Source organism: Melanotaenia boesemani, chromosome 11, assembly GCF_017639745.1.
Source record: "Melanotaenia boesemani isolate fMelBoe1 chromosome 11, fMelBoe1.pri, whole genome shotgun sequence".
Lineage (NCBI taxonomy): Eukaryota > Metazoa > Chordata > Actinopteri > Atheriniformes > Melanotaeniidae > Melanotaenia > Melanotaenia boesemani.
This window is the reverse complement of record NC_055692.1, coordinates 32219609-32280556: the sequence shown is the minus strand read 5'-3', so window position 1 is coordinate 32280556 and position 60948 is coordinate 32219609. Positions and strand designations below refer to the sequence as shown.

Genomic DNA, 60948 nt, shown 5'->3' with positions numbered 1-60948 from the left:
ATCATGAGAGATGATGAAGACAGAGCCCAAACAATGAACTAGAGGAAAAAGATTCAATACTTAAATGAACAAATAATTCACACACTAAGTTAAGACCATCAAGAAGACATATTTTAATTCTTTCAGTAAACCACCACACCTTGTTTTGTTGGGTTATATTTGGACCTTCAGAGGTGTATCTCTGCATGCCCTCAGAGCTACATCCTGCTTGGCGAGAAGGTGACAAGATATCCCATAATATATCAACAGTGTTACCATGAAAGCCCCCACAAAGCATCACACCTCCTCCTCCATCCCTCACAGTGCTCACTACACATGCATGTGACAATTCACCTGCTCTGCATCTAAACAAGAACTCCTACAGTATTAAAGAGAGACTTTTAATTATAAAGTAAACCTCTAACAGCCTGCTGGTTTACTTGTTTGATATTTAATATTCAAGCACTTTGTTTTGAGTAACAATGATGCGTATCTCAAAACTGACACAGACATGTAGCTGCCTGTCGAAGAGGGTGGGGGGATTTTTTTTAAAGTGAACATCTTGTCTAAATTTAAATATTGTGTCACAGACTCATGACTTCCCTCTTTTGCCATTTGCTGCCCTCAGCTGCAGCTTCTCAGTCACAGACGTTTTCCATGTCGTTAACTGTTTCAAAAGAGGAAGTAAGAAGGGGTGCCGAAAGCCCCGTGAGCCATTTTGCTCGGGTCTATAGCACAATGAGAAGGGGGAAGTGTGAACTGCAAAAACTTCACGTAACACAAGCCTGAAAAACGCAGACAAGTGGATTCTAATTCTTCTGAAAGGGTAAGATCTGATCTACACTTCTCAGGTTTGTATCGAGTAGGTTGTTAATATTTATGAGAGATGTAATAGTAATGTTGTGAGGACTGTGTTTACTGATGTTATGATGTGATCAGGTGTTAACTTGTAAACAGAAAAAAGGATGAAATAAAAAAAGGATTTGTTTTTTAGTTTAGAACCCTTACTTATTTAACTAAACAGGTCAAATGTGTCAAAGGACAGACTGAACTAAACTGAACTAAACAGCTTAAAAGTAGCTGAAAATGTGTTTAGAAGCAGCTTGAAAATGATAGATAATTGTAACAATTTAAAAATCAATTGAGATTTTAATCCCCTGAAGGGAATATGGATTTTTAAATGATCAGATTTAAAAATCTGATGATTTTTATTCTTTTATGATGGATTTTAACTAGAAGCATTTGTTGGTTATTTTTGGGAACTTGTGGTATTTCCACATTATCCAAACCCCCTGTGATGTGATTGACAAACAATATATATAAACACACACATATATATATATATATATATTTATTTATTTATTTGTATATTTAATAAAAAGAAAACCAAAAAGCTAAAGAAAACACAGGAAGTAAAAAGTGTCGGTCTCATCCTTTCTCCTCTTTGACCACGATGTTCAGTCAGACACTAACTCACAGATGATAAGTAAATAATATAAGTAATTAAATCGGATTTAGTGTAAATTCATCTGGTTGTATTAAGAGATAAAACGAACATGTTTATCTGTCTCTTGTACAGGTTTGGTCGGCAGTGTGACACGATGGCTCAAGGTTGCCTCAAGTGTTTGAAGTACACAATGTGTTTCGCCAACTTCCTTTGTTTTGTACGTATGACTCAATCATCCAGCATCACATTCAGAGTTACTATGTTACAAGCAGCGCCTCAGACAACTACAGCAGGAAGAACGTAGAAATGATCATTTGATAGATAAAACATAAACACTGCTGTGTTAATAACACCTAAATCCTGTTTCTGTCCGCCTGAGTGATGGTTGTACCGATTAAAATATTCAGATTTTATTCCAAATTTTTAAATGAATTTAAATAATGCAAATTATTATAGAAGGCAGGCTGCATGATGTTGTGGTGGTTAGCACCGCAGCCTCACAGAAGGCAAGAAGGTCGCCGGTTCGAATCTCAGCTGGGGGGAGGTTTGAACCTGGGGGCCTTTCTGTGTGGAGTTTGCATGTTCTCCCCGTGTATGCGTAGGTCCTCTCCGGGTTCTCCGGCTTCCTCCCACCATCCAAAGACAAGCATGTTAGTTTAATTGGTTATTCTAAATTCTCCCTGGGAGTGGGAGTGTGTTTCAATTGGTTGTTTGGCCATATCTGTGTTGGCCCTGCGATGGACTGGTGACCTGTCCATGGTGTACCTGCCTCTCATCTGCTAAAATGCTGGGATAGGCTCCAGCTTACCTGCGACACGTAATGGACTAAGAAGTTAAGATAATGAATGGATAGATTAATGAAAATTATAATAAAGGACGCATCTTTCCTTTGTACAGCTTAGAAAAGGGTTAAAGCCGACCTCAGGGCCTATTTTTTATTTCTCTGCTCATGGTCAGAGGAAAGCTTATGGTCATACACATAATAAAATGAGTGTATCTCTGCAACTAGAAGGTCTGTTTCAATTCTTTAGGAGTCATAGTAAATAGAGATTTGTTATGATGTGTAATTATTAGTGTAAAAATTAGCACTGGTGAAGAATAAGTGAAGATGGCACAGAGCACAAATGAAAAAAGTTTAAGGCTTGCCTAAAAAACACTCAGGATGAACATGAATATGAAGGAATGATGCAGCTGTAAACCTTGATACAACTAAATTAAAACATGTGGACATTATCTTTACAAAGTTAAACTGACAAGTAAAGCAGAACTACATTGGATAGATTTTAGTACAGATGTCCAGTCCACTACTACCCACTAAAGAATAACTACATATTTTACATATTATATAATTCTATGCATCCAAACATTAGAATGACCAAGTTTGCCTCAGTGGTAAACAGGAAAAGAAGATGACATATTCCTTCTTGGTGTGAGCTTTGTGAACGGCATCTATTACTGCTTGCTGTTCTGTGTAAGGTGAATGTGTCATGTCTCCTGACAGATGTGTGGCGTGGCGGTTCTGAGCTTCGGTGTGTACATGATAATAAACTTCAACTTGACTGCTCTCACACCCAGCCTGTCCAGCATAAACATACCCAAACTGCTTCTGATCAGCGGCATCGTCATCACCTGTGTGTCCTTCCTGGGCTTCCTGGGAGCTCTGAAAGAGAACCGCTGTCTCCTCCTGACGGTAACACATGAAAACACACAACAAACCCTGCATGGTTGCAACTGCAGTGCATTGCTTGTACAGGTTTAGGTTTAGGTTTAGGTTTAGGTTTCCTCATGGTCAACTTACAGAACTGAGACCCCATAAATATGTTCAAACCTGAGAATAATGACAAGACAATGAAAAAAATATTTTTTACAGCTTTATATTATTAATTTTTTCTGTCTCATTTGTGAGAATTTTACTTCTTCATTTCTTATACTTATTTGTTGTGCAGTATTTTTACTACATGTATTCAAATGATTGAGTTTCTTAGAAAAGGTATAAATATTTTCTTTTGTTTCTGTACCCGAGTTATTTTCACCACCATGTCATCACTTGCTGACAAAAAAACAACTTTCTATATTTTGATAACTTTGCAGTGAGCTCAACTTATTTGCAATGACAAATAGCATTCATTTATAGATCAACTGGTTATTTGCAGCTTGGAGTCATACTGTCTGATCTACTTAACTGACCAAAAACATTAAACTGAGTGGCCTCTTTCTGTGTCCTGCATGATTATCGAGTTCCACTCATCCAAGCTGTTTATGTTACCTTAAAAGGGCAGGTCCACTAAACCCCACCACTAACCAGCTCTGGATGTGGGTGTAGCTGGATGCCTGACATGTTGTAATAAGGCCTCTTTGCACTAGAAAATTACCGTTTATGTGGCACTACAACGAGAGGTCCCAGTGTGAAGAACAAATATGATAAAACTGCTGCTTTTCTGACAAAAAAAAAAAAAAAAAAAAAAAAAAACTTGTGTCAACAGTTTGAGTTGGTGTTTGCATGAGAGAATATTCTACTGATTAAACTGCCTTCAGGTGATTCTAATGGTCTCTGGCCTTGGCAACAGGTCGAGGCGAGATTCAGTCTCATTCTCCCATAAATGTGTTATGTGTACATCTTGAGGGACATTCATCAAACTTAATACAAACTATACCAAATATTCAAGAATAATCAGAATTAGCTGGTCAAAGATTAAAATTGCTTCACTAAAAGAAAAACATGCTTACCACCTATTTAGGTAAAGTTCAGTGTAACACTGTGCTCTGATCTTTCCAGCCATCTTTAATAGCCATCACTCAGTAAAGAACAGCAAGATGGCTGCAGTTCTGCAAGACAGGAGGTTTTCTAAAACAAGACATTCTAGTTATTTAAAAGGGTTGAAAATACCTCAATCAAATTAATGTATTTTAACATTAAGCCTGTGTAGCAGCTGTACAAAAGCTTAAACAAGCTAACATTAGCCTTTGTGATTCTGTGTGTGTACTTTCACCCTGGCTTTTCTGTGACACAAATTCAGATAAAATGTCTTATGACACAATTTCATTACAGAGTTTTAGTTGTTTTTAACTTCTCTTTTTCATCATTAAACTGGTGTTGGACTTCCTATTATCACAGGTTTTTCACGTTTTATTTTCATAAAGCATGCATAGCTGAAGATTTAGTGGCACGATTTTATAATCCTTCTTTAACTTAATAAGAAATTATGTGTTTTGGTGATTTCCTTTTTAGCTGTTGTGTTAAGTAAGCTAAAGTTAGCTTGGCATGGACAAGCTAATGCTAACTAAAATTCAGCACAAACGTTAGAAAATTAGTGTTTGGTGGATTATTTATTTGTTGTAAGACTGCTTCTTGGCAATAAATCTGTTGGAAAGTTTATTTTAATTTTAAATAGAGACATTTTTTAGGAGAGTAAATTTGTGGGATGAGCAGCAGAGTTGTGTAGGTGGGTTGCAGTAATGAATAATTAGGCAAACAGCTTATTTTTGTTACAGAGTCTTGTTTTGTGTTATTTATTGGATTGGATGGTTACATTTTGAGGAAACAAAACAATTTCACAATTAACCAAACAGCGATCTCAGTATCATGTGGAAAAACCATACACAGTCAGAACAGACGAAACCTTCATGCTGGTCACCAGTTTGGCCACACGTATATGTGGGATGGCGTTCCATTCTTCAGCCAGAGATCAGCCAGTGTGGTTGTGTTGGTCACTCTGGCACCAACAGCAGCACAAGCCCACGTGATTAGTGGCGCTGAGGTCAGGACTGCAGGCAGGCCACTCCATCGTCTCCACTCCCAGATTCTGGAGGTTTTCTGTCAATAGCAGAATCAGCTGTTCGGCTTTGGCAGAGAAGATTTCAGAGCTGTAACCCATATACTGACCTCTGCTGCTCAACTCACAACCCCATTTTCCTTACAAATTTGGCTCCTTTAAAAAGGGAAATAAACCAATGGTATAAGATTTATTGGCAAGAAGCATTGTTAGACCAAGGAAATACTCCACCAAACTTTTTGTGTTTTAAGTTTTTATGATACTGAAGAGCATTAACCAAAAGTATAAATACAAACCCCAAACCAAAAGATGAAACAGGGCAAAGTGCCGTAAACTGGCCACATTGGTTCTAACAACTGTGTCGGGCTGTGGTCATTTGACTTCTCGCCTTTCAAACCCTTTTTAGTTATGTCGAAAAATTCCCAGTACTCAACAAGTGGTCGGTTTTATTTTAGTATTAGGAAGCAGACAAAAGTAAAGTGTGAATATCAAACAGTTCTCTTTCAAAACCGTAAGATTTTCTAAGAATTATGTACTCTGTTGACAGTTTTTCATGGTCCTTTTCGTTCTGATGCTGGTGGAGCTGACTGCAGCATGCCTGCTGCTCGTGTATGAGAATGAGGTAAAGTTTATCCATACTCAGTGCATCCTTAGTTAATAAAGAAAACAAGATAATCGACTAATCTCACCTCACTGTTTAGCTTGGTGAGTGGGTGAAAAAAGATCTCAACGACGGACTGGACAAAGCGAAAAAGCAGAGGGGAAATTCAACATCTCTGACTGACTGGGATATGGTTCAGGATACGGTAAGAGCTGTCAGAGCTGAAACATTAAGCATACAGTGGTTAAAAAATGGGATGAAAAGGTAATTTTTTTTTTCCAGTTTGATTGCTGCGGAATCTATAATTCCACAGACTGGGGGACTCCAGTGCCTAAATCTTGCTGCAAGGATGACTGTCAAGGAGGCCCAAAATACAAATCAGTGGTAGGCTTAATAAATGCACCTTCTAAGACAGACACTTGTCTTCCTGCAGAGATCAGAGGTCATGCTCATGTGTACGCTGTATTTACAGGGTTGTTTGGCGAAGCTGAATATCTGGTTTGAGAAAAATTTCCTGACCACTGGGATTGGTGTGATTGTTCTCTGTGTAATCGAGGTAAGCTGGTGGTGAAGTTTCTGAAATATTGTTGCAGAAAGTGAATCTTTAAAAAGAGACATTGTACTACAAATATAATGTACCCTCTTCTTATTAGTTGTACACTAACAAACACAAAGGAGGAGCATTGTGTGACAGTGGCTGATCTGACATGTTTACATGGTCAGTGCAGTTATTACACTGAAAAAGCACAACTGGGAATTTTCAAACACTTTTTTTAAGGTTCTTAAAGCAAATGCCTGTTTGTAAGCCTTCATCCTCATACCAACATGAAGATGTTCCCATTTTTAGCAAACTATCTCAGATTAAGTTGATTAAATTAGCAAATTGCCAGAGAACAAACACACTGGGACATTTGGCTGCAGTAAACAGATTTCTCCCTCCAAAGTTGTTACAGACCCAAACAAGAGTTTTACAAAATGTCACATTTTCTTTTGATTGTAAGCAAAACTGAATGCATGTCGTCCATTCAAATATGCATTTTATCATCACACATAAACGTGGAGTAGTTCACAGTAAACCCTGGTTTCAGACACAGTTGCTGTATTTGTTCTGATGTTGAGCCTAATGCTTTGTCCTTTACTGCCCAGAAAATTGTGACTTTTCTGCAGCTAACATGGCATCAGCTGCTTGTCTGTGGGCTCCTGGTTAACAAGGAGTTAATTTTGTTATTTTACTCAGGTCCTGGGGCATTATTAAAAAAAAAAAATTATAATTTACATGATCATCTTGTTGCATTAAAGACTAGTTGATTTCAATAGATTCCTTCAGAATCTGACTTCTTCAGCCCCCTGCTGGCCACTTTATAGAATGCAGGTTTAAAGCAGTTAACATGTTGACTTCACCATGTCCATGTTTGACTCTTTCTCTCTTTATATATATATATATATATATATATATATATATATATATATATATACACACACACATACACACACTACCAGTCAAAAGTTTGGACACAATAACCCATTGGAATTAATGGTAAAGTGTGTTCAAACTTAGAACTGTATTTGATTTTTTTTAAAGACATTTTTATATCATTGCTTTTTTTTTCTTTTTTTTTTTTACCTCTGACTGTTCACCACTTACCTTTGTACTGTTGTTGGACTTGAACTGCTTCAACATAAATAAGAAAGAAATGTGGGTGTTTCTGACCAGTTGTGCTGCTGGTATTAGTAAAAAGAAAAAGGTCACCCAAAACTGAAAAACATTTCAGAATGATACAGAAAGGCCTTTTTCAGGGAACAAGAAATGAGTTGGCGGCTTAAAGTTGTCCAGCAATGGAGGCTGATCACACTTTGAAAGGTGGTGTTTCTTTGTTTCACAGCTTAGGGTTAGACCTGTAAAACATGCCTCCAGTAACGTACACTTCTTTTAAAACTTGCTCCAAACTGTATTCTTATGGAGTGAAAAGTCGTGGACGTAACAGCTTCCAGTCTAGTAGATCTCATTAATAAAACTATTTTATTGGTAGCTTTGAAAGCCCCTTAAATTATTAAATAGTTCGGGCTAAAGTTTCACAGTGATTCTGGGTTTTAAAATGTTTATATTCCATTAAATCTTCAATAATTACATCTTTTCTTGTTTCACTTCCTTCCATGGAGCTCCTGCCTCCTGTCTTGTTACATGACTTCCTCTGGTTGCACGTAAAAAAAACACTTAAAAATCCCTGAAGTTACATTTTGTGTGGTTGAACTGACACTGACCCGAGGCCCAGGTCTTCTTTTTATAAAATATACATAAATTGCTAAGATATCTGACAAACACATGATGCGTTTAACAAAAACAAGGAACTTGTGTTTTTTGTTCAGGTTACATTTTTAGAATAAAACTATAGTTGATTTTTTTCTCCCAAATTCCTCTTGGTTTAAAGTGTGGTAATTTAAAAAAAAAAAAAACTTTTATACTTTTATATATGTAGAAATGACTTTTGTGTCCTTTCCTTTTAGGTCCTGGGAATGTGTTTCGCCATGACACTCTTCTGCCACATCAGCAGATCTGGACTGGGTTACAAGTTATAAACATTTGCTCAAATACATCTTTCAACTGGACGTTGCTGTTCTTACTGGAAAAAATGGAAGAGACGCCTTATAAAGATGCTTGAATATAACTTTTTTTTTTGTTTGTTTTCTAACATTTTAGTAAATCACTTAGTTTTTCTGCTCTGTAAATGCTCCACACACTTAGAAAAGATGATCTAACACCTTCCCGCCTGTTAGAAGTAAGACCGAGCTTCAGTCTGAGCTGCAGGAAATTAACTGTTTTGTATTTTAATTGCTTGCTGCTAAGCGTCTCTTTATATATTTCAGAAAAATTTCTTTAATGTATGTACATCTTAGTGGTTTGAAATCATATCAAAATGGACTTTGAAGTATTTTTAAAGAATTGACTGTGTGCCACGTGTTGTCAGAGCTACATTTCCCGTCACTGAGTTTACTGATCTGTGGTGGAGCCGACAACCACTTCCTCCCAACACCATTTTCTGAAGAAGGCCCTGACGTCATCATCGTTTAAATTTCACATTCAGCTAGTCCGTGTTAATATAGTTCGGGCTGATGCAAACACCACACAACACATTACGTAACACAGATGAATTTATTTATCTCAAGAACAAATCCTGCATCAATATTTTAAGACCAAAAAAAAAAAAAAAAAAGCTAAAAAAATACTAAGATTTCCTTTACACTTAAAATTTTGTTCTTTTTGAAACCATCACACAAAAGATAGCAACAAATACAATTTTTGTAATTAAAAAATGTAACTGTACACAGCAGAATATATCATTTATTGCAAACTGAACACCCTGCCACCACAGAAACTATTGACAAAAGTATTGCAATTCACCTACAGATATGAAAAGAATAAACTACTCTCATACAGCTCTCGCTTCTGCTTTTTCTGTGAAACAAACAGCTGTGTAAGTTTGGTTTTCTCCCCGTGGTGCCCCTGTAAGTCTCCAGACGCAGCACAGTGTCTTGCATGTGTCGTGAAGCTGTTCAGGTCCGTGTGATCAGGGTTTTCCTGGAGCTGTGGCACTTGTTCCCTCGTCCTTTAGAAACATGAACACAGTTGTCTTTGGGAGACCCCACACTACGCCAAGCTGAGCCCGAATCAATCTTTCTGAGAAGGGAAATTAAAAAGCACACTGCAACCTGCTCTGGCGTTGTAAAGCACTCCTCGTCTTGTTGAAAACTTTGTTTATTAAAATCAACCAACTGCTGTTGCTCTTTGCTGAAAGGTTAAAAAGCCGCTAGTTTGAAAGACATTTCACTCTCCAGCCTTAGCCTGTATAAATGCTGAAGAAACACTTAAACACGACTGAACAGGCTCGTGTTTTAACACTCCGCCTACCACATAAATTACCTTTACAGTTTCTAAGTGTTGCTATCCACATGTGCTTCTGTAGTGAATCATTCAGAACATGTTGCTTAAAAAAGTTTAATAACTAAGTTTGTGCTCAGGATGTTTAAAAAAATGGCATAACAAAAGCCCTGCAGCAGACAGTATCAGGAGGGGAGTCTTTTTGGGGAGAGCAGACAGTACCGTGCCATAAGGAACGTTCTTACAAAAGAGCGTGCCCGGCAATGACGCGAAAGCTTTAAGGAACAAAAGCGTAGGGCTGGGCGATAAAACCACCTCAAAATCAGATTATAATTTAACTTATATTGATCTCGGTTTATCAATCTGCAGAGGTCATTTAATCCTAAGCTGGTTTCTGACTACCAAGAAAACCTAAGAAACGGTAACAGGGGAAAATAATTAAAAGACCTGCCAGTGGACTGGAAACTGAACGGAGACACGAGAGAATGAAAGCAGCTGAAGAGGTTGACAAAAAAGGCCGTTACATCAGTAACATGTACTGGTTTGGATCCAGTAACAGTAATGAAAAAATTATACAATGTGCAAACTTTGTTATTGGTTTGGTGAACAAAAAACTGGGGAAAAACCACAGAAACAAACAAAAAAAAAAACCACTGTGTTTAATCATCTAGACAGATATTGTCCCAGTAAAAAGCATCAAAACCAAGAAGAGTCATTTAATTACTTTTGACTAACAGCATTAACTCTAGAGATCAAGATCAATCATAGAAAATATCGTAATAATAATTTGACATATCGCCCAGCCCTAATTCCCACGTAAACACTTAATCCACCTAAAATAGAGCCGCGGTTGCAGACCACATCATCTACAGAAACATCAATAAATAAGAACCAACCCTGGTTCACCCACACCCCCCACTGCCAAGACCAATGCCCCGCCCCAACCCACATCCATGGCTACAACTGGAATGAGTATGAAGAGTTAGGGTACCCAGCCCCTAGAATCACAACTTTAAAATATCAAGGTTACACAGGCATAAAGCTCTGCGCTGCCCGATGTTCAACCACACAGCCGGAGCAGCTAACACCAGCTGAAACATCAGACCTCTGAAAGAACCTGAACAGTATCAAGAGACTTGCTGCTCCTTCTACACTTGGTAGCTGTACATTAAGACAAAATCTTTTAGCCTACAGTCATGTCTGCATGTGACAGCTGGAGTTTCAGTGGGTATCACATCCACAGGTCATGACTGGAGCAGAAAAACACCAGGCAGTTGTCAGCAGCACAGAAGATTCATGTAGCAGGTCAGGCTGAATGTAGGAATGATGCAGACTTCTACAAAGATGCTCCAAAATGTGCAGTCTGCATTTTGTGCCGTGGTCCTGCAGAGGGTGCACACATCCACTCACTAGACAAACCAGTAACAGCAAAGGAGGACACCTAGCAGCAGCTACACATGCCACCCTAATGAGGCAACTGAGGCACCAGGATTAAACGTAAAACTGCTGCTCATCACTGTCAGTGGACCTACAGGATGATACGATACGTACAACACAAATTTCTCAAACGATCAACTATAAAAAGGGATGCCAGATTGCACTTTTAGCTACTAAATGACCCCTGACAGGAAGTTTAAGACCCCGCTGATGACACAAGCAGCAGATTGTTGACTGGCTGGTTGAAAGGGAAACTAAAGAGTCCATAAATCACGTTTATTACATCTACACGATGCAACAACTATGGCTTTTGTTTCTGAAAGTCTAAATGTCTCTGGGCATGTCAGTTTCTACTGAAACCAAGATCTAGTGATGTGGGTGAAGCCTTCAAGGAATACTGTGGCCCCACAAGTGGTCCATAATTGACTATGCCCATATGTAAGGCACAGATATTTATCCAACAATCTGAGGAGCACAGCCATGTTACCTGAACACTGAGGCCCAAGAACCAGAAGAGAGCAGCAGTCACCATCACAGATCCACCGTCCCTCGGCTGGAGCCCACAGTTAAAGAAGGCAGCTTGTTTTAACCAACCAATTAGAAGCAGACTGTAGGATGAAGCAGCTCTAATACCATCCTGAACAATGGAAATCGTCTATGAAGGAAATCAACAGTATTGTGTTTCATGGTTTGCTAGGACAGATAAATAGAAATCAGTGACTAGATCTGCACCACAGAGCCCACCTTCTATCCCAGCGTTCAGTCTGTCAGCAGGGAACTCCATTACAGTAACACACGGTAGCCTCTGCACATGAACCATTAAGCTTTTCTTTTTCTTTACCTCCATTTTTTGTGCATAACAGAGAGGAGCCCTGCCTTGAAGGAGGAATCACTAAAACATTAACCATCACCCTGATTTGCTTGATTAGAAAGGCAGACTCGTTGCGTTATTTGGAGTGTACTAAACTTTTAATTACACACAGTCCAGCTGATTAATCAAGCCATCAGCAGCAGTAGTAGTTTTTGGATAAAAACATGGACATGTGAGAGAAAAATCAATCGGAGGCTATTTAATGTTTCAACCTTTAAGACTATGAGACGCTCCTGTAACGCCAGGCAGAACTCCTGACATGCCAAGAAGCAACTCAGCTACCCGCCTATATTCAGACCACACCTTGCTGAGCTCCCATCAGGTGTTTGCTGAGAATAAAAGACAATATTAAAGAAAAAGAAAAAGCAACATGTCTTCTCACTGTCCAGTGAAGGAAACAGAATAAAAAGCTTCAAGAAATTCTGGTGTTTCTGGGGAGTTTTTTTTAAGCCGAGACTTTAGTGAGCCTGAAAAGTGTCTCCCTTATTTAGGATAGACCCATGAACTGTCATATTACCAAGTTTGTTGAAGTTCCACTGGGTCTTCAATGCCTGATAGTTTGAAGGAAATACCAATGTAGTTAAAATCGTATATTTTAATATCAGCATCATTCTTGTTGCTTCTTGTCATACAGTGAAACTATTGGTCCCATCACTTGGAGCAACAAAGCAAAGTTAAAAAGGATTCAAGCTAAACTGTTTTGGGAAACATTTTATCTTCTCTTCAAATCAGCTTGATTGAATGTAGTTTTTCTAATAACTTGAGTTTTAAGACTATAGAGGACTGAAGTGATCCAAATGCCCTTCAGTCCTTTCAAAGTGGATCTACAGACAGTTTTTCATGCCCCATTGGGTGAGGTGCCCAATTTTCCAAAGTTAAACTCTAAAACCAGCAACATGAGATCAATGAACCATCATTGGAAATTTGGTCCCTAGATTTATTTGGAGACTTCAAAGATGAGCTCAGTTCTGGCCTGAGGACATTCATCTTCATAAGGCAAGTTTCTTATATTTTGTAAGAAAAAATCGTTTTGATTTGGTCTAAAATGGTTTCAACAAGGTAATTCTTTAAAACCTAAACCTGTCTGTATTGCCCAAAGTGTCCAGTTGCCTGTTTCTGACTCCGAAAGTTCAAGCTTCTCTCATCTCATGACGGTTTCTTATTGGGGTGTGGACATGTTTGCAAAAGTAGGAAATACTGAATTATACATTGAGAGAAAATGCCAACCAGAGAAGAGTAATGATAAACAGGGATTCTGTTTGCTTTCAGATCACTAGCTTCATGTCTCAGGTGTTTGCTTCTGTTTACATTTCATTACGTGAAACAGGTTGATCAGGTGGTCTGAATCAGCAGCCTTTAAGCTTTATGGCTGTTTTGGCTACAGCGCTCCTCACCTGTCTGACTTTACTAGTGAAAATGAGCAACATAATATTTGAAGTAAAAAATGTGCAAAACAAGTAGTTTTCATATTTTCCCCCAAACAATTGATTTACCAGCCAGTTGACAAGAATCTAACAGACAAGTCAACTTGTTTGTTGGACCTTCTCAGTTGACCTGCTCACAGATATTTAAACGTACTAAATACAGTTGACCCTTCTTCCCCCGGTGGGTAGGTCTGTGTGACTTTAAAAAGGAAATTAAGGTTTCATCATCAGTCTAAGCCGAGTGTTACCATTATCTTTACAGTTACTGAGTGTTGCACCTCCAGGACTCTGCAGAGGTGAAGAGTGAGTTGGGGGTTGTCTGCAATGGCAGCCAGCTGTGGCCTCTCAGGCACAGGACCGCTGCAGTCTGGACATGGTGACAGCCTCTCAGCCAGGAGGCTTACAGGGGCATCAGCCTGGTGGTGTGAAACAGGAGAGGGTTCAGGTCCTCAGCGTGGACGGCCCGATGGAGCGACGGCTCGGAGCGACTTCGCTCGATTTTTGGCAGCAGGTCTTGGACCTGCTCAATGGCTACCAGGATCTGATGAAGGACAATGTAGGGAAATTGTCAGTTAGACCGTCATGGTGGATAGCAACGCAAACCACTAATACAACTGTTTACTTATGATACCGTTTCCTGTTCTTAGTTTGTGGAGCATCTTATGGTACGGTGGTAACGTGCATACCTGTGGAAACAGGGGCCTCTCATCACGTTTGAACTTCAGGCAGTCAATGATGAGCCTTTTCATCGACTTGGGTGAGGTACTGTACAGTTTTGCGAGGTCAGGTGACAAGTAACCGCGTCCAACCATGAAGATTATCTGGGAAAGGAAACAGAAGATGGTCACACACAACGCTATTCACACAGAGATTAATAATAATAATAAAAAAAAAATAACTTCAGCGTTTTTAACAGACCAATTTTAATAATCCTTTCTTTAAGGTTTTTACATAACAGATGACTAAATGTGTGTACTGGACTTAACAAAACTACACAAACAGGACCCCCCAGAACAAGAGTCAGAACAGATTAAACTAAATAAATAAAAATGATTTAATCTATCCTCTTAAAATCTTTCTTCTTTTTTTTTTTTTTTTTAAAAGAAAACAATCATTACACATTAGACATTAATGTCCTGAGTGGGATGGATGAGAAACACTCACTTGTAGTTTTTCCCTCACTTTTTAAAAAATTCTTCCCCATCTGAAATCATGTTGTTGGTTTCTCCTGTTAGTCACGTTTCTACTATATTTCAGTTAAAATCAGTAGAAGCTTAAGTTCATGATACAAGTCTATCATCTACATCTTGATGTCGACACACAAAGAAGTGTGCGATTGAGTCGCCATTTTGGAGGAACCCGGGTTCAGCACCGCCTGTGTCTTTTTAATCTCCATCTTATTCAGAATTTCTATCATTTTTTCCAGAGTGTCAGAGTGATCATCTTCCATTTCACTTCATCATCAAACTGTCCAGTCTGCAGTGACTCCGAAGTTATTTGCTGTACCTCAAGTTCAACTGCACCTGTGTATAATCACCTTCCAGCAGCTACAACACAGCAGTGCTATTTACACGCCTCTAATTTTCCTTTTCAGTTCAAGTGAACTTAAGTGTGAAAGTTAAAGAGAATAATGAGTGAGGGGGAAGTGGTAGCCTAGTGGTTACAGAGGTGAGCTTGGAGAACCTGGGTTCAAGTCCCCAAGCTAGTAACTAAGGTAAAAACCACTGTGGGACCCTTGAGCAAGGCCCTCACCCCCAACTGCTCCCCAGCTACTGAAATCTGGCAGCCCATTGCCGAGCCACTAGGATGGGTTAAATGCAGAGAAAGAATTTCCCAGGTTAGGATTAATAAAGTATAATAAAGGCAGATCAAACCTGGTCTCTGTTGTTGATATTGGAGTAAGGCAGGGTTCCTGACATCAGCTCAAACAGCACCACTCCATAACCGTACACATCAGACTGGAACGTGTACGGGTTGCTGTCCTGCATCCGGATTACCTCGGGAGCCTTCAGGAAAAAGGGAGAAAACAAAAGCAGCTGGTTTATCATCTATGACAACACTGCTTTCACAGCGGGTATGAAAAATTACAGAAGTCTGTTAGGTGCAAAGAAAAATATTCAAAGACCATCAAACTGAGAAAAGAAAAGCAAATAATCCCAACCGAATGCAAGTTCTTGATAGTGGAATTATGTAACTAAAACCAGTGAAGTCACATGGACACGCGCTGCATTAAAGTCAAAACCAGCCATATTCATTCACGCATAAGTGATGGTGGTTTGGCTGCAGTCAGTCCTGCTCCAACAGGAGCAGCACCAGGAGTCTAAAAGGTAGTACATCTACACAAAAACTAGTTTTACCTTCTTTTATTTCTAATCTAGACTTGATGTTTATATACCATTTTTAATAGCAGGGTCCCGATGAAATCCATTTAATTTTCAATATTCCACGTTGCCTTTTTCCCCCCAGAATTTTGTGTTTTGTTATGTGATCTAATTCTTTCCAGGGAAAATGTTTAATTATGTGGAAGAGGTATAAAATAAACAGTTTAACAGGAAATTTTCCTAAACATGCTATGTATGTGGGAGGAGCTGTAGCCTCTGAATGTGAACCGGCTGCTCAACCAGCCACGAGAATCCTGTTTTGTTTCTATTTTGTGTTTGTTTGTTTGCGGTTTTTCCTTTTTTCTAGAGTTGCATAATACTGAATTATTACATTTTTTGGGCAACACTGATGTTTCTGTTGGCCTCTTAGCCACCGCTGAACTTCTGGGGGAGACTTCACCTACGTCAGTGCAGGTGACCTTACACATAGATTAAAATTCATTCAGCTCTCATCCAGCCGTGGCTCATTTGACTCAGGCACTGTGAAATGCTCGAGATAACAAATCACACCCACATATGAGCATGTGTCATGACATACAACACTTTCGCACTGATTCCAGTTTTTATTGTGAAATTCTGCGATTACACCTGTGTTTTCTGTCATTGGGTTCGCACTTTCCTGTGTCGTACAGGTGCCTGTAGAGAGACCAGCCTTTTTCCTCCATCTCTTCCTGTATATCAAACACTCCCCTCATGCAACAGGTGACAAAAATTCTTAGATGCACAACTGGTCAAAACAGTCACAAAAGTCACTCTTGCATTTTGTACATGCTGTGTCCTTACAGCGAGTGTCCTACGTTTTACTATTTTTAATCAGGCGGTACAAAAATAAAAAAATAACTAAAAGTTGAGTACAGTGGTTGTTAGTGGTTACTTCCATGGCCCCCAGACTCTGGATACTACCAATAACACATCCCACCAGTGTTAGGGCTGCTGATAGCGTAGACAGCTCAGGACACACTTGCTTAAACCGGTCTATTGTTAACTTGGTGTACATACTTTTTAATAAAGAAAATTTCTTTCATTTGTTATTTTATGTATGGTTCCTTGTATGGTTTTATGTTTTTGTGAATTTTATTATGAAGCACTTTGTGATTTTATCCACCAAAAGCACTGGACAAATAAATGTTGAGAAACAACTAAAAGATTTTAAAGAAAGTTCGAATTTAAAACTAAAACATACATATACTTCTTCTTTAGCTATTGGGGATATTTTGTTTTAACATCACACAGTTCAGACAGTAAGGGAAAAAACATGCCGTAAGCCTGTTGGTGACAGGGTGGGTTGCTTGAAACAGGCTGCCTCTGAGAAGCTTACCATCCAGAGAATGGATCCACTGGGCTGTTCTACTTGTTGAGAGCCACTCCATCGAGACTTTACTGTGGCCAAGCCAAAGTCACCAATCTTCACAGTCCAGCCCTCATGAAGAAAAATATCTGGCAGGAGGGCTCAAGAAAAAGACAGTACACACATCTGGTGTGCATAATCACATATCAGTTACCACAAAATCAAAGTGGAAATTATAAGTTGTGTCGGGGACAGAGTGGAAGCTTAAAAATAAAAAAAAGCTTAAATGGAAGTGTGAGCAGGTTAATTTCATATTCAACTGTTTCCACATAAAAACAGCTAACATGTCTCACCATTACTGGGTTTAGACTGAGTCCGTTATAAGCAAATCATCAGCTCTTGTTGTGGTTAGTCTTTAGTAGCTGCAGAACATGCTGTGGTTGTTTGTTATAGCTGCAGATATCAGAGCTCAGAAACCAAAGCTAACTTTCCCCTCATGCACGCATCCACCGCCTTCTATTTACTGGCAACTAAAAGTTTAAAGCAGCCAAGAAAAGGATACTGTTTGATTTCAGGTCTCTGTGAATTATGTTCTTTGCATGAAGATAGCTGCAAGAGAAAAACAAGACATAAATGAACTGACATGGTCTAATTTTGACAAACTTAGGAAAGTTTTCTGTTTCAGCTGCTCATTTTCTGCCATTTGTGATGCTGGATAACCTACAGCCCATAATATTTTCATCACTACAACAGAGACCCTCATGCTTGGTCAAACCATTAAATTAAATTTTCAAAGTGAGCTTTAATTAAAGACATATGCAGCTTTAGAGAAAATGCATCTCAGAGAGTAAGTTACAACCAAGTGAGCGTCTATGCTTACTGAGTCTTTTAAGTTCAGTGGAAAATTACGGTTCAACAAAGTAACACTGAGTAAGTTGACGTGCTGAGATGGAAATTTGCAGCGGGTCTTACTCCATGCCCTGAGCTGTCTGTCTGGCCACATCAATGCGACGCATAGTGTCAAACTTGGTTTCTGTGACATGCAGATGGCGGTACAAGCTGCTGCCTTCACACCACTGTGTGATGATGGCAAAGTTGGGCTTAGTCATGTAGCCCATGAACAGCAGGATGTTGACGTGGCGGGTTTTTCTGCAAAGAACAAAAGTGGGTGAAATTGTTAGATATTCAATTACCTTAAGGCTGGTACACACATAAGGATTTTCTGAATCTGAAAAGATGGAGACCTAACACGTGAAGATTTAAAAAAAAAAAAAAAAAAAAAAAAAAAAAAAAAAAAAAAAAAAAAATCAGGCATGTGTGTGTTTAACTTTATTTATTTGGGATTATGGAGTTAATCTTGCTGGACCTGACCGGAGAGGACAGGAAAAAAGAAAAGGATAGTAATGGAGAGAAGTAAAAAGAAAAGTTGAAAAAAAGGAAGCAGAGAAAGATCCAGTAGATAGAAGCAACAACACTTCAATCCAACCTAACACCAGACAACCAGCTGCTACACCTGTACAGAAACACAACAGAGAATTTCCTACAGCTTTTACAGGTAAACCAAGGTGACAGTCACCAGGAGTTCCTAATAAAAAATAACTAAGACAACAAGATGTATCACAACAACAACCAAAGTACCAAAGAGACACACACAAAAAAGAAAACTAAACCTAAACTAAAATAGCTTGTGTATAAACCCACTGGACGACTCAGTGACTGTGTCAGCATGCAGAGGATGAAGAATGAGGAGTGATCAGTGATGAATGTGCACGGCTCTACGGAGACTAAGGCAGCCCAGAGACCCGGGCGATCAGCAGCAATCCCGTAGCACCAACCCAAGCCACCCTACCACAAAGACCACCCCGGACCCTCCCCGAGGGCGGCAGAGGAAGGCCCAGCCAGAGCCCACGCGGTCATGGCGCACAAGCCCCGGCGGGCCAAGATCGGCAGCCACTGGCCTCGCCAGGCACCGGCCATCCAGGGCGGCCAGAGCCAAGGGCCCAGGATCAATTGTCGGTTGTCACTGATTGTCAGGACAAATACTTAACACACCTCAGACCAAATGATAATTTTATAGGATAATCTTATAAGACTTCAGATAATCGGACGTCCTTGGTAGGGAAGGGGGAAAATCCGGACAAAAACAGCCTGATAATCTTTGTGTGTGGGCCCAGTTTAATCTGCAGTGAGATTAAAGCTGTAACCAATACCTGAACGCTAGATCAAAGTGACATGATGTTGCTTATTGATCAATCAAAGTCTGGAAAGAAAGTGGATATATGATGCTCACCGTAAGACCTGCATTTCATTTTTGAAAGCCTGTAACTGCTCAGGGGTGGGCTCTTTGACTTTAAGGATCTTGATTGCCACGTCTCCATGCCACTTGCCCTTGAAGACCGTTCCAAAGGAGCCAGTGCCTATTCTCTTTTGGATGTTGACTTCTTTAGAGTGGACTTCCCAGTAGTAACTCGAGTCTCTGTAGCCTCCTCGGTGCTGAAACAACATGATTATTTACTGAATTTTACTTGTAACCCATTTGTTAAAGTTCATATTCACCCACTGATATATGCTATTTTCCTGAAGACAACCACTTATCTCTGAACATTTTAAATTACCTACCACTTTTTTTTTGTCATCAGATGAGGGGGGTTTGCGTTCCTTGTGTTCAGAGGGAGACTTTGGAGGCCTCCTTCCAGGAGAGCCAAGAGAAGAGGGTGGACTGGTGGAGGGTTTGGGTGAGGGCTCAGGACCTGTGGAAAGGAGACAAGTCAAATGTAGTGTAATAACAACATATAAAAATCACAATATTCTGAAAATTGGGTCCTCCGTACCTATTGTGTTGAATTTCATTACTTCCTAAAAAGAAGATCAACACAGCACAGTTAACTTTGGAAATTCATCCACGGATGAGAAACTGCTCAACTGTGATTCGTTCAACACTGACCTCAATGACGCCGGCACTGTTAGGGTCCACTGTGCTGACCATATGAACATTGGGAGTGGAGGTGGAGCGATGCCTCTGTAGAGACTGGCCATCTCCACCTGAGACGGGGAAGTGAAAGGTCGAGGGCGGGGACAGGAGGTCCATTCTGAGTGATGAAATAAAAGAGTCACGTTTTTTGCAGACATCGCCTATACTCTCCTTTTTATCTGAATGTAATGTATTCAGTTTGGGAGTTTACCCAGCAGGCTCTGGTGTTAAGGCTAAGTTGCTCTGCGATGGGGAATTTTCTGGCAAGAGTATCTGTGGGTATTCATCTGTGCAGGAATTAGAGTCACATCTGGATAAAACATAGAAAAGAGGATGAGACATGTATACAGGCACATAAATCTAGATGTAGGTAGTACCAAAGACCAAACCAAAGACGATTTTATTCTTTCTTTTTAAAAAATATATTAAACTTATTAAAAACAATATTAAACTTAAAGCTTTTGCGTGCAAAATTTGTTTGTTTACTATCGTATAAACGGCTTTATATCTTGCATAGAGATGCAACACAACTACATCTGTGATCTCTTTCCATCTGGATCCTTGTCGTACGGGATGCACTGTGGAAATAATTACCCTGATGTTGTCGTCTCTTAATGAGAGATTGTGGGCTGAAGTTGTGTCCTGCATCTCCAAGAGAGCAGCATTTCTCACTGCAGCTATATGCACAACTAAAACGAGGTGAGCGTGACGGCTCACTTCACTGTTCTGTTAGTGCTTTCAGACAAACATTGTTCTGGTGCGGAGGGAGGGCCGAGTCCGCTGCTGAGCCCAGGTTGTGGTGCATATACAGGAGGACACACTTTCCATTAGGAATAATGGGAACGTGTGTCCAAACTTTTGACTGGTACTGTACGTGTTAATTCAATAGAGCTGATGCTGGCTGGAACAAAAACACTGATGCTTAAATGAACAAATTAGGCTTAAATCATAATAAAAACATACATATTATTTGGAAAATCTCAACCCACATCAGTTAAAAAAAAAAAGAAGCTACCTTTAAAGTTTGGGGGTGCAAACATCATGACTTAGTTTTTCTGTTTAGAGCACTATAATATAGATGTCATAATGGGACAGGTTTTTAAATCAGTTCCACACTGGAAAGATAAGTAAATATTTCTTCATCTTCGTTTAATTGGATATTAAATATGCCGTATAATTAGTTTTCAAAAAATTTTCTTTAAACAAGATAGAGTGGAAAGCTTAATCTTGTAGTCACCGTTTGACTAGAAATGAACTTGCAACACCCCATAATAAACTGACCGTCATCTCACGAAGAACCTCTGTACCTTCTCTGCAGTAACTACTCACCGTTTGTTCACGGTATCCATGTCAAGACACACAGTGGGAACCTTGCTACTGCAGTGTTGGTGAAATTTGTAGCCACATGTCTGACATCTGAAGCCATTAAAAAGAAATTTATGGCAAAAATCACAGTAAGCCAGCTTGAAAAAAGTCTTCCGTACCTGCAAAAATAAAGATGTCATGTAATTCACTTCTACAACAACGTTAAAGAAACTGATGATAAAAGATGTTAAAAATGAAAATATCAGCTACTTACAAAGTTGTGCATGGTGAGAGGAATATCATCCAGGATCTCGACTAAAAGCTCCTCTCCGACCAGAGGAGTGATGTCCGTGTCCCAGTCTGTTAGTCTCTTACGACTGGAGTTGGTAAAGACAAAGAAAAACTCAAATGACAGTTTGAAGACATTACCACTTAAAAAAAAGCATCTAATTTTGTAGTGATTATTAAAACCTGTGTGCAGTTCTCTCAATAAAATGGTTCCACTTAGCATTACTGGTGATTATACCACTAAAACATATAAAATATATAAACTATATGCTTACGTGTTTTAATTGTATCTACAATACAGTGAATTAAACCGGAAGTTTCCTGATAATCTAAAGCATTTTAATTATAGATAAAAGAACAAACATGAATGATGCAGAATTGCAGCAACAACCTCTAAATGAAAATTAAGTTTATAGAGATGAAAGTTAAACATCTCCATCCTTTGTTGCCTTCAGTTTCTTAAAATGTTATAAATCTGCACGTCAGATTTTCTAAAATAAGGAGGAAAAATAATTTTTTCCTGGAGTTATTAACATATAAAAATCAAACATAAGTGAATTAATGCTGATCTATTCTGACTTTATTTGTTGTTACTTGATGCTTGTGAATTCTTTCATAAAAGAAAAAGAAACTGAGTGAACAAACATTATGCTGGGACTTCGCTGTAGTTTGATTTATTAGCTAAAATTAAACATTATCAGCAAAAAAAATCCAGCTGATTAAAGTTAAGCATAAAAAAGACATTACTCGTTCAGGCAAACTGCTGAGGGAAAATAAAACAGGACATGATCCTGGAATCCTAAAAACACGTTACTTCTGTTAGATATTTGTGTCATCACTTCATTTCTGCTGCTATAAACTAAAAACAGTTTCATTTGTTTGAAATTGAGAAAAACAATAATAACTGTTCTAATAAATGATGTATGCTAAATAAAAGTGTGTATTTGTGGGTGTGTGTACACAGACATGCAACGATATTTGCTGTGGCTTCTGGGTCTGTGGACAATGAGGAATGCAATCTATTATCCCTTTCTGATGTGGGAGGGAAAACAGTAGACAACAGTGAGATTTACCCTCCGAGGAGGCGAAACACAGCACAGCAGTCTTGGCTCAGGCCTCTCACTTTGAGTGCTTTATCTAGAATCTCGTACACAGTCTGTCCTTGGCGGACATTCACCTGCCAAAAGAAACCCATTATTGAACATGAGGCATAGTAAGAAAAAAAATAACACTTTAAGTTAATGTTGACGCTACATATGATCCATGTTGAGAACAGTCCTCAAACAGAGTGGCACTTCAGCCCAGTATACTGATCCTTTTTAACCCAAATAATAATGCTGCATTCCTGTTCTGACCACAACAAAGCTCTTACAGACGACAGCGTGGGACGTCTGTCAGCTACAGCCGCCGGTTCCTTGGCAACATTACAACACGTGTGCATTTCTTGCATGATAATACAGAACAAATTTGGTGCATGCAACAGTCAGAAAACAAACAAACTTAAGTGTCCTTTGTAGTCTTTCAAAAGTACAAGTACCTTCAAAAACCTTCATGTTTTGCAGCTTTGGCTTAAGTACATTTTACTGCCACCAACTCCAATTCTGAGGGAAAATGTCCACTGCTCTTCAATCACTGGTGATTCTGGCCTACGGTCAAGCCCATACCAAACAAGCTCTGAAGCTGAGATGACCATGATGTGACTCACAAGTCGCCGCCCTTTTCTGTCTTTTTTGCACCTACTAGAGGTGTTCCTGAGGTCATTATCTTGAGGCAGGACAAAGTTTAGACCTACCAAGCAAGTTCCTGATGGTATAGAATGACACAGCAAGATGGCTCAAGATAATTTTTGCCTGAAGCAAACCACACTCAAACCATCTCTGATCTTCCCCTGAGCTTCAGTCTGCAGTTACAATGGAGCTGGCCATTAACACCCCCACCTTCACAGTCCCAGTATACATACAGAAGTATGACTGGAAAAATTAAGACATTCTCTTCTTTTAACTTTCTCAGTTGGAGTTCATTGTATAAATAAGTAGAGTGAAATTCAGGACATGGTGATTTTTACCACATGAAGCTGCGGTAACAAATATCTGGATTTTATTACAGTAGAGTGACTATTTTACACAATTGTGAACTACACAAAATCTTAATAAACTACTTTCTGTCTGACAAAAAAATAGCTGTTTGACAAAAACCAACATAAAAACTTGAGAATAAGAGCAGATTTGTTGAGAATTCAGCTGTATTAACTAACATGCATAAGAGAAATAACTATAGAACTTTGAAACCTGTTCAGTTCTTTGGTCCATTTGGGTTTAATTGAGTGCGTATGTAATAGTCACTAGACCCCTAATCACATTAACTGGGTGCTTTATTCTCTTATTTCACTCGGACTGACATGTTGACATACACTGTAATAGGTCCCGTTTTGGTTGGACTAACATAAGTACCATCTAATCTCTATCAGTGGAGGTTGTATGCTGAGGAATTGTGCTTTGACCCATCTGAAGACAATCATGAACCCAACTAAATTAACTAAAGTTCAATGTTTATCCATAACACCGTTTAGCAAACATGCAACCCAGTGTTTTTCCTACCATTGTATTGGTGGTGCGCCCTGCCCTGTGTACGAGACCCACCGCGCCGCATACAAGGGGTACCATTCAGCACCAAGTCACAGCAGAAGTAATTTCAGGTTCCATTTCCTCTAAAACAGGTTTATACTTTATTTTATTAAAAACAAAACAGTGATGTTATCTACATGACAGTAGGTCATAGCTGCTCTGTGTCGCGCCCCCAGAGTTTCGCTCTGATGCGACCGCACACACAGACACGTGCATGTACACACAGCTGAACACACGTCTGCCAGCGCCGGACAGAGTGCGCGTCAGAAAACGAGTCAACCAGCTGAAAATCAGACACAAATATCAGGTTTTTCACGTGAAGACGGACACGCTCCATCCAGCTGGAGCAGCCAAAGTATTTTTCCTGCTGCGACGTTAAGCCGAGGATGTGGTGTACATCGCGGAACGTGCACAGCTGAACCACCGTCACTGAGGTGATTTCTGAGTCATAACAGCTTAAACTTGACCCAGTGTTATTTGTAGGTTTTATTGACAGCACGTTATCTGAGATCTGAACTTTAAGGAAATTTACAGCGACTGCACTTACTTTTTTCAGTGTTTTCTTTTTTATGACGACATTTCAGTCATTTATGGAAAATTAGTCCATGATGGCGTTTTGAATCACGTCATGACTTCACCACGTGCAGCTGTCATATGATGTTTAAATTATGTAGTAATTATCAAGTGCCATTTTAACACTGTAATGGGAAGGTTACCTGCTGCAGAGTTCATGAATAACTACACAATTTAGCAGTACCAATTTTAAGGTTATTATTGATTTATTAAGTCTGTACGGAAGTTCAACATATGAAACTATTATATTACAAAAACCTGGTTTTCATCATAACATTTAAAAACGTGTCGTATCCCCTGGTTCCTTCTTCTAAAACAGATGTCAAAGAGTAAAAACCTCCTTAAAGAGCACACTTCAATTCAGTCTAAGGCTGGACGATACGGCCTGCAACTGGTGTTTAAGCATGGCTTGCCACAGCAATGCCAATTAAACTTATTTTTTAAAAACTGTGCTGCAAACCCTGGAAATGTTATGGAGTATTTATAATTTCGGAGGGTACTGTATGCCTGTATTGCTGGACTGTATAGGTGTTCTGTAAATAAACGCTTTGGGATAACATAAATCGTCCACACTGGGTAGCATGACGACCAAGTGACAGGACAATCTAACAACAATTTTCTAGAGTGTTGAAACAGGACACTGATGTCTGATATGAACTGCGAGTCAAATAAACAGAGGATGTCAGCAGGCACCATCTGTGTCATCTCATGCCAACTGTTCACTGGTTTACTCACTGAAATTTTGTAAAAGATGTCAAATTATGTGTGAGTCATTTCACTTTCAACAAACAGTGCCCACATAAATTTTTCACAGAGATAGTAACTGAACCGCCACCCTTTACAATATTCAACATATTCATGCTTTTTCATTTATTCAGTTTAAAGTCTTGTTTCTTATATAGCTAACCACAAGAAGTAAAGAGCCAGTCATCTTACCACTGTCCTCTGTTTATTGGGGAGGTAGACTCGGATGGTACCCCCACCTCGGGGTACATCCTCTGGACTAATCTCCCCTGAGGAGGAGTATGAGGAGGAGGTGGAGGACATGATGAGAGGCCAGAGGAGCTGGAAGGGGACACAGCACTTAGACCAAAACCTCAGCAGAGCTTCATGCACTGTGGGTCCACAGAAGCCCTTTACTTAGAACCTGCAGCGACACAAAAATAATGTGGTTTAGAACATAAACCTACAGAGGTTTACATATCTGAGTAAATAACCATAATCAACTGTAGCATAATGCACAAAGCCTGCTCCAAGCAACAATGATACCGGACTTGATGAAAATTAAAAACACAGCTGCAACAGCAGAACAACACAAAGGAATAAAACTAATTTATAAACAAATAACTACATGAACAGTTGTATAACTTTTATAAATGACTGGCAAACGCAATTCAATAAAGAGAGCAAGTTCAATTGTATTGTAAATTGACCAATTAAGAGACATGGCTAGAAAAACAAAAAGATGAGCATTAATTGCCAAATTACACGTAACAATAATACAGTTTGGACAAGAGCCCAACTAAAACGGACCGAAAATAGGGAGGAAACACTTTTATAACACGAAAGTAGTAACTGTTTCATCCAATCATGCTCGATAAACCAAGTGAACTAATATGCATTGTGTCATAGTCAGTCTGTAAAATCTTTATCCCTGATAAGGAAAATGTATTTATGAGGATATGGTGAATATGCAAATCAGAGGGGCGCACACACACCGGCTGTTAACGTTTAGCTTATATTTGCGTAATTTAGCAGTGCTCAAGAAAGATTTAAAATCGTGTATAAGTACTTTACCTTACAGCAGGAATACTCGTTTACCCGAAAATATATGCAAACCGGGCCAAAACTATTAACTGAGGCTGAACTGAAGCGTAGGCAGTCAAAGCTGCAACCCAGCAAACTTGCCATCTACTTCCATGATGCTAATGCTAGCCGTCGTTAGCCCGTTTACTTAGCATAGGATTTGCCTGCTATGCAATATGACATTTCGAGTTTTGGGAGGCCATGTTTCTCCTTCGGGGCGCCACTTTACCGACTTTAGCTAACTAGCCAACTACTTTAAAAGGGGTTTTAAAGTATGTAAATAACAAGTCACATAAGGCCAACATAATGCTTAAAGTAGAAAGTTAACAGAGGTTTGGTAAATTTCTCTCAGTTCGACTTGCAAGCTAGCTGGCAAAGTGCTGGCTTGAGTGAGAGAGGAGATTATCCTGCTACCTCAGTGACTAGCTTACTTTACGGTGAAATGCTTTGATGCTAGTCATAGCCAGCTAATGTTAGCCAACCTGAGGGGGGTTACCGCCGCGTCAGTTTGTTGGCTACTGCTGGTGTCTTCTCATCGTAACAGCGACTTATCCAACTGACACGCATAAAACAGCACAAACCAGAAGGCGCTCTTTATTTGTCGCAATGACACCGACACATACTTACATATTTATCTTTTGAAAGCAGTTTGGGTGTAATGGCTAAACTCTTACCTGTAGCAGCCATCTTGAAATTCTCTGTCTGTAAAGTCGGATCTGTCAAGAACTTGGGGGAAAGCGGAAAACCTCCATAATACTCCGCGCTGATTGGCTGATTCTCCAACGACGCACACTGATTGGCCATACAACATTGGTATGTAAGAGGTGGGGGCAGCGAGCGCACTTCTCATATAAATAAATTACTATTAAAACATATTACAGTTTGTGTGCACTACTTCAGTTTACGCTGATACAGATAACTAAAATAAAATAAAAATACTTTTTATTATATAAATAATATATAAATTTATAATATAAAATGATTTTTTAGAAAGTATGATCTTTATTATTGTCGCACTGTTGGCCAAATAACAACCCCAAACAAAATCAAGTCTATAAAAACCAGTTTATTACAAAACAACATAACCATATATACAGCAGAATAATGATCTCACCAACAGCAAATCAACTGTCACTCACCATGGAGTTTAATTCTCCATTTACTGTAAAGATCTTCACACATCTTTAAATGTTTTTTTTTAAATCCTCTAACATGTAGTAAACACATTACAACATAAACACTTGTTTGGTTATGCTTCATCTTCTCTCTATTGAACACTGAGAAACCTCCTTTTCTTCGATGTGTGAGTGTATGCATGATGACGCCATTCAACATCTGCAGTGCTCTCATTCTCCAAGGTGCCCAGTTTGATCATGTACACTAAACAGAAGAAAAACACATTGAAAGATTTTACACAACAAGTAGAAGCAGCATAGAACAGAGAAGTTTAACAAATGGAAAATTTGGCATTTTCCATTCCAATTATCAAGCTCAGCACAAGTTTGAATCAGGTGTGTGCAGGTAACTTCCAAAACCTGCAGGACACCGGCCCTCGAGGACCTGGACTGAGGATCCCTGATATAGAATATGTAGAAGAACAGGGCTGGAAGGAACTAAAAAACAAACTGTGGTTTAATGTAAATAAATTATCTCTAAATGTGGATAAAACACGGTATTAACACACGGTATTTCATGGCATTTAGTAATAGAAATGCAAACAGAAAATTCATTGGATATAGAAGAGTAAGATAAATGAAGGTTTTAGGTGTTATTGATGGAAGTCACATTTTAATGACATAAAAATTAAATTAGTTAAAACAATTGTTATGCTACATAAAGTTAAGGATTGCTGAAATAGGAGGACCTACATGTAAAACATACGTTAATCTGGTTTTCATTAAAAAAATAAAAAGAGCTAAAAGAGTCGGCAGATATAGAGATCCATCAAGTCCATTATTTGCAAAGTTATTAAAATTAAATTATCTAGTTGGTGAAAGTGTTCTGCAGGTAAAGCTTTAAGCTCAAATGAAAGGTTTTATCCAGAACTGACTGGAAAAGAAATCATTATAATTTAGAAAGGGTGTGAGATATTTAAAACCAGACTCAGAACTGATGTGTCTGTGTGTGGAGTCAGTTTATGGAACAATCTGGATCAAATACTGTGTTTAGAAATGATCAAAGCCGCTATGATAAGAAAATATAACAGAAGGGTTTCATTTGTTTTGCTGTTTTTCTCTGTGGTGATGTGTAGACAGTAAATGTGTGGTGAAATATGACGTTTCTGGTGAAAATCAGCAGCATGTTGACCTGTAGCTGATTCCAGTTCAATTTTCATTTCTGTTGGTGTAATTCGTTTGTGTGACAGAGGCAGAAAGTGGAAGACCTTTCTTCTTCGACTCCTCTTCACTTGAATGTCGGAGATTCATGTTTGTATTGATAATTTTATTTGTTTAGATAATTAAATATGTTTAGAAATAAATAGTTTTATATGTATCAACTCCACACAGCTGTACAGCAGCGATGTGTAATATGTGGCTTCACAAATTCACTGTAGGTGGTTTGCTTCTCACAGGGGCTCCGTGTCATGTTAATTTCAGCTGCAACCTGTTCAGGAGCAGGTTACACAGGTCATGTTTGGCCATCTTCTCTTCTCATAGTTAGATTGGACTCATTTTTCTGAGGAATTTGTGGTTTCATGTTAACAGACAGAGTTGGAAACCCTAAATTGACTGTGGTTAAGTGTGACCTTGATTGTTGGGACTGGTTCAGCTGGATAACAAAGATATCCAAAAACATCTGTACTTACATTTCATTTCAAACCTGGGTCCTACTTCTGTCAGCTCTATGTTCTTGTGATCCGTTTTCTTGTAGGTGTGGTGTCTTTTTAATAGAAAAATAGAAGAAAAGATTGATCTGTGTACTTATTTACAAAAAGAAAGCCCATTTTCACTAAGAAGGTACTTTTGCACAAACCTGAAAGAGATGAAGTCCTCTTGGTTAGCAAATGTGATTACACGCTTACTGTCTTCCTTTGGCACTGGAAAAAGATACTTGAGGATATTCGATACCTGTGCAAGCAGAATTAATTAGCTGTATGTTCAAACAAGTGGTGAAAGAGAATATCTCAGGCATGCGTCCAATTGTTCGCTCACCCTCTTTCCGAGCCGCGAGGAGAAGTTGTGAAAAATGAGGTGGGGGTATGCCTCAGACATGGTGCCTATGTCGGGAACATCATGCCTCATTACCACGTTGTAAAGTGTGAAATAAGCCGTGGGTCCAAATGGCAAGTGGCACACCACCAGGCCATCTGAAAACATACAAGACGATCGAGTAAAAATCATTCAAATCTTTAAGTGAAGTCTTTCAGCACTGCAGGTTACATCTGCCCACAATCACACTATTAGTCTTGCAAAAAGTAAACACAGAACATCATCATATAATTATATCTTGAAGGTCTGAACGGCCAAGGCTACAAATATTGGTCAAACACTATAAATATGAAAAAATAAACAGCATTAAGGTTGCTGTGAGCCAGCATACCCGGCTGTCCTCTTGTTTCGTGCACAATGACGAGGTCTGTTACGTTGTTGGCTTTGCAGGCTCGGACCAGCGCAGCGATCTCATGGTTTCCTCTGTTCATGCGTTGGGCTCCAGGAAACATCAGCTTTACCTCCTGGAAGATGATGTGTTAATATATGGCATTATTCTCCGCTCTTTTTCATCATTTCCAGCTGTTTTTCATGCAGTGCAAAAAAAGCTTTCTGAGTCTTTATCTTCCAAATATCTCTTGAACTTGAAATAAAAAACAATTAGATAAAAAGGAAATTAGCAACAAGAAATAATATAGTTTTATCTTTTAATTTTTGACTGAGTCTGTAATAAAGACGCTGAATTAGCTGAAATACATACAAACAAATAAAAAAAAAAACAATAGCAAAATAAACACATAAATAATGGAAAATAAATAAATAAAATAATTACATGAAAAAAAAAAAAAGAAGACCAGTAGAGCAAATTTTTGACACTGGGCGTCAAGTGGTTCACATTCATCGGCTACTGTACATGTGTAACCACAAGACTTTTATCTCAGCATTTTAAAATGGGGATGAGGAGGGAGAGATGCCAGCAGCTCAAGTTTCTCCACTGCACTCAGAGACAATTAAACAATGAGGTTCAAGTGATCTGAGAACCGTCACACAGCTTGTTTATATCTAGCCAACATCATTTTCTTTCAGCTCATCTTATCAGCCTCAAACCTGAACCTCTAACTGGACACACCTTGGCAAACATTTTGAGTCTGGAGCTCGGGTCTCTGGACGTAGTGACCATAACTTTAGGATCTTCCACTCCTGCCCACTTATACTCGTCATCCACGTGAGAGCTGACACCTAGATGAATAAAACGTTTGAAGGTTAGCTGAAATGAGATGAACACTGATTGCTGTTAGTGGGGAGTAACACACACTTACCTTCTGCCCCTTCATCATCATACTCCAGTAGTTTCTGTAGCTGCAGGGCGTCTTTGCGCACCTCAGTTGGAAGGAGACGATTTTCTGCAGTCAAGAAAAATCTGACTGTGTTAGAGCAAGATTTGTATGAGGACCGTTTACAGTGCCAAATATTTATCTTCTTACCCTCAAGTGCACCCTTCAGCTTCTGTTTTTTCTCTTCTATTGTTCGGAGCCTGTCCTCTTGTGCCTTCCTGTACAGGTACTCCCGTCTCAGTCTCACCTCTCGACGAAGCTACAAAAACATTACAAATAATGTATTAGTATTAATAATGTAAATCATAAAAGCACCTAAAATATGAACACTTCACATCGGGGCTTCCCTTATGAAAATAAAATCATTTAAGCTTGCTTGCATTATTGCAATAGATTCACTTGTTTTTTCAAGGTAATGAATATGTAGGAGCTGTCCCACAGCTGACACCTACCAAGGTTTCAACTGTCTTCTGACTATCTAAATGTGGCATAATCCACAGCTTTTTATGTTGTAGTATTTAATGAATTTGTCCAACTTAAACAACTGTTTCTCAGCTGTTCACCAAAGTGATGCCGACATTCAGCATCTGGAGCATTCGTGGATGATCTTATCAGTAATCACCCTCGGACAAAGGACAAGACGTACGACAGAAACTGAATGACTCGTCCTTCTTTCTTTTGAAAATTAATAATTTCTAAATCGTGGAGGAAATACATATCGACTATTTAATACATAGTTCAAATATATCTTTATGTTAACTAAACATGCATATAAATCATCAGCAAGTTTATAAAAAAGTTTATTAAACTTGTCCGGTTGATTAAATGTTTTAAAAAGCAGATATTAGCTCTGTTAGTGTTATTTATGCTAGTTCACGATGCTGAAACAGAGCAGAACAATCTCTAGCTACGCTAAACAGCTAAATTTCTTGTTGTCTAAAGAAAACGTTTATATCAAACTGCTGAAACACTTGGCATCCGTAAAATACTTTTTTTTTCTCACTTACCATTTTTGTTAGTAGCTAACGCACAAGAAGAACTCACGTGGACAGAAACACTTGTAAAGAAGACTTTTCCTTATTGGCTGACAAAATCACCAATGAGAGCGTTCGATACTAAGTGACGTGCGGTGTGCCCACCGGAAATACGAGGAGGATGTCCACCGCCAAAATAAACAGATAGATAGATAGATAGATAGATAGATAGATAGATAGATAGATAGATAGATAGATAGATAGATAGATAGATAGATAGATAGATAGATAGATAGATAGATAGATAGATAGATAGATAGATAGATAGATCTGTTTACCACTAGATGTCAGTAATTCTTACACACTGTACGTTTAAGCACATTTAAACAGGAAAATAAAATAAAATAAAAAAGCAGATGCATAACAATAGCTAAAATGTCTTATGACTACAAATTATTTTAATTGTGATTTAAATATTAATTCATATACATGGGTGGAGAAATAAAGTCCATTTTGATAAGGTAGAAGCGCTAAACAAGCCTTTACTTGATCAGGTAATACTGATGAAAGAAAACTTCCGTGAAAAGACTGATAACATCACTGTGTGAGTGACATTTCCTGAAGTTCAGCTGCTTTTAAAAACTTCCTCTCCTCTTTACACTTCTTAATTGTATAGACTCGATCATAACCAGTTTCTGCTCTGAATATGAATTTTCTGACCTTCATATTACTTTTGGCTGTAGGTAAGTGTTCATATCACTATTAAAGAAAACCTTATTTTAGATCAGAAGCTGGTACACTTACTAGAACAGATTAGAGCATCACTGTACAGTTAAACTGTTTAATGTTTCTACAGGTTACAAATGGAAAAATGTGTTTATGTGTGTTTATATTAAAACAAAGACCTTTGGCGTGATATGAACCTAGTAAACAAAGGCTTTTTTTGTCTTTTATTTTCTTTAAAATGTAGACATATTGAATCTAAACTGTCCTGATTGGGCTGCTTTGTATTTTATGATCACATCATATGGTTGAGCTCTTTGCAAAATGTGATATCTCCTGTTGGTGACTGTGTACAGGTGTGTGTGAAGCAGTGCTTTCGCAGAAATTGTCATGTCCCCATGAACTAAAACACCAGAGCCTGCAGAGGGTTTGGTGTCGGCAGACCTCTGCTGAGTGCTGCACCGGCTTCGCCTTCAACCAGAACACTCAGATGTTGGATGGAGGCAAACTGAAGGTGACCCAGCACTCCCACTCCTTCACTGTGGTAATGATGGAGCCTGACCACAGTGGAGTGTACTGGTGTGGTGTGCTGACCAAAAACAACACCATTATTAAGCTTGCTGAAGGCTACTTCTACAGCTGTGAGTCTAATGAAATAGCAAAGAGATCATGAACATTTGCTTTATTGCCACTTAGGTTTCTAATGACAGATATGTTATCTTATTGCATGCATGTTTGTGTTTTTTATTGTTGTTGTTGTTGTGATTTCCTGTGTCTCTAAAATTATATTTCCAAAACATAAAATTTAACTGTTCACCCAGACATCCAAATTACTACAGCTCCAAGCTTCATAATCAGATTGCTCTTCTTTGGGGTTCTGAAGCAAAAGAGTACTATTCATTCAGACATAAGACAACAGTAGAGTATTAAGATACTAAAAAGAAAGTCTTACCAAACCACATCCCAAAGATGCTCATGTTCAAGGAAGCAGGTGGAGATGATCTGAGCTTTGTGACATGGTGCTTTATCCTGCTGGAAGTAGCATCAGAAGATGGTCATAAAGGGATGGACATGGTCAGTAACAATACTCAGGTAGGCTGTGCTGGTTAAACCAGGCCAAGCTGCTACTAAGGGGCTCAAAGTGGGCCAAAAAATATCATATATCCCACATACCATTACACTACCAGCAGCCTGAACTATACATGGCAGGATGGATGCATGTTTTTGTGTTACTTCCACCAAATTCTGAGCCTACCATCTGAATGTGGAGCTGAAATGGAGACTCATCAGACCAGGCAGCATCTTTCCATCTTCTTAATCACTCTGGGTCCCTGAGCAAGGCCTTTAAACCCCCAACAGCTTCTCAGGTGTCCAAACATGGTTTCCCACTGATCTCTTGATAATGTAGATATGGATAAAATTCAAAGCCTAATTTCCCAATCAGGATTAATAATGAAAAAAAAAAAAATCTATTGTCCAGTTATGGTGAGTCTGTGTGAATTGTAGCTTCAGTTTCCTGTTCTTAGTTGACAGGAGGGACACCCAGTGTGGTCTTTTGCTTCTGAAGCCCATCCTAAGTCTACCATAGTCCATTCTAAATCCCCCTTTCTATATTCTATATTGTAGCCATAGCTTTCTGTCTACAAAGCTCATGCTTTATGAAAATCCCTCATCAGTTTCCTTGCTTGTCCCACAGCGTCTGGTGCTTTCATCTGGAGTTTAGCTCGCTGGATTCTGCTCCCTCTGGTGCTCGTAGTCACCCTTTCCACCTATGTGTGTTTGTCAAGTAAGTTTTTTTTAATTCACCACCGCAAACACATTTAATTTTAGCCAGTCAGGCCTGAAATATGGGCTGTCAACAGTCATGCTGCTCTAAACAGGAAGTGAGCACTGAAAAGATGAAGCTCAGAGATGATATGTCTGAGAGCTTTCTGCAAAACTGTACAAATTCAGACATTTTAGGTTGTAACAATAACAAGAATAAGAATGATTATCCCCCAAATCTTTGAGGAATTTGCCATGTTTCGGTTTATTATTGAACACTGTAGGTTAAAACACATACAGCTTTTAACTTTTAAGAGTGATGGATTTTAAAGATCATCAGTGTAGATCATTTTAGAGAAAAAACCTTTTACTTACAGGTGGGCCATCAATGTTAGTGATGTTAGTCAGCCGTTACGGCCTTGGTTTCCAGATGTTTAGATAAATGTTCATTTTGATCCCGAGCATTACATAAGTAGAAACGTGACTCACAACACAGACAATTTAAGAAGAAATTAGAAGGTAGCCATTAACTGAGATCAGCCTCTGATTGTCAGACACACCATGTGAGATGATTCAGTTTAGGAAATTACTGCAACATCTTACTCCAATAATTTCTAATGAATTTCGCTTTTGATTGAAGTTTCCACATGACGCTGCAATATCGATCATGATCATATCAAACTTCTTTACGTGTGATGACGTTAAATACAAAGCTTCAGTCAGGACGTTACTATCTGATGACAAACAGTCAGGATGTCTCTTGTGAAGCAGAATTAATCCAAGGTTGAGATTCACTTTATGCTCACATGAAGCAGGTTTGACAGCTTCTTTGGAAACAAAGACTTTTTGAATTGACTGTTTTTTTCGTAATGATTTGATGCAACTTTAAATGGTGAAATATCCATATCTTGGTCAGCTTGTTTGGATGATGACAAGAAATTAAGGCTCTGTCTCAGGGTTTCTCAGAATCTAGAGCAGGAAACAAACCAGTTACTTATGATCTAAGATATTTGTTGTTTAGGTTCTACAAATATGGCAAATCACTTCTGGCTGATTCTGGTGTCTTTTATGCCTGTATGAACCAGGCAGTTTCTCCACATGACCAAATAACCATAAACCCCATTTCCAGAAAAGTATGGATGTTTTACCAAATGCAGCCTAAGTTTGAATCTGTAATGTGCTACGTGGTTTAAACCTTTATTTGACAGAAACGGTACGAAGAGAGGATTTTATTTAAATTCTCTGACAGACTTCATTATATTTAGAAAATATAAACAATAAATTAAATGACAGCAGCACACTAATGGTTTTGGGAACTGATGGTTTTTCTCATGAATGTGTGTGCTTTATGGCTGAATAAAAGCTTTCAGCTGCTCATATAGAGAACAAGCCTTCAGACAGGTTGACTGCACACACCGTGTATCTGACGTCATACAGCAGGAGGTCGGACATTATCTTACTGAAATAAGCACTTATCTCCTGGGAAGAGATACCACCATGATGGTTTTTCCCCAATAAAAACCCTGGGTGTTTTTTTTTTTTTTTTCATATTTATGATATAAAGCCTGACACCCATTTTTCTGAATAGCAGGTGAATTGTGGATTCATCTGAACATAGAACACATGTCCTCTCTCTTTCTGTTCATCTGAGATGAACTAGCGCCCAGAGGAGTCAGTGGTGTTTATGCTGGTTGATAGTTGGTAGGTTACACTTCTGGATACAGCAACAGACTGTATGGAGTCAAAGAGGTTTTTCAGGATACTTAGACTTCCACATGATTACCGTCATGGTAGCTTGTTGGTTTCTCATGTGGTGCTGCCTGGGGGCTTAAAGGGTCATGACAGTCAATTTTCTGAGATTTCCAGAATTTTTCCATTTTATTTCGCTCTATAAATGTTAAAAGACCAAAGTGCTTTGCGTTCTTAGATTACCTTCTTTTAATTTACTAATTATTTTTTGATGAATTTGACAGTGTTGATGCACAACCCATACTTGCTTCAAAAGACTAAGACTTTGGTTGATCCCGCTTTTATACCCAATCCTGGCACCCTCATCTGTCACCATCAAAAGCAGCGGTATTCAATTCAGTTTTATGAGGGCCGCAATCCAGCAGGTTTTCAATGTATTCCTGCTTCGGCACACCTGAATTAAATTAAATGGATCTAACAGCCGATCACACTGAGTCAGTGTTTGAGTCAGGTGTGTTGAAGAAGGAAAACTTGCTGGACTGCAGTCCTCGAGGGGCCGTATTGAGTAGCCCTGATCTAAAGACTATAAAATCTTCCAGCTCGTGTTACCTATACAGTACAATCTTTTGGAACTGTCCATTAAGTAAAAAGTCAAATCAATAATTTGATTTGTTTGAAGTTTTTTTTTTTTTTTTTGCTTTTTTAAAAACTTTCCAGTTTTTTTTCAGAAATGTGGTCAGATGAATTTGCATCACGAAGACTTAACCAAAATATTTTTTTCTTTTTGCAGAAAAAAAAAAATTTCACTATGAGGTAAAGCATTTTTTCTTTCTCACTAAATGAAAACATACAATGTTTATTATGTTGTGTTTTGCTTGTCCAACACCATTTCCCAAAGTTGGGATGTTGTGTAAAATGTAAATAAAAATGAAGTGCACCAAAATGATTTCTCAGCATGAGCACATCATCAACACATCAGATGAAACTGAGGTATTTTACCATTTCATGGAGAATTTTAGCTCATTTTGAATCTGATGGCAGCAACATGTCTGTAAAAGTAGTTCCGGGATGATATTTAGCATTGTGTAGCACCCCCTCTTCTTTTAACAACTGACTGGAAACATGTGGGAAGTGAGGACACCAGCTGCTGGAGTTATAAGAGAAGAATGTTGCCCATTCTGGTCTGATGCAGGATTCTAGCTGCTCAACAGTTCTGGACCTTGGTTGCTGGATTTCTGCTTTCATGATGCTCCAGATGTTTTGTATTGGCAAAAGCTCTGGACTGCAGGCAGGCCAGTTCAGCAGCCAGACTTTCCTCCTGTGAAGCCATGCTGTTGTGATGGATGCAGGATGTGGTTCAGCATCGTCTTGCTGAAATCTGCAAGGCCTTCCCTTAAAGAGACGTTGTTTGGATGGGAGCAGATTTGCTCTAAAACCTCCATGTACTTTTCAGCATTGATGGAGCTTCACAGATGTGGAAGCTGCCCACGCCATAGGCACTAATGCAGCCCCATCCCATCAGAGATGCAGCTTTTCACCTGTCCACTGATAACAAGTTGGATGCTCCCTCTCCTCTTCAGTCTGCAGGACACGCCTTCCATGCTTTCCAGAAAAAATTTCACATTTTCATCCATCTGACCACAGAAGAGTTTTCCACTTTGCTTCAGACCCTTTTAATTGAACTTTGGTCCAGAGAAGACAGCAGTGCTTCTAGATATTCACATATATCTTTGCCTGTGGGAAGTGAGAAGACCAGCTGCTCTGTATGCTGGGCTCAGGAAGACTTCCAGACGTCACTTTATGTGAAGAGTTCACATACAGTGACTTCTGGAAGTCTTCCTGAGCCCATGCAGTGATGTCCAGTAGAGAATCATGTCTGTTTTAACACAGGGAGGGCCTGACAATCATGAGCATCCAATTTTGACCTTTGGCCATGTCCCATGCACACAGAGATTCCTCCCAACTCTTTTGATAATATAGACTGTAAATTGTGGATCTCTCAAAGTCTTCACAAATTAATATTGAGTGACATTTTTCTGGAAATGTTTCATAATTTTTAGACTCAGCTTGTGACAGATTGGTGCACCTCGGTCCATCTGAGAGGTGCTGCCTCTTGGAAATGCTCCTTTTATACTGTTACTGACCTGCTGCCAGTTAGCCTAATTAGTTGTCAAATGCTCCTCCAGTTGTTTTTGATTTGTTCCATTTACTTTCCCAGCCTTTCGTAGCCCCTGTTCAGACTTTTTAAAAAGATGTTACTGCCATCCATTTCAAAATGAGCTAATATTTACCTTATAATAGTCAAATGTCTGTTTCATCATCAGATGTGTTGTTTATGTTCTACTGGGAACAAAATATCAGGCGATGAGATTTGCAAAACATAGCTAACTAGCTTTTTATCTCGTCTTTCTTCAGAAAGCAGAGGAGATGTTCGTTGATGCTGCTGCAGAGTGATGGTGCAGCATCCTCCAGTGAGACAGAGTCATGAAAAGCACCATGGCAGCAGATCATGACTTGGTGTTGAGGTTTAAAAAAAAAAGACTTTTCTCTCCTTTTTTATGAAGAAATAAGTTTGCATTTATTGGACAAACTGAGGCAAACTCACACATAGAGTAAAGATGGAACATGTCATGGGGTGAAAAATATATGAAGGGTTTTATTCCAAAATGTTATACATCCATTTGTGAAAAAAATACCTGAAACACAAAATTTCTAAAGTGCATATCATTCTGAGGAATGTTATTACTTTGTCAGCAGAATTTGACATGACTGTCCTTTATTCAAACATTTCAGTGGCATAGTTTCCACGGGGTGTAGGCCATTTTGGAACAGAGCTCTTCAAATATATATATTTATATTTTATATACTTTATACATTCTTTTCTTGCTGTACATTTAAGTCTCATGCTTTGCTTGAAACTGTAATCAGCATTTATCCTTAAACAAGACAAAAATAAAATAAAAAAGCACACAGTATTCAGGATTAATGCTGCATAGTTTCAACTTTGGAATATCAAACATTATTTCTTTGTAAACCAACAGAGTGTAACCGTCTGCCTGCAGGAGATGGACAACTGTATGAAATCTGTCAGGATATGAAATTTTGTTCAAAAATACACATCACTTCCCTTGGATGCTTCACCTGCTTGATGTGAGTTATGGAAGATGCATCTCAAGTTTATCACGAGCAGACAAGCTAGGTCCTTGGGACAAAAGACGTAACGTGAAGAGTTCGTATCGCTGTGTGCATTTCCTTAAAAAGCTGCGTAAATGAACATCCATACTGTGTACATTACAGGAGGAAATTTCAGAAATGTGACCAGCTTTGACCCACAATAAGGTGTATTTTCAGTTTGACCATTAAGGACAGCCTGAACGCAAAGTAGATCACACAAGGAAAACCCTGAAGTTTAGCAACACAAATACAAGCAATAATAAATAACACAAGGATAAAATAATGAGAAAATCCTGGAAATGTTGCACTTAGAAATATTAACATTGTCCTTTAAAAGGAGTGCTGCTCAATGAGAATCAAACCGAAGCAGAAGACAAATAAATGTACTGTTTCACTGCAATCTTATCACCGGATGCTACAGATCCACCAATAAAAGGTGAGGACAACTTTCTAAACCCTACGGAGCTAGCAAACAGTTTACAGTAAGAACACTTAAAATGGTTCTGGGGGACAGCTGCACATCATTCCCTTGTAGTGACCTTCTTTAAGGCAATTGCAGAGAAAATGGGGAGAACTGCTGTGTGGCCACCCCACGTCAGACTCTGATGAAGCCAACAGCACGAAGACTGATTACAGTAGCTGATGTGGTCAGGCTGATCCAATGTTAAGTCCACAGACGAGTCACATGCTAACCCTCGGGCCCAGTGGCGATTTTCCATTTCATGCTATGGTTTGACTTCTTTTTTTTCCACTGTAGGTTGTACCATGTTACTGTTTTCTTTTTTTTTTTTGGTATGCAGTGACATGGAAACGATCAGTCACTGAGAATCATCACTCGGTGTAAATGACGTCTCTGCTGCAGCACACACCAACACTTCGCCTCCTCTATGATGTTTTAAAGCTGCCGCACAAATTACAATATAACCCACAGACGCACTGCATGTTGTGTGCATTACTAACTAAACCGTGAGCACGTTTATTAATCAATTCCATTGCAAACATTTGTGCAAAGTTGCATGTCTTGCATTTAAGTTGCTGCAGCAGATGTGATCTGAACCATGTTGATGGGTTTCAGGAGAGGAAAAAGGAAGCAAGGAACCGAGCTGAACCATACAGCAGCATGTAATGGAAAAACTCCACGTACAGTCCGGGCTTTTTTGCTTTTCATCAGTTTATGATTGCAGATTTTTCTTTTCTGAGCTTAACACAATGACTTTCTGCCAAACAGATTCTGTCCTGTGGAAAAGTTGTTTAAATATCAACTGACCCCAACCAGCAGAGGAAAAGCACACGAACGGCTGCTATGGTGGCAAATAGAAAAGCAGCAGATACTTTTCAGCTTAAAGACATCTCCCTATTTGAGACCATTAGTCAGTTGTGGGTGAGAACAAATTAAGTGCAGACAAACATGACAGAAACTAAGAAAGAAGCTGACTTAGTGTGAACAATGCAATCCTGGAGAGAAATAAGAAGCCATTCATAAATCAGCCCACTCAACATGTTTTTTTTTTTTCCATAATTAAACACAAGACTAAATCTGTCATTAACCTTTTGAGCCAACGAGGAAGGAACGATGAGAAAACTGGAGTTTTCAAGGAGTCAGTCATCACTTAGAGCATGCTCGCAACTACGACACCAACCACACAAACATTCAGACTAAATTGTAACCATATTTACAGCAGCTGATTCTGAGTGTATAAACCAAAGAAAACCTTAAATCAACATTATTCAATCATGTTAAAGTACAAAGAGCTGATCTGTGACCGATCATCACATTTATCTCATACGTGTGGGTCCTCCAGCCTTTTCTTATTGATGGAAAGCAATCAGTGAGAAGACCCAGGAAGCAGAATCTGGGTGCAGTTGGTAGTCGTGCCGATAGTGTATGGCTTGGAAACACTGCGTTACGCACACACAAATCTAAAATCCAGGAGGTCTTATGCGGCCACGCTTCTCGCTGACCTTCCACGGCTTCGTGTCCTAATTAAACCGGAGCTTTTATAGTTCTTCATAATCGCCGTCCTCTCTTTTAACTGATCCTGCTCCTCCACCCAGGAAGTCTTCCAGTTCGTCCACTTCGGTTTTCTTGGACCGAGATTTCTTCTTCTTCTTCTCTTTTTCATCTCCTGCAGTGGCTGCGTCTTCGTCTTTTTCCTTTTTCTTGTGCCTGTGTTTCTTTTTGCTCTTCTCATCTTCCTGCAAGTAAAGATGAACAGTTACTGATATTACCAGCCTTTAAAGATGTACCCACACAGAAATAAAGCTTTTATATCATGAACAATTTATTGTGTGATCTGTTTGTCTGTGTAAACTGGTCCAATATGTTTAATGTATACAATAATTAAGTCACCTGTCAACCTGAATGCCCATCAATAAGTCTGGCTTTTCCTTCTCTGATGGCACAGACATTTGTCAAGATCACAGTGCTACGATTCAACAACGTGAAAAAGTGCTTAATAGACATAATTTTCAGCAGAGTCCAGACCGTAACCCCCACTGAGAATATCTGGGATGTGCTAAATGGTAAATGGTCTATATTTATATAGCGCTTTACTGTACCTGGAAAGATACCCAAAGCGCTTTACATTAAACATCACATTTACACACTGATGGCAGAAGCTGCCACACAAGGCGCTAACCACGACCCATCGGAAGCAGTTTTTGGTTGGGTGTCTTGCTCAGGGACACCTCGACATGAGCTTGACAGGCTGAGGATTGAACCGGCAACCCTAAGGCTACAAGACGACCGCTCTAGCCACTGAGCCACGCCGGCCCTAGAATGCTGGAGAATGCATAGACGTCTATCCAGAGGTAGCAAAACAGAAATGGTGCAGGCAGTGTTTCTCAGAAAAACTCACGTGTGACCAGCAAAAGGAACAAAGAAGAAGAAGTTGTGACATATCTAACGGCCGCACAGACCAGCATCTTCTGTGTTGCCTCTTTTTGAGAATGTGCACAATCACAACCTTCTCCACCATCGCCATGTCCGCTGGTTCTAGTGAAACTGCCATCATAACACAGAAGTGAACACACAGAAGATCTCCCACTTATATGTGTTATGAACAAATTCTTTACCTCCTTGCTCTTCTTCTTTTTCTTCTTCTTCTCTTTGGAGGAGTGCTTGCTTTCCTTCTCTGAAAGAGGACAAGATATCAGAGTCAGTGTCAGCCGGTGGATGAAACCCTTTTGGCGTGCTTCATCTGTACTTTTCCATGTTTCCCGGATTACCTGCAGAGTTAAAAGGACGTCACCTTAAATATTCCTGACAGCTAAAATGGAAGAGGTTGTGATGGGGATTGTCAGAGCAACCAGCCTGACATTAACAGCTGTGTAACAGGCGAAGTTATGTAGTAGATATAAAATGACAAAGGAGAAGAAAATTGATCTGATTTGTGAGAGAAGCACTGTTTATGAACCCATCTGAGCACACTGAGGTGCTTAATGCTGGAAATCATTATTAAAAACAGCAGTTTTAAAGTCCAAGCACATGCACGGCTCGGCTGTATGAAGCGTATAAAGACCCAAAGCTGACGGCTGCTGTGTTCACTCGCTGCAGAAATGGCTTAAAGTGCAAGAAAGATTCCATGTGTGGCTTTTTCCAATTCAACTGAATCAATGTGCAGTGATTTTTTCTGGATGCATCGGGCAAGAAACAAAAAGATCTGAGCACAAAACCTTAGGAGTGACACCGGGGGTCATTCACTGAGGCCCGGGATGCATTTGCTGGTTGTTATCCTGGTGGTGATTTTAGGTGCGGTGTGAGGAATCACTGGAAGTCAGGATGCAAAGGATACTGTGCAAATGTCGCTTCACTGATGACTGTAATGCTGTGATGGTAAAACTCCTCAACACTTGAGTCAAATCATTTTTCTGAGTTTAAATGGAACTGGTCAGGATGGTGCCATCACACCGCATCCAGTCTTTTATGCCCTTGAAACGTGCTGGTGGGTGTGTGCACTTATGGTGGATAGTGAGACCTACAGAAGCTCTTCGCTTGTTTAAGTAAAAACTTTTTCTTTGTTTTTCTGGTTAAAGGTACAGAACAAAAAGAAAAGCTGTCTTTGAACGAACTGACAGCTCTATTTACTTGTTACAGAATAGAGGGGGTATAGGCTGGTGCTTTTAAATAAAAAGCTGGCATCGGCTAACCTCGACCCCACCGACTGTCTCTGTATCTGACGTACAAAACAACCTGTCAGCCCCCCCCCCCCCCCAGCATGAAAATGCCTCATCATGCATAGAGAAGATAGTTAAAGATAATTAAAGCAAATAGAACAGTTTGTTCAGGCCTTTCTGCTTTTATCTATAAAGACATAACACAAAAACTGGTCCTAGCAACATCCAGAGTTTCTTTAGAAAACAGTCCAGCTTTGTTACAAAGTAGAACTGGAATAAAATGAATCAATATAAAGACATAATAAGATCCAGATATACCAAAACAGTATTCAAGGACAGAATTTGGTTACATTTTACATTCATTTGCTTTGTAAGATGAGTGTCACGAACACACAGGTAGTTTTAGACACAACATCCTCCTAGGTTTGATTGTGTGATGATAATAACATGATCCACATCAAATTTAAGCAGGTTTTCTCCTGTTTCAGATCAGGTGGATCATATTATTTTCCTTTATTCTTTTCCCAAAACATGAAGACGTGCATCTTCTGTTCTAAAAACAGACATTTAGCTAATGGTGTCAATATGTTTCACTTTCAACCATTTTAATTCATGTAATGAACTGTAATAGGTTTTATATGATCTAGAAACAATAAGCTGTTTATGGTAACACAGCCTCGGGCTAGTTTAGATGATTTTGTTTAAATATTCTGTGCTCTACAGACAGAAAAACTCAGATATTTCCTGACTTGCCTTCTTGGTCTTCGCTACTGTCTTTAGTTGCAGGAGGCTCCTCTTGGATTCCCAGGCCAAACAGGTCGGTATCGTCCTTGGGTTTGAAGGAGATCACAGTGGGTTTCAGTGGTTCTGGCACCTTGGCTAAAGGCATGTCATCATCGGAGAGGTCGGACAGAAGCTCATCTCTGACTGGAAATGAATCCTGCGTTGAATCGAAGAGCCAAATGTGAATTAAATCAAATGCATTTAGGAATCAAAAGGTTGAGAAGGAAGTGAAGGTTTGAAGGCTCGTGAATCTGTCTACTTCACCTTTGTGATTTTTGGGGTGTCGGATGCTTCAGACTCAAAATCGGGGTCATCCATGATGAAAGAAAGCATCTGCTGGGCAACAGGCGCCTCGGGATCTGTGTCCGAGTCCTCAGCTTTAGGAGTGTTTCCCTTCTTTTTGCCTTGGTGTCGAGCGGGCTGCTCTGCTGCAGGGGTTAAAGCGAGGGAGATGGGTGCTGTGGTTTGGCCTCTGGGCTCTGGAGCTTTGGATTTCTCCTTTGGCTTTGTGAGGTGGACCACAGGTCTGAAACAGGTTGGTGTGGAAATTCAGTTACTAGCAGCAGGATGTCGGTCAATATGAAAATGATATAAACGTCTAGTCAACATATCCTGTTCTTATCTGAATGATCTTTTTCTCCAGTAGTGAACATTTAGAGTTAGCTAACGTCATAGCTACATGTCATAGAAACTTTGTTTCCTCTTGATACCATGAGGCTGATCGGTATCCCCCCCAAAAAAACAGCGGGACATATTTACCAGAAACACCCACCTTTAAGTATTTATTTGCATTAATGCAGATAATACTAACAACAGTAAAAAAAAAAAAAATCCAGCCTTTTTTAATGATACAGACAGAAGTCTTACAACCAAGTGAGCTGAGTTTCTGACTAGGTGCAGTTAAGGACTTTGCTGTCTCATCTGTCCAGAAAAACTTCATGTCTAGAGCTCATCTTAGACAGAGGGAATTCCAGGGGGGATGCAGAGGGCAGAACAGCGTGATTATGAATAATGGCGGACCTTGGCAGCTGCTGTGCCCCCCTACCGGCAGCAGTAAGCAAAAAGACTGAGGGAGACAGAACGGTGACAGATCCAGCTTCATGAGAAAGTTTAACACATGACTTGACGGGTTAATAATAGCAGGGAAACATCCCACAATGCAGCGCTGCAGGCTGCTGTTTTACATTCTGCAGGGTAAATAAAGCAGAGCTCCACAGACTAATGAGGATGAGGAGGACCACTTCACTGAAAGAAAGGGAACTCTTTCAGGAATGCAGCGTACAAGTTTGTTGATGGTAAAGATGTCACAATTATAGAGTTTTTTGGTACAATAATTATTATTTTTACAATTTAGAATAGAACTTTATTGTCATTGCAACAACTGCAGGGATATTGCAAAGTTTGTTATTATTATTTATTTGCTAACAATATAAACAGGTGAAATCACATAAACACTCTTTATATGTCTTTAAATAAACAAACCAAACAACGCAACCACACAGACGTGCAGTAACTTTATGTTCCATGTATGACTTGCACTGATCTGCCTGTATGATCCAGACATGACTCTTGTTAGGTTGTTATTTTAAATAAACAAGTGAATAAACTTACAGTTTCAGATCGGGTTCACTGTCCAGGTCTTGGTCCTGTGTGATTGTGGGGGCTGCTTGATCTCCTTCCTCCTCATCACTGGTTAGAGTGATATCTTTACTGGGGGGCACGGTTTTAGCTGGAGGAAGGTTGGGCTTGGTGTCATCAGGATCCAGCTCATCTTGGAAACCAGACACCATCGGGTTTCCTCTTTCTTCACCATCACTGAGACAGAAAGAGAAAAAGACAAAGTACCTCTTTAGCTGTTTCCACGCAGCAGTTTCACCATCTTCAAGTTCAAAGAAAGACATCTTTGTCCAGTTGGTGCTGTTGTGGTCCCTCAAAAAAACCAAACAAGTAGCCAGACAGCATGTTTAAAATGTAAAATCAGCTGAGTGATACCAGTGTTGGTGGTTATAGAGGTGTGCTGCCTCCATTGTTGGACACCGGTCCACATCGTCGTCAGCGTGAAAAAACAACCGAGTGAGGGTCTGCTGTGGCCTTTAGTGAACTCTGATGTACATACAACTTTCTCAATAAACAGAAAAGTGATTAAAAATAAACTGTATCAAGTCTAGTAACAAGGGAAAAGCTGCATAACAGCAAAAACAGGAGTTCATGTAGAATTTGTACAATTTAGTTCATGAACATTGTTACAAATATGAGCAGAAACCTTCAGAATCTCCTCACCTGTCGCTGTCCACAGCTGGAGCTGCTGCACTTTGAGGCGCCTTGCCTTTTGAAGGAAGGCTATCCTCGAGGAAACTCCTGTCCAACCGTTCATCTGGTACAAAGTCATCCACACTCTGCACCTTAGCAGGACACGCCGGTGCTGGAGGGTCCTCTGAGGAAAACATTGAGACAAGCTGATGAGTAACAATGAAGAAAGTCCCCTTAATTCTAATCTGTAGCAGAACTAACAAGCTCCCATCGCTGCACTGCTGTGTGTTCGCCTGGTTAATGACACAAAAACCAGAAATCACATGACATTCCACCACCAGGCAGTCCTTTGATCCCTACAACAGCGTTGCATTTCTCAGCTGCTAAGTCTTAAATCTTGTGACTACTTATGGTCCTTTAAGTTTCAAGAAGAACGTTGGGCCTGTATCCCTCAATTTCAAACAATATGAAAACATTCTGGCACCTGAAGTTACTACAGACTCTTGTATCTGAATGTCACTAAATACTGAGTTGAGACTTATTTTAAATAGTTTTTGCTCATATTTTTAGATGCAAAACAGTGCATCTTCTGAGTCTGAACACAGAAAATAAAAAGGTGAAGGCAACTAGTCAGATAATGTCATGGTTGGAGTTTCTCTTGCACCATGTCATACATCACACCAGGAAGAAAATTACTTTTAAAGCCAGATCTGATTGACAAACCCCATCACATGGTTTCCTACTCTAGCATGAAATGAGGGAAATGTGGTAGATTACACTCTGTAATCTACCTCTGTAATCAGCCTTTGAAAAGCAAAAGGTTTTTTTGGAAAAAAAAAACATTTTAGTTTCACAGGAAATAAAAAAAAAAAAAAGATTTCAGAGAACAAACCTCTAATTACCTTTGGCTTCATATTTATTTTGATCCTTTTGACACGAAATATGTTCTGGGCTTAAAAAGTGAACAAGAAATATGTTTGCCTTAAAAAAACTTCTCATTACAGATAACTTAGAGATTTTGTTGGAATATTCAAAAGATTAAAAATGAAAAGCACCTGGGATCAGGCATAGAGATGTTTTGAGACAAAAGACCGCTTCATGTTGAAGATGTGAGCATACATAAAGCAAATAAAGAAAATATATTCTTACTTTGACTGTGCAATCATACTGTGTGATTAAAAAAAACTGAGTGGTGGAGCTCCATCCACGCAGGCTAAATCAGCAGCTGTATGGGAAATACAACCTGGCAGACTAACACTGACCCGCAGCAGAAGCAGGAGCATCAGAGGCAGGAGATGAGCCAAACCAGCGGGAAATGAAACTGCGTTTCTGAGGGGCTGATCCTTCGGGTGCAGCTGGGAGCTGCTGGTGTTCTGGTGACTGGGCTGATGGTTTAATCTCAGCTGTGGGTGAAGCCGCCCTGCCAACTGGGGGAGGTGGAGGGCACGAGGCAGTCACAGACGGTGACTGTGGAAGCGCCTGGGAGGGGATTGGTGGCTGTGGGGTGCTGGGGCTGGAGCTGCCTGTGGAGGCCCCACTGGGAGGAACGATGGGGGACTGGGAGCCGGAAGAGGGACTCTGACCATTGGCTGGACCAGGAGAACCATAGCCCTTACTGCGAGACTCCAAGTTCTCCAGGAAACTGTAGGAATTACAACAGGACTGTTAATACTCATCTGAATTAGCCTGCAGAACAAAATTCTTCAGAAAATTCAGGGGCCATCTTCAGAAAGCTGTGGCCCATTTTACTAAAATAAACAAAAATGAACTGAGAATCAAAAACAATGTTAAGGAGTTTTTGAGAAAAAAAAATCTTAGCAGAAAAACATGCATTAAATGGTGCATAACTTCATAAAGGTGTGTTAAATTTAACATCTGGATGAAGGCAGCATTGCTTCAGTGTGCAGTGTTTTCACAGCCTTAGCAGCACACGACCTCAGAGAGGGCATGAATGAAACAGCTGCTGCACACGGTGTCCTCCACGCCGTGTGCAGCAGGAACCTGGAAGCCTGGTGCCTGGAAGTGCCTCTATAATAGGAAGATAGGAGATAGGAAGTAAAAGGACAGTACATCTCATAGTTCTGATCTTCGGTCTCCTGCTGGACAGAGAGCTCCTCCAGGGTGGCATCCATGTCCAGCTGGTTGGTCTCCAGCTGCCTCAGGAGGGTCTCTCTCTGCACACAAGCACACATCCAGCTAAGAACTACACGGACATATCACCTGCCATACTGACAAACGCGTAGCAATGACTTAAGGAGAATGTTTATAACCAGCGTATCCAGGGAAACTCGATGGTATTAATACTCAGTGTACATGAAGAACAAGCTAACCTGCAGCTGAAGGAAGGGAATGTTGAAAAACCTGTGCAGATACTTTAGGCCAAACCCATTCTTCATAGACGATTCAGCATAGTGGATATAAGATGCCCCCATCGGCCTGTAAAGGACAAGTAGTACGAAAATGTTATGTTTAGATGGAGTAGGTTTATTTCAAAGGAGGAAATGAAATGAAAAGTGAAATGTACTCAAGCTAAGACTCTTTAACAATTAAATATCTGAATCTGAAAATTTGAAATCGGATAATTTTTTTCCATTAACAAATTTCTCAAAAGTAGAATACTGCCTGGGTCCAGTGTTCGCATGTGTGTTCAGCAAAACTGCAACATGTTAAACACACGATCATTTTCTGAGCATCTGCTAGTTTTAAATGTAACGGTCATATTTACACACAATCATTTTATCCATTCCTGACAAAAAGTGGAATTGTGCAGCCTGAACATTTCAGTCTGGGAAGCGTGACACGATGCAGGTGACGAAGAATTTAATTGACCGAAACCCTGCAACCATTTGCACCATCAACGTAATTCCAAATGAAATCTGAACATTGACAATAGGGCTGCAACGATTAGTCGACGTTGTTGACAATAGTCGACAATAAAAATAGTTGACAACAAATTTAGCCGTCAATTATTGTCTGCAAAAAACTAACAAAAAAAAAAAAAAACTACAGAGTGAAACATCGTCTTCTAATCCTATCTCTGCTGAGAGTTGCACAATGCACATGCCAAAGAGAGGAAAAAAAAATACAGAGTGAGACATCGTCTTCTTTTTTAATCTCTGCTGAGAGCTGCACATGTGCAGTGAAGTCCGCCAGGGGAAAAATGTGGTGGTGGACTAGGGAAGAAAACGGCAGCGGAAAATGTTAAAAGTCTGGGAGGATGTACAGGAGGATTGTTGCCATCTCAACCACAAAAAACCACAATACGTAATAATTTGTATACTCTGGATATTTAAACCTTTTTTTCCAGTCATGTTTTTCAGTATGTACTGTCTTTGTCTCAAATTGTTTCATTTTTGTTTTATTGATTACTTTTCCTATTGTTATACTGTTTTTTTTCTAGAAACACAAAGATTTCTTTTGAATAACTCTTGTCTAATCTCCTGAAACATTTTTAGATTTTTAGAGATTCTTCTGAAGAAGAGCCATTTACACCCTGGAGGTGTACAGCTTGTTACATGCTCCACAACAACAGAGAACTTGTTCTTGAAACCTGGTGACAATTCCACTTTTTTACTTTTATGTTTTTACACACTACTTTAAACATATGTCATAAGAAATACTTGCCAGATTTAGGAAGCTACATCTGTAGTCCTGTCATGATAAGGAATAAGTCAGTTGATTGCATGGTAAGAAAAGATGAGCACAATAAGTTTGCAATACTTATCGATACTTATGTGAAGCAGTATTATCGTTTATCGCGATAATTCATGAGAAAATTTATCGTCCAGCAAAATTTGTTATTGTGACAGGCCTATACATCTGTCCTGAGAAAAAAAAGTATTTGCACTGTCTGACACATTTATTGAAAGTGAAAAAGGTAAAAAGGTCCAGGCAGCCTGTCATATTTAAGAAGATAACTGAGGGACGAAGGATTAGTAACATAAAGGTGATAAAGAACAGTTAAGAACTCTAGAGGACTTCAACATGAGTTGGTTTCTACCTGTTAAGCCCAGAAATAAGGTCTCTTATGTCATCAGGCAGAATGACGCGATGTTCGCCCATGTCCCTGTGGTTCCCCAGGACACACACCGGCACATGGGTGGGGACTTTGGGCAGCTCCCTCAGGATGTAGTTAAACGTCCTGTAATTGACAAAAATCACAACGCAACATTGATTTGTAGGTGAGTTAAGAAAAATTTTGAACAAATGCTAAGAAAAAAGAAAAGGGAGCTTTAAAATAAATGAAGGCCAGCTCAGCTTTTCAGGTAGACAGGTGGGATATATTCTGCTGGGCTTGTCACAGCTTGTTTAAGACAGGAAGGCAACGCCTTTGTTGACCATTCAGCGTCCTGTTAAAGAACAGAGGCTGAACAGTAACACGCCTCAGAGACTGCATGAAAAGCAGTAATGGAGTCAAACCGATGGGCTTTGTCATGAAGCCAGTTTGCTGAGTCGTAGCACACACTGACACATCTGCTCTGTAAAAATGACGAAAGAGAAACAGTTTCATGGAGGTCCCGGAGCAACCACTGTGTGAAAAGAACTCATGTCAGCACCAACGTCACAGCACATATTTAATACACCATGCTTAACTCAGGAGGGAAAATGTATTAAATTGTATTCATCTTTGCTTTGTTGTGGATGTAAGACTAAAACAGTTGCAGCAGCTGCATTTCAGATCTGATCAAAAACCATCTTGGTGCTCTGGGCTCGTCTGTTAAAACCAGCCTCAGAAAGCTTGGGGTTGTGGTTGATCGAGCTTTTATGTCTAATGTCAATTTAATCAAAACTTCAGTGGCTTCTGGTCAAATTTGGTACAGTCTTCAAAATTTTAGTTTTGACTTTCCGAGTGTTACATGGTCAGGTCCCTCAGTATATTGCCGACTTGCTGTGTCCCTACTCCTCAGGGTGCACCCTTCGGTCTTTAGGCCAGAGCTTCCTGAAGGTTGAAAAAGACCCGTTTAAAACCCAAAGTGACCCAGACTCTGGAATGATATTCCCCTGTCCCTCCGTGTGGTCCACTCCGTGGACTCTTTTTAAAAGCAGCTGAAAACTATTTTATTCAGGAAAACTTTTTGCTGATGGTTAATATTTATGTTATGAAATTATTGTTTTGTTTTATTGCACCCATTTTGTGTACATCACTGTGATTTTTATCTGTGAAAATCGCTTTATAAATAAAACCTTACTTAATTACTTACTTACACTAAGAAAGAGGTGGGAAAGAAAAAACCTTTGAGCAAACGTAATCCTGACCAGGCCCCAAACAACGTTTCTGTAAAGGAGGGCCAGCACTGTGAAACATCCCACGATAACAGGAATGCTGCTGTAGGGGTGTGACTTTAACGTACAGCAGGTAATTAGACAGAAACATGACCGACATTAGCTGTGTTTACACAAGCAATATGTCTTAAATGGAGATACTGTTTACACGGATCCTGGAAAAGTTACTCCGATTATGACGTGTTTACATGCATCACATGTCTGAATGGAAAAAATCCTTAAGACATGCGGAGAATTGTCAGACTGTCTGAAAACAGAAGAATAAGAAGAAAAATGGACTTAAAATGAAAACAAACGTTGCTGCATTTGTGTATTTATTGCCATATAATGATTTCAGTTTCTCCCCTTAACAATTTTGATTTCTGTGTGTGTGTGTGTGTGTGTGTGTGTGTGTGTGTGTGTGTGTGTGTGTGTGTGTGTGTGTGTGAGATCAAGACTGACAATGACTTTTTGTTTTTTGCTTCTTTTCAGTTTATTTTCTTTTCTGTTATTATTTCTATAAAGCACTTTAAGTTACAAAATTGTATGAAAAGTGCTATATAAATAAAGTCTGATTGACTGATTGATTGGCGATTAGTAAATGTTGCCTAAATGGGAGGAAATGGTAAATCTAGTTGTCTGCATAGTGTGTGTTTTTCCCAGAAGCAACATTTATACATGGAATTCAAACTTTTCCAGTCAATGCATTTTCTAGAAAAAAATTTGACATTTTGGGCTGAACCTCATCATGAAAACAACATTTTAAAAAGTACTTTAGCAAGAAACAGAAATACCCATTTAAATCCCAACTAATTCATTACGCCCCAAACTGCTATCTAAAAATGTCCATGTGTTCCCTCGAGATGCTCCAAATAGTCATACTTCAAAGTCTTATCAGGACTCTGCCTTTAACCAGTGAGGCTTCTCAGCTTCACAGCCCCATGCAGAAATACTGAAACCCTATTTGTGCATGCACATTGCAGCATTAGAGTTCACTAATGAGAGAGTTGCAGCAACAGAGAGGATTCTTACCACTGCTTGGTTATGTCAAACATCATGATGACTCCATTGCAGTTCTTGTACACATCCAGGAACTCTGCATCCAGGGCCACCTCATCTGACTGCAACAACACGTATTATTATTATTAAAGATAATACTATGCAGAGTATTCATTCATGCCTGCCCAATAAAAGGCTCTTCCACATACTCATGAAGTTAAACACATGACAAGCATGTGATAATCACCTCTTGCGGCTCATTCTCCAGCTTTAAATTTTCCCCCCGCCGTTTTCCTTTGCCTGAAGGAACAACGAAAAAAATATCACAAGTTTGAAGTTTATACATGTAATAAAAAAAGAACAGTAACATCACAATTTATGGCTTGATTTGCTACATAAGATTAAGTTTATAATGAGTAAAGCAAGCGCAGCAGTTCCACTTTTCTTAAGGAAAAGTATCTTGCAATCTTCTTTAAAAGACCCACCGCTGGCACTAAGTCACGGCTCACATGGTGCGGATGCTCTGGTCGTAGCTAAACATAGCAGAAAAATTAGCCAAACTCTTAGATGTAGCCACACTGCAAACCTGAGAGCAGCCAAACTAAAGAGTAGGGGAAGGCGGGGGAAGGGGGGAAACCCACAGCACACAAGCGAAAAAATCTATACACTACAGCAGCGCTCACCTACACCTTCAGGAAGAGGGTATTTTTGGCCTGAGACGAGTGCGAGAGAGACATCATCAACACCGAGGACAGATACAAACAAGCAAACTGAACAAGCATCTCTGATGTCTTCAAATATTGAAGCAGGAAGTCAAGAAAAATCATCCTGTAGTGAGGTGGCTTTCAGAGAAAAAACTGACAGGCATGGAAACTCACCTTTGTCCACAACGTCCCACACCTCCACCTTCACCACATCATCAGTAGCTGTGACAAGCGCAAAGATTGGATTCATTATTCATGCTGTTGCTGCACACAGGAAGGGGATTTAATGTACAGGCTGGTAAGTGACGAATATGGAGCTAGTATCTAAAACACTAAGTTGATACGGAGGCACTAACACAAATAGACCTACTCTAAAATCAGTCAGCTGTAACTACAGCTTCAATTTTTACCTTGATATGGAGCCACTGAAATAAATCACCAGGCACAAACGGCAGATGTCAAATATTCATCAAAGCAGAAATACACAGAAGATGAAATAAGCTGGAATAGAGACGAGAGGACTTACTTTTGTAATTCCAATGAATACTCGTGACTTGGATCTCCTGAGTGGGTATGTACTCTTCCACAAACTTCTTTCCCTGCAGTCGGTGCCATAAGGTACTCTTTCCAGTATTCCTGTCCCCTCGGATAACTATTTTCACTTGAGAGAGAAAGACATCAAAATTGTCACGAAACACATATGAATAAGAAGTTTCATTTGGATATTTGGGATGGGCAGATGACATTTTTCTTACTGTTGTATTGAACTCCTTTGGCAAAGCGTCTTTGCAAGCTTTGGTTCATGGACTGCAGGCCGGCGGGAATGTTTTTATCCCTGAGCTGCCCCGGCTCAGACCCCACCAGCTTCTTCAGGGCCGAAAACATTTTAAGGCTTCAGAACAAGCAGGTAGTAAAAGAGTGGGACTGCACCTGACGACTCCTCGTGTGATAACAAAAGGAAAAGCGTAACAGAATGTCGCGATGGCCGATCAAGTCAAGGGTCCATGCTTAGAAGCAAATATCAGGTCAAACGACTGAATAACAACTCTTACGTTCAAATATAGTCAGATGTTCTTCTGTGCCGGTCAGGGCTGGAGATAACTACCATGTTGTCATGAGCATCACCTGGAAACAAACAAATAAAACAAATAGTTGGTAATGAATTGTCATGTCCTTTAAAGAAACAGATGAGATTGAAATAAAAAAACACACAAACAAAAAAACAACAAAGAAGGCAGTTCTCTGTTGCATGACTTAGTTGACAACTGTTTTACAATTTGTGACACAACCTTTTGTGCAGGTGCATGTTCTTCCTTTACTTAATCACATCACCATGATATAAACTTGCACTTTCCCTGTTTAACACTTTAGTACTCCTCAGTAGCAGTAGCAACGTAACATTGAAGAAAAAGCATGTATTCTATGAACACTGTGAAAACCGATTTAACTCTTTAACAGTGTAATTATATTTTAAACAGTTTCTGAAATCTACTGCATCACTTCATGGTGCAGACTTTGCACAAAAACCCTTTTGTAAACAATTTGATGCTTGTCTTCTGGCCCTGGTAGATACCTTTTGCGCTATAGTAATTCTGAAGCACCACATGGTAAGAAACAATGCTTCATTCATTCATTTTCTGTACTGCTTAGTCCAATTCAGGGTCATTGAGAAGCTGAAGCCTATCCCAGCAATTCGCAGGCTAGAGAGGCAGGGCACACCCTGGACAGGTCACCATCACAGGGCCAACACAGAGAGACAAACAACGACTCTCACACACCCCTAGGGAGACTTTAGAGTGAATTTAGAGTGACTGATTTTTATGCCTTAGGATGGTGGGAGGAAGCCAAAGTACCCGGACAGAATCCACACAATGCGAGTAGAACATGCAAATGTTGCTTATATGCAAATTATTTGTTTCTATGTCTTTACATTTTGTTAAAGGGCCAAAAAAAGAAGACTTATTAGATTTTTTTTATTTTTTCTGCCTATTACTCTTTGGGTCAATAAAGGGTTCATTATACTACAGACAAGAACAATATGAACTTGTACATTTGCTTAGTGTAGGGTCTTTAAAGTGATGGTGTTTTACACCTATATGCTCAATTGCATGGATAAGTTCATGGAAAATTATATAGCTGGACTAAGACACATAAAAGGCGTATGAGATCAGAGCAGGACTGTTTCCTACTCCTAAAAAAACCCTGAAAGGAGGTGCCACATTGTCCAGGAAAGCAATACTTTATTCACCAACAATCAAAGCTCCGGGATTTGTCTTCAGTTAACATTACCAATCCGAGGTGCGTGCCCATTTGGCATAAAAATTAACCAGATAAATACAAAGCCTGGATAAGCAGTGTCGTGACAACACATCTTAATGTTTTTATTTCTGATGTCTATTTTCTCTTTACCGTCACTCAGCTAGCATTAGCTGCACACACAGCTTGCTCAGTTAACAGTGCTCTAATGCGCCTTTGAGTGTTTATAAATATATATATATATATATATAAAAAAAACTCATCTACGTGGTTTGTCAAGGTCAATCAGCCTTTAGAAGAGTGATAAGGCAGCCAGTGTTACTACCTACTGTTACCTTAGCTGAAAGGTAACGTTATCCCCTGGCTCAGTTTTAGCTAGCTTTCCAGTAGATGTTAGCTTAGCACTTCCCACTCAGAGCTCAGTAACATTTTTACGACAGCTACGCTAAATAAGATTCTGTAGGACGGGCTACAAATACTCACGATTATTTCATAAAATGACATCATGCAGTCCTAACACTGTCTCCTCAAAACATCTGTCTGACTCCCATCCTCGCAGCGATGTAGCAGCCACATTCCTTCGCAAAGAGCAGCGGCGACCTGACGTCAAGCGGAGCGATGACACGCACAACTTCCGGTAAAAACCTTCAAAAGAAACAGTTACAAACTTATCACAAAAAAATAAGAAAATAATTATGGGTTGATCATCTCTTGTAACAGTTATTCCTTGAAATCAACTTAAAAAACATTAGAAAGTCTGACTATTTTATTTTTAAATGGAGCCACATTTGTAAGGAAAATGTTTGGGATGACCAGCAGAGTTGAGGATGTGGGTTGTATGAAAAATGAGCCTCATCTTCTCTGCCAAAGTCAAACAGCTTGTTTTGCTACTGACTCTTCTTTGGTGTTGTTTATTGGATTGGATGATTGAAGAATGAAAAAACAAGGCATAATGGTGATTTAACAATTTTTCCACTTGACAAACAGGGGCCTTAACAGTGTGCAGAACAGGGGTCTGCAATTTTTACTAGTAAAAGAGACATTTTGTCCCACTAAACATATATATAAGGAAAGAAGTCCTTTTATAGCCTTTTCTTATACATAATTAAGAGTTGCCAAACCAGGGACCTCAAACCCCGGTCCTCCCACTGTACTGTTGTTGATGTTTGTTGTCATTTTAATGGACTTGTCCTTGACAGTCTTTGAGAAAACGATTTTAGACTCAATGCTGAACATACCATTCCTCCACATGTCCAAGGCAAGGCAAGGCAAGTTGATTTGTATAGCACAATTCAAGGACAGAGTGATTTAAAATGCTTCACAAAATACAAGAAGCACAGTTTAACATTAAAAACAAAAGAGAAAGGAAAAAGAAAGAACATTGGACAAGGTTCCAGTGTACATGTTGCTACACCAGCACCATCAGGAGATAGAAATAATGCTGCAACTTGGGTTTGTACAACACCATCTTTAAGTTTATTGTTTATTTTGAATATTTTGAATATTTTGAATAAGCATGAAAAGCAAAATAAAACTAACAAACAAACAAAAAATCAAACATACAAATATAACAAATACAAAATACATATTTGAAAGGGAATGTGAGGAAGTATAACTCATGAACTCCCACCCTTCTCCTTAAATAATAAATAAACATGATAACCTCCTGATTTAGGCCTGTCTAGAAGCTAACCTGATATTATTAGTTGCATAACGACTTAAAATCTTAAATTTTATATACACATACTACAGCCATATTCAGTGTAAACATTCACATACATACGCACTTATACTCATAGATACTCGTATCTGTACCCAGTAAAGTTGCTCTATGGTACAGGCCCTATCTAGCTATGGGATGTACTGTGCTGAGGCTTCAGCGTGTGTGTCAGATAATCCAGGAAACATTTCTCCGTTTCGCTTATAAAGGCTTGTGTAATTTAAGAGGAGCAACATCACTGATTACATCTGAAGTCTCATTGCCCAGCGGTACCACGCAGCTCGTTTCAAGAGTGGATCAGACGTTGCTATGAGCTTCATCTGTGCCACACCAAAGGGTGTTTGTCCAGGATTACGCCACATGTTATAAGCTATTACAATCTATTACCACAATGCCATCAACAATCTTACCACTATAGTCTTTTTATGCAAGATACCAGCAAAATTCTTTTTGGTTGCACAACCACCGTGTTTAAAAATGTTTCAGTATATTACTGAAATAAGCTAGCAAGAAGATCTAAAATATGTTTAAGAAGAAACTCAACATGACCTCAGGTACAGCAGCAATCGTGCAGTGCTATTCTAGAACATTATTATTACTCTATACTTCTTGTAATATAATTTAATCAACTTTAAATTGTTCACCATTCTTGAACAATATGAGGAAATGACACTAATGACATTAAACATTTTCAGAACAACACCTTTCAGAAGGTGTCAAAAAGACTTTGTTGCGTTTTCTCGTCATGGGAATGTTTGGTCTGTGCATGGAAACAGTGATTTACTCAACCCTTATTACTTTCTCTGAATATCAGAATTTAAAAATCAACAATGAAATATGCATTTTTGTACTTTTTTAGGTATTATTATTTGAGCTGGTAGGGATGGACCTTATCGGGAAACTGAAGACCACCAAAAATGGATGTCAGTACATTTGCGGTGGATTACATGACATAGTGGCCCCAAACATATGTTCTTTGCAACAAGACAACAATGAAAATTTGCATTTCTGTTTTTGGATATTATATATCTCATGGTTTATGTGTTTTTAGTGTGTTGTTGCCTCCTATGATTTTTATTTTTTATTTTACTAAGTTATTGCTGCCTTTTAATGTTTTTCACAATGTCTCTTTGGATTTAACTTGGTGGTCTGTTAAAGGGGGTGGAGCCTCTCCATCTTATTTGAAGCCCAATTCTGTTTTTGTTGATGTATGTCTGGTAATTATCTCCTCATAGCCCTGCTTTCCTTTGTTCCTTTGTTCATCATCTAATCTTCTTTGCAGTTGTCTTCTTTGTCTCTTTTCTGCAAAAACACTGCAAGTGTTTTCTGTTTTCTTGAGATATTTAGTTTATTTGGGGATTTTAGCACTTTTGACCTTCTGACTGCTGCAGAGCTTATTTTGTTACACTAGCCTGCTTGGAGACACTTTTCTACATTTGGGTCCTTCTTCCATCTACACAAATGGCTGTATATTTTGTTCTTTTTGCCAATGGATCAACAAAACTGTATTTGCCAGACTGCAAGTAAAAAAGTCTTTGTTCACCGTATCATCCTAAAACGAATGGGCTGGTAGAGGATGAACAGCACCATACAAAGGTAAACCAAATTACACGATTACTATGAAACAGTACTAATTGTGTCCTAGCAGTAAATGCAAGTTTTACTGGAGAAGGTTTCTGGGAGATGCAATTTTCAGAAGAATTGTTATGTTTCTTATTTTTAGAGCCCCTTACAAACTGGTGGAACATAAGCTGGAAAACTGGGATGACGTAAAGCAGATAGCCACCAAGTTTTCCCCGTATTTTTTAATGTTGGGTTGAGAGGCTCAGTACCCGACTGAGGTGCCAGAGCACATTCAGGTTTCTAAACGCATGTCTGTTTTTAGTTTTATGTTGTATATGTAATGTTAACATCATACAGAAAAAAATTATTTTTTTTATAGGTGGATAGCAGCGTTGAGACTGTAGTGGCCAGTGCTGGACTGGCCATAGGGCATACTGAGCACTTGTCCAGTGATTTTAGGCCAGGCCTTTTATTTATTTATTTATTTATTAGGCTACTAATGGTACTAATTACTAATTGTGTACCAATAGGTATGATACCTATTGGTACACAAATGTCATAGATTGACCCACTCGTCATGATTGATTCTGGGCTGGACCAATTACAGCCAAGGGTTGATGCCCCTCCCTCTTGGGCCACGGTTGTCATGTCAGTCAATCATACAAGGAGAGATGGAGAACAAAACTGAGAACAGAAAACGTAAGGGATGCGTTATTCATTACAGTGGTCTGGACCATTGATGTAGCCACCCCCTTGTGGCAGGGACCACTCATTATAGTGGTCTGGACCGTTGATGTAGTTGCCCACTAATAGCAGAGACCACTCATTACAGTGGTCCAGACCATCAATGTAGTTACCCCCTTGTGGCAGGGACCACTCATTATAGAGGTCTGGACCGTCGATGTAGTCTTCCCCTAGTGGCAGGGACCACTCATTATAGAGGTCCGGACCGTCTATGGACCATGGTCTGGACCAGACCACTACTGTTGCGACAACCTCTACTGCATAATCTGACTACATCTGAAAGATCCTGGAACCTTTTCAGTCTTACAGCGTTTTCTATAATACTTCATTTTGATGGTTTTCACTGGTGCTTTCCTTAAAAACTTTTAATTAGTGGTTGTTAGTTTTTAGAGTACGATCTTTCAAAATACTAAAAAGATCTACATTCTGTGCCATTTTTATTTGACTGCAACATGATAAGCTGGATCTATTTATGGATGCATGTAACTACAACCAAGCCTACTACTTCATATAGGGAAACCTTTTAAACTGCAGGTATTTAATAGAAATATATATATATATTTTTCTTGGTCACCTTGTTATCTGTGAGCTCTTCAAAAAAATCAACCACTTGTGTCAATCTTTATATGTTACACCAGGTTGATCCACCATCCCCAGAGGAGGAGTGTGAGAGAGAGGAGATGGAAGAACAGGTGAGAGAGACAAGAGCAGGAGAGAGAAAGCCAGGGCATGGACTACGCTGCTCGTCCTCAGCCTGCCCTGTTACAGGCATTCTTAGATCACCACCCACAGCAGGACACCATCAGGGCAGGTGAGGAGGCTCAGCTGCCTTATTTATATAATTGTACTGGTGTAAAGACATTTTAATGGGTAGTTTTATTTCTTTTGAATACCTGTCAGACCATATACTGTACTTATTATTACTTAATATTTGTGTGTGTGTGTGTGTGTGTGTGTGTGTGTGTGTGTGTGTGTGTGTGTGTGTGTGTTCTTTTTGATATCACGTGCGTGCTTCTGTTTACTGCACCTGTACTGTTGCAACAAAGCAATTTCCCCACTGGGGGCCTAATAAAGATTTCTTAATGCTACTTTTATTATT

The 60948-nt window shown here is 39.4% G+C and overlaps 5 protein-coding genes across 9 annotated transcripts; 2 read left to right on the top strand and 3 right to left on the bottom strand.

Moving 5' to 3' along the window:
- The first annotated feature begins 607 nt into the window (after window positions 1–607).
- Window positions 608–9235, top strand: zgc:64051 (leukocyte surface antigen CD53). Its single transcript, XM_041999643.1, has 8 exons — window positions 608–805; window positions 1559–1643; window positions 2928–3116; window positions 5747–5821; window positions 5901–6005; window positions 6083–6184; window positions 6273–6356; window positions 8306–9235. Exons 2-8 carry the CDS (start codon window positions 1581–1583, stop codon window positions 8375–8377), a joined length of 690 nt encoding a protein of 229 aa, XP_041855577.1. The 5' UTR covers window positions 608–805; window positions 1559–1580; the 3' UTR covers window positions 8378–9235.
- A 3914-nt stretch (window positions 9236–13149) lies between these two features.
- araf (A-Raf proto-oncogene, serine/threonine kinase) lies at window positions 13150–27393 on the bottom strand. 2 transcript variants are annotated; one of them, XM_041999640.1, is made up of 16 exons: window positions 27320–27393; window positions 25776–25986; window positions 22716–22819; window positions 21629–21731; window positions 21379–21533; window positions 20261–20359; window positions 20023–20167; window positions 19910–19934; window positions 19698–19828; window positions 19369–19571; window positions 18051–18227; window positions 17641–17687; window positions 17109–17227; window positions 15284–15415; window positions 14096–14230; window positions 13150–13950 (listed from the first exon to the last, which is right to left on the bottom strand). In XM_041999640.1, exons 2-16 carry the CDS (start codon window positions 25884–25886, stop codon window positions 13810–13812), a joined length of 1827 nt encoding a protein of 608 aa, XP_041855574.1. In that variant the 5' UTR covers window positions 25887–25986; window positions 27320–27393; the 3' UTR covers window positions 13150–13809. The 2 variants fall into 2 exon arrangements, with proteins under 2 accessions (XP_041855574.1, XP_041855573.1); XM_041999639.1 differs by lacking the exon at window positions 27320–27393 and adding an exon at window positions 26637–26719.
- Window positions 27394–27691: 298 nt separating this feature from the next.
- On the bottom strand, window positions 27692–32235 carry imp4 (IMP U3 small nucleolar ribonucleoprotein 4). Its single transcript, XM_041999642.1, has 9 exons — window positions 32136–32235; window positions 31279–31387; window positions 31114–31197; window positions 30924–31033; window positions 30186–30318; window positions 29798–29952; window positions 29619–29713; window positions 29452–29525; window positions 27692–28025 (listed from the first exon to the last, which is right to left on the bottom strand). Exons 1-9 carry the CDS (start codon window positions 32136–32138, stop codon window positions 27913–27915), a joined length of 876 nt encoding a protein of 291 aa, XP_041855576.1. The 5' UTR covers window positions 32139–32235; the 3' UTR covers window positions 27692–27912.
- Window positions 32236–32710: 475 nt separating this feature from the next.
- si:ch211-102c2.4 (uncharacterized protein LOC568178 homolog) lies at window positions 32711–40976 on the top strand. The gene is made up of 5 exons (XM_041999644.1): window positions 32711–32845; window positions 33182–33466; window positions 34522–34611; window positions 37069–37091; window positions 38694–40976. Exons 1-5 carry the CDS (start codon window positions 32809–32811, stop codon window positions 38730–38732), a joined length of 474 nt encoding a protein of 157 aa, XP_041855578.1. The 5' UTR covers window positions 32711–32808; the 3' UTR covers window positions 38733–40976.
- rabl6b (RAB, member RAS oncogene family-like 6b) lies at window positions 38915–56454 on the bottom strand. 4 transcript variants are annotated; one of them, XM_041999637.1, is made up of 17 exons: window positions 56306–56453; window positions 54322–54691; window positions 54093–54227; window positions 53741–53788; window positions 53546–53575; window positions 53110–53162; window positions 52896–52984; window positions 50602–50742; window positions 48932–49037; window positions 48672–48775; window positions 47864–48243; window positions 46632–46785; window positions 45963–46166; window positions 44616–44877; window positions 44322–44508; window positions 42528–42586; window positions 38915–41648 (listed from the first exon to the last, which is right to left on the bottom strand). In XM_041999637.1, exons 2-17 carry the CDS (start codon window positions 54449–54451, stop codon window positions 41451–41453), a joined length of 2280 nt encoding a protein of 759 aa, XP_041855571.1. In that variant the 5' UTR covers window positions 54452–54691; window positions 56306–56453; the 3' UTR covers window positions 38915–41450. The 4 variants fall into 4 exon arrangements, with proteins under 4 accessions (XP_041855571.1, XP_041855572.1, XP_041855569.1 ...); XM_041999638.1 differs by lacking the exon at window positions 53546–53575 and having other exon boundaries at window positions 56306–56452; XM_041999635.1 differs by lacking the exon at window positions 38915–41648 and having other exon boundaries at window positions 42132–42586; window positions 56306–56454.
- Window positions 56455–60948: the final 4494 nt, after the last annotated feature.

Coding starts and splice junctions, on each gene's coding strand:
- si:ch211-102c2.4 (XM_041999644.1), top strand. CDS start 32,809: ATGAATTTTCTGACCTTCATATTACTTTTGGCTGTAG. Junction 33,467..34,521: donor TGAAGGCTACTTCTACAGCT/GTGAGTCTAATG, acceptor CTTGTCCCACAG/CGTCTGGTGCTTTCATCTGG. Junction 34,612..37,068: donor CACCTATGTGTGTTTGTCAA/GTAAGTTTTTTT, acceptor TTCTTTTTGCAG/AAAAAAAAAAATTTCACTAT.
- imp4 (XM_041999642.1), bottom strand. Junction 30,319..30,923: donor GACTCAAAATGTTTGCCAAG/GTGTGTCCAGTT, acceptor ATCATCTTCCAG/GAGGTAAAGCTGATGTTTCC. Junction 29,526..29,618: donor GAGGACTTCATCTCTTTCAG/GTTTGTGCAAAA, acceptor TCTATTAAAAAG/ACACCACACCTACAAGAAAA.
- zgc:64051 (XM_041999643.1), top strand. CDS start 1,581: ATGGCTCAAGGTTGCCTCAAGTGTTTGAAGTACACAATGTGTTTCGCC. Junction 1,644..2,927: donor TCGCCAACTTCCTTTGTTTT/GTACGTATGACT, acceptor GTCTCCTGACAG/ATGTGTGGCGTGGCGGTTCT. Junction 6,357..8,305: donor TTGTTCTCTGTGTAATCGAG/GTAAGCTGGTGG, acceptor CTTTCCTTTTAG/GTCCTGGGAATGTGTTTCGC.
- rabl6b (XM_041999635.1), bottom strand. CDS start 54,451: ATGTTTTCGGCCCTGAAGAAGCTGGTGGGGTCTGAGCCGGGGCAGCTC. Junction 53,576..53,740: donor GTGGGACGTTGTGGACAAAG/GTGAGTTTCCAT, acceptor CACTCGTCTCAG/GCCAAAAATACCCTCTTCCT. Junction 44,878..45,962: donor AGTGAACCCGATCTGAAACT/GTAAGTTTATTC, acceptor AACCTGTTTCAG/ACCTGTGGTCCACCTCACAA.
- araf (XM_041999640.1), bottom strand. CDS start 25,886: ATGTCCTCCACCTCCTCCTCATACTCCTCCTCAGGGGAGATTAGTCCA. Junction 19,935..20,022: donor ACAGTGCCGGCGTCATTGAG/GTCAGTGTTGAA, acceptor TCTTCTTTTTAG/GAAGTAATGAAATTCAACAC. Junction 17,688..18,050: donor CAGACAGCTCAGGGCATGGA/GTAAGACCCGCT, acceptor TTTCTCTTGCAG/CTATCTTCATGCAAAGAACA.